The sequence below is a fragment of the Emys orbicularis genome, chromosome 5, assembly GCF_028017835.1.
Source record: "Emys orbicularis isolate rEmyOrb1 chromosome 5, rEmyOrb1.hap1, whole genome shotgun sequence".
NCBI lineage: Eukaryota > Metazoa > Chordata > Testudines > Emydidae > Emys > Emys orbicularis.
The window spans coordinates 134,045,274-134,117,362 of record NC_088687.1 but is presented as its reverse complement, the minus strand read 5'-3'; positions in this window follow the sequence as shown (position 1 = coordinate 134,117,362).

Here is a 72,089-nt window from a genome sequence, read left to right as displayed (position 1 = left end):
TATCAGATACCAGGATGGCCCAATGGACCTTGGTGTTAACTAGCAGAGATGTTACTTATGAGAATAACAAACAAGCAATGATGTTACCATATGCCCTCCTGATGGAAGGAGAGGAGCATGAATGCCCACTTCCAAAAAATGAACCGAAGTTAGTTGAAGAAGACTTGGAGAAAAAGAGGTTGGGTTTACAGATGGTAGTTCATAGCATGAGAGGGAAAAGCAATATATGGTATATGCTGCTGTACAAATTGATGGGGAAACTATTTCTGGTGCTATGAGTATGACTTCAGCTCAGGGAGCAGAGGTCAGAGCTCTTAGTGATCTCCTTAAACAGAAAAATAATGTTGCAGACTGTCTTTATGTCTATATGGATTCAGACTTTGTGATACAAGGACTGTTATACTGGATTGGGATTTGAAAAAAAGAATCATTGGGAAAGATCTGAGGGGGGAAATTTAGTTCAAAAGGAGAATTGAAAATCAATATATGATTCGTTGAAAAAAACACCCAGGAAAATTAAGAGTAAGACATATTAAAGGTGATCAAAAGCGAGAAGGAAATGAAAAATATTGGAATGAAGAGCGGATGCTTTAGCTAAATTAGCAGAAAAGGAATTTTGGGAGTTATGGTCATTAATAGAGCTCAAGCAATAAAACAGGAGGTTAAACTTGAGGAAAGATGGTCAGGTCCCAGAGTACTGCACTGGGCAGCACAGTATGGGGAGGAGGTGACCGGCCCTCTGTGGAGAAAGACGTGGTTCAGGACTACTTAGAAAAGCTGGATGAGCACAAGTCCATGGGGCCAGATGGTGTTAAAGGAGTTGGTGGATGTGATCGCAGAGCCATTGGCCATTATTTTCAAAATTCATGGCGACTGGGGGAGGTCCTGGATGAATAAAAAGGCTAATGTAGTGCCCATCTTTAAAAAAGGGGAAGAAGGATGATCTGGGGAACTACAGGCTAGTCAGCCTCACCTCAGTCCCTGGAAAAATCATGGAGCAGGTCCTCAAGGAATCAATTTTGAAGCACTTTGAGGAGAGGAAAGTGATCAGGAACAGTCAGCATGGATTCATTAAGGGCAAGTCATGCCTGACTAACCTAATTGCCTTCTATGATGAGATAACTGACTCTGTGGATGAGGGGAAAGCAGTGGATGTGTTATTCCTTGACTTTAGCAAACCTTTTGATATGGGTCTCCCACAGTATTCTTGCCAGCAAGATAAAGAAGTATGGACTGGATGAATGGACTATAAGGTGGATAGAAAGCTGGCTACATCATCGGGCTCAATGGGTAGTGAGCAATGGCTCCATGTCTAGCTGGCAGCCAGTATCAAGTGGAGTGCCCCAAGGGTCGGTCCTGTGGCCGGTCTTCTTCAATATCTTCATTAATGATCTGAAGGATGGCATGTACTGCAAGTTTGCAGATGACACTAAAGTGGGAGGAGTGTTAGATACACTGGAGGGTAGGGATAGGATACAGAGGGACCTTGACAAATTAGAAGATTGGGCCAAAGAAATCTGATGAGGTTCAACAAGGACAAGTGCAGAGTCCTGCACTTAGGACAGAAGAATCCCATGCACTGCTATAGACTAGGGACCAAGTGGCTAGGCAGCAGTTCTACAGAAAAGGACCTAGGGGTTACAGTGGATGAGAAGCTGGATATGAGTCACCAGTGTGCCCTTGTTGCCAAGGAGTCTGACAGCATTTTGGGGTGTATAAGTAGGAGCATTGCCAGCAGATCGAGGGACGTGATCATTCCCCTCTATTCGGCATTGGTGAGGCCTCATCTGGAGTTCTGAGTCCAGTTTTGGGCCCCATACTACAAGAAGGATGTGGAAAAATTGGAAAGAGTCCAGCGGAGGGCAACAAAAATGATTAGGGGGCTGGAGCACATGAGTTATGAGGAAAGGCTGAGGGAACTGGGATTGTTTAGTCTGCAGAAGAGAAGAATGAGCGAGGGATTTGATAGCTGCTTTCAACTATCTCAGAGGGGGTTCCAAAGAGGATGGATCTAGGTCAGGGGTAGGCAACCTATGGCACGTGTGCCAAGGGCGGCACGCGAGCTGATTTTCAGTGGCACTCACACTGCCCGGGGTCCCGGCCACCGGTCCGGGGGGCTCTGCATTTTAATTTAATTTTAAATGAAGCTTCTTAAACATTTTAAAAACCGTATTTACTTTTCATACAACAATAGTTTAGTTATATATTATAGGCTTATAGAAAGAGACCTAAAAATGTTAAAATGTATTACTGGCACGCAAAACCTTAAATTAGAGTGAATACATGAAGACTCGGCACACCACTTCTGAAAGGTTGCCAACCCCTGATCTAGGTTGTTCTCAGTGGTACCAGATGACAGAACAAGGAGTAATGGTCTCAAGTTGCAGTGGGGGAGGCTTAAGATGGATATTAGGGGAAAAAATCACTAGGAGGGTGGTGAAGCACTGGAACGGGTTACCTAGGGAGGTGGTGGAATCTCCTTCCTAAGAGGTTTTTAAGGTCAGGCTTGACAAGGCCCTGGCTGGGATGATTTAGTTGGGGATTGGTCCTGCTTTGAGCAGTGGTTTGGACTAGATGACCTCCTGATGTCCCTTTCAACCCTGATATTCTATGAAACTGGAATATACAAGGTGGATATTCAGTGAAGAAGAAAAGAGGAGAGGTAAAATGGGTACCTGACAAACTTCAAAGAGAAGAGATTATTAACCCGTGTCACTCTATGGCCCACCAAGGAATGGAGAATACTCTTTGTAAGGTAAAACAAATTGGAATATAGCCTAAGGTGCGAAAGGACGTAGAAAACTTTGTTAAAAACTGAATAAAGTGTGCAGGAGATGAAAATAGACCACCAAATTCAGGACCCTTGTTGCACCAAAGAATTGTGGGGCCATGGAGTAGAATACAGGTTGATTATTTTGATAAATTGCCTAAGATCCAAAGGGGGAATCAGTATTTATTAGTGATAGTAGATTCCTTTTCTGAATGGGTGGAGGCGATTCCCACCAGAAATCATACTGCAGAGACCACTGCCAAAAAGTTGTGGGAAGAAGTGTTTAGTAAATATGGAACTCCAAAAGTAATTGATTCAGATAATGGACCTTATTTTGTAGGAGAAGTAATTAAAAGTTTATTAAAAGCTTTAGGAATAAAGCAATAACTATCCCCTATCATTCTCATTTGTCAGGGACAGTAGAAAGGATTAATCAAACTATTAAACAAGCTCTACACAAAGTAGTGAAAGAAACTAGCAAAGATTAGGACGATAAATTGCCAATGGTGTTGGCGGCCATCCAAAGTAGTGATTGATTGAGTACTGGCTACCAGCCTTATCAAAATCTCTTTGGAAGGCCTATGAGATTGTGGAGCCCTTTATTATACCCAGAAAAAGAAGAGGAGGTACCAGTTATCCAGTGGGTAAGCCAGTTACCAATAAATAAATATATGGAGATATACCTATCTCATAGAACTGGAAGGTCATTGAGTCCAGCCCAGCCCAGCCCCTTGCCTTCACTAGCAGGACCAAGTACCGATTTTGCCCCAGATCCCTAAATGGCCCCCTCAAGGATTGAACTCACAACCCTAGGTTTAGCAGGCTAATGAGCAAATCACTGAGCTATCCCTCCTGTCAAAGTTAGACTCAGGACTCATAGTTTGTCAGACCACTCTGTTTTATTAGCACAGCACTCTGCTAATAACACCCAGATAATATGAGCACCATGCAAGATTCAAACAGTCTTATTTATACAGATAAAAGGGTGTGAACTAAATAAAGGGACAGAGAGAGCAAAATTGTAAAATTTGCCTGGGGCACAATATGCATATCCTGCTTCCTTATTAACTTTTATCGATCTAAAGCTAATGCTTCACCAATCGCCCTTAAATGGAGCAATTCATTAACAGTTAATGTCTGCTTTCCTGACACCTGGATTGCAGCATTTCTCATTTCTACTTAAAGGTACATACAGCATTCTTTAATTCATTCTATTTCTTTAATATAATTCATTTCACTTTCACACTCCCCATGTAACTTAAGAAAATGGAATTTAAACTGACTGATGCCATTGAAAAAACTAGAGACTATGTGGATTCTCATGTGGCTCAGGACAGTAAATTATGGAAAATTGGAGTTAGAGTAATGTATTTGAAATTAACATCAAAAAAATCATATCCTGGAGTCTAGATGGGTTGGACCATATTCCATCAAGAAGAATTAAGAAAAATAGAAATAAGTGGGACACACTTGATTCAAGATGAAGGGGATTATAAATTATTAGAATTAACAAAACATTGTGAAGAGTGGGAATGAAGTAAATGGGTGTGCCCACAACTAACTGGGTCCATAGAGGGATGTCATTTGAACCATTCAAGCGGACAATGTACCATGCAATATTTAGCTTCTAATGGCACAAGAGTGTTTGATTTAGGCCATGGGTGTATTTGTGTGGTAACCACTGAAAAACACGTATTTTGGGGAAGTATGACAGAAAAAGACCCAAATGAGTCATGTAAATGTAATGTAACAGAAGTCATTATTAATGGAATTATTTACCGAGGTCCTCTATTTTTAAAAAAGAAAATTGTTTGGGAACCAAAAGATGTGGGCTGGTCCTTTGATTTGGGGATATATTGGGGAAAATGGGAAAAACTGATTGATGAAAGCAAAAAAAAAAAAATCAGGCAATGTGCCAAAGATGTATCTAAGTCTGTTCAGCTGGGAAACAAACATTTTGATCCACAATGGTCAAATATTAAAATTGCGGAAAGAAGGAGAAGAATTGGCAATTTCTCATTGGCATGATGTTCTTAAAGGATGGTCTCCCAGTGTCACAGCTCTTCTAAATTTAATGCTACATCCTACTGTCATATTATTTGCATTAATGATTTTGTTAACCTTTATTATGCTACGCTTATACTGCTGAATAAGAAAGCAACAAGAAGTTTTGGAGCAAGTGATATATAAAATTGGATTGCTTGTGAAATTATAAAGTGATACAATAACTAATGGCATTAATCATGTATCAAGAGGGGGGAATGTTGGGATGGATATATATATATATATATATATATATATATATATATATATATATATATATATATATACACACACACACACACATTATGATTCATATGTCCATGTAACATTTTATAGGTCATTGGGACCTGCTATGAATGAGGCATGCTTGACGTGGGTTGCAAGTTGGTAATCAAAGCAAGAACTTAAGGTCAAGAACTATTAGAACTGTTTGTGCAAAACCAATCTTGTTATGTTCCGGGAAAAATACAGAGAATCAGCAGAAAAGGAAACAACATCAGTTGGACTGATATTAAGTCGCATAAGAATTAGAGGAAATGGCACACCTTGGATCATGGAAGCCCGCCCAGGATTGTCTCTTTGGAATTGTGTGGGTAGAAGGCCTAGTAAACAAAGGCAAAGAACCGATGATGCAACGGAATGGACTATAAATGGTTGCCAATTATTTCTGCAAATGGAAGTCGTTTATTGATCCAAAGTCCTGTGTGGATATAGATGTGGTTTTCACCAGCTCCCCGCAGTTTATGATCTTATAATCAGACGGAATCTCGACTGGCCATCGGGACCATTCTGACGTTTGGACTCTGGTATACTATATTTGGGTTTTTGGGATGTGAATGTGGAGTGAGTAAGGTTTGTTTTGTAATCAATAAAAAGCATTTAGAGTATTATATACCAACACTGTGTCCAGTATCTGCCTGCTCCCCAACCCGTAGGGAGACCTCTATTGCAGGTCTATCGCTCGTTATGCTCTTCCAGCATGACTGTGAACCACTGATAACTACTCTCTAGGAATGGTTTTCCAAAAAGTTGTGCACCCACCTTATAGTAGCTCCATCTAGGTTGCATTTCCCCAGTTTGTTTCTGAGAAGGTTATGCGTGACAGTATCAAAAGCTTTACTAAAGTCAAGATATACCACGTCTATCACTTTCCCCCATCCACAAGACTTGTTACTCTGTAAAAGAAAGCTATCTGGTTGATTTGACATGATTTGTTCTTGACTGTTACTTATCACCTTATTATCTTCTTGACCTTTGCAAATTGATTGCTTAATTATTTGTTCCATTATCTTTCCAGGTACAGAAATTAAACTGACTGGTCTGTAATTCCCCAGATTGTCCTTATTTCCCTTTTTATAGATTGGCACTATATTTTCCCTTTTCCAGTCTTCTGGAATCTCTCCCGTCTCCCATGACTTTTCAAAGATAATTGCTGATGGCTCAGATATCTCCTCAGTCAGCTCCTTCAGTATTCTAGGATGCATTTCATCAGGCTCTGGTGACTTGAAGACATCTAACTTGGCTACGTCATTTTTAACTTGTTCTTTCCCTATTTTAGCCTCTGAACAAGGCATTCACTATGTTAGACGTCCAATCACCAGCAATCTTCTTGGTGAAAACCAAAACAAATTAGTCTTTAAGCACCTCTGCCATTTCCACATTTTCTCTTATTGTTCCCTCCCTCCCCCCATTGAGTAACAGGCCTACCCTGTCCTTGGTCTTCCTCTTGCTTCTAATGTATTTGTAGAATGTTTTCTTGTTACCCTTTATGTCTCTAGCTAGTTTGGTCTTGTTTTGTGCCTTGGCCTTCCTAATTTTGTCCCTACATACTTATGTTATTTGTTTATATTCATCCTTTGTAAATTGACCTAGTTTCCACTTTTTGTAGGACTCTTTTTTTATTTTTAGATCACTGAAGATCTCCTGGGTAAGCCAGGATGGTCTCTTGCCATATTTCCTATCTTTCCTATGCAGTGGGATAGTTTACTCTTGTACCCTTAATAATGTCTCTCTGAAAAACTGCGAACTGTCTCCAACTTTTCCCCCTTACACATGCTTCCCATGGGATCGTACCTGCCAACTCCCTGAGCTTGCTAAAGGCTGGCTTCTTGAAATCCATTGTCTTAATTTTGTTGTTCTCCCTCCTACCATTCCTTAGAATCATGAACTCTACCATTTCATGATCACTTTCACCCAAGCTGCCTTCCACTTTCAAATTCTCAACCAGTTCCTATTTGTCAAAATCAAATCTAGAACAGCCTGTGACATTCTATACCGTGAGGTACCCTGTAACCCCCATATTCCTCATTTATACATGAATTGTGGTCTTGCATATAAAACATGCCTTGTAAGGTATCAGGGGAAAGGTTATGATCTGCTGAAAGTCATTTCTCTATCCATATATGTGTATCATTACACATATGAAGTTATGAGAATTATGTTGTATGGTTGTCACTAAAACAAACTGTAAGTTGAGGATTCAGCCAGATATTAGCTCCCCAGAGGCAGCAGCAAGGAAAGTAACCAACACCCGGGCGGGGTGTCAAACAACCCATCAACAGCCATTGTCCAGCAAGGGAGCTACAATGCAATGACTCACCTGCATGAGGCGACACCAGGAGAATTGCTCAGCCTTTCCTGGAGACTCATCAATGCCCACAGACATGCCTGGACTTGTGTTCTACAGGCACATGGACTGAGGGTATAAAACTGGACACAGGGGGCCCAGGTTTGGCCTTTCTCCTTCACCCACCAATGCTGCAAGCAACAAGGACACTCTGAAGACTCCAACTGACGGGACTGGCCCAGATTTCAAGGGTGAAATCTGTGTACTATGAACTGCAATATCCAGTGGGGTGAGAAAAACTGCTTAATCTAGATGTTGCCCAGTCTAATAGGACTGAGAGTTTAGACTGCGTGCTCATATCTTATTTTCCTTTGATAACTAACTCTGACTTTTTGCCTATAACTTATAATCACTTAAAATCAACTTTTTGGGAGATTAATTCCCTATCTGATACAAGCAACAAGTCAGTGACTGGCAAATATATCTAGCAAAGTGGGTCTTCTGACATTCACCATCAATGGACCCTGGTTTGCTTTGGAAGAATTCAAGGATTTTGCACATAAATGGGAGTTTGTCCACCACACCTCTTCCCCAGTATATCCACAGAGTAATGGTAAGGCTGAATCAGTGGTGCAAATAACCGAGACTGTTAGAAATGGCTATTCCTTCTGGTTCAAACCACTTGTTTTTGCCACATAGGAATACTCTATCACCAGCATGACAAAGCAGTCCTGTGCAGGCACTGATAGGACGAAGGACCAAAACCCTGCTACCAAGGTAGGGAGACCTGTTTCAGCCAGAAGGATGGAGACACAGCTGATAGGACATGGCCAGCAATCAGAGATACCAGGCACTAGATTATGTGCGGTCTGAAAAGGACCTACTGGCGCCTGACACAGGCACTGTTTTGAGGATCCTGCCATTAGAAAGACACCAGAAGGAGTGGACTTAAGAAGTCATGAGGGGTGTACTGGCACCCAGGTCATAAAGGGTGACTATGCAAGAGGGACAAATGATCTGAAGGAACAGGAGGCACTTATGATCCAACTGTCACAACACCGAGAGAAAGCCTACAGAGATACAGCGATCACCACAGAATGGAGAGACAAAGAACCATCTGGAGGTCAACACTACAGAGAGGGAGAAGACTCTACAGAGAGATAGTTTGCAGACAGGTGACAGAGAGAGGTAGGACACTCCTGGTGTGGTCAACTATTGAGAACACCAAACTACCACAAAGACTATGTAACCAGCTGAGTCTGTGATAAAGACGAGACTCCAACTCAGTTATATTCTAGCAAGCTCTGGCTGAAGGGATACAGGGTGGGGATCTGGGCATAAAATATTTGTTTTTAATGTTAAAATGTTTGTAAAATGGGGAAGATGCATCCTGATCAGTGGAACTGGAATCAGAGGGCCCATGTTCCCTAGAGGGACTATTATTGATGGGACACTGGGGGAACAGGGAATGCTGGGAAGTTAGGCTGAAAAGCAAGTCAGCCACATGAACAGAGCCCTGCAGTGCACAGGGTTTAATAACATTCCACTTGTTCAGCTTAACCTGAATTCAGCATTTTCCTTTGCAAATGAAAAAGGGTCTTAATTCCCATTGACTTTTGGTAGGTGCTCAGTATCTTTCTCAATCAGTCATATTACAGGTCATATTCATTCATGGTGTAATGTCACTGTAGTTCTTGACATTTCAGGCAATTTCATTGACTTTGCTGGAGTTGTACGAGGGATAAATTTGGCTCATTGGTGTCTACAAGCTGTGGAATGATTAAGGGCTTATCTACACTTGAAAGGTAATTGGGATTGAGGCAGGGTATGAATTTAAAGTGCAATAGCTATTCCAGAATAACTCCATGTGTGTACACTCTTATTCCAGAATAAAAGTGTCCACACACGAGGTTATTCAGGAGTAGAATATTCCTGCATAGCTATCACAGAATACTGTACCTCCATGCAGAGACAAATCCTAAATCGAAGAAAGATTTGTATGTGTTTAGGGAGCAGCTGTAGGGACTTTAGACTTGGCTTGTGTTATAAGTCTAATGTTTTCCTCCTTCAGGCCAGCCAGATTAAGCATCCAGTCAGCCACTCAGCCTAAAAAAATGGAAGGGCATGTGCTCTGCTGATACACGCTGACATTTTATTTTTCAGTAGACTAATCATCCTTCTCCGATAACTAGTAATAGAAGAAGGCAAACACTTTGTGATGATCTATTCATTCAGCAGTCCTGTCACTTTCTAGTGTCTCTTTTACCAGAATGGTGACAGTCCCCTTTGTAGGCCTCAGTAACCTGGACAACAGATGGGCTGTTTTATTGTAGCCTGCATTTAATGTAAGACAAAAAGACTGCTTTTTATTATTATTAATTATTATTATTATTATTAAAAAAGAAGAGGAGTTAGCTTTGTTCTAGCAGAGGACAATTTGGCAAGAGTCATGGGCAGGGGAAGGACGACCTTGAGCTAGATACTTTTCAAGGACTTTGATTCTTTTCTTCAGCCTCATTGAACATAGCCCATGATTTCCCTTCGTAAACATAAGAACATAGGAACTGCTGTACCGGAACAGAGCAATAGCCCATCTAATCCAGCACCATGTCTCTGATTGTGGCCAGTGTTGGATGCTTCTGAAGGGTGTAAAAAAACCTCATAATGTGTCTAATTGGGCAATAATACACCATGGGGGGAAATCAGCAGCTGACTCCAGCTGGTGATCAATGTGTTATCTGAAGAATGAGAAGAGATAACCCTTGCAAATTTTTATCCCAGCCAGTATAATGGCAGATGCTGTTCTTATTCATGAAAATATCCATGCCATTGCCTTCAGCCTGATAGAACATATTTCCACATATTCATTAATAATTTAAAATGACCAAAAAATGTCATTTTAGGTTTCTATTTAGTTTCTATAATACCCTATGTTGTTGTAGTAGTCTTTCATTATCTGAAATGCAGGGTCAGCGATTGCTTGAACAATAGTCCAAGTTGTCGGAGTGCCCATCAGCATTCAGAATCTTCCTGGCAAACAGAAAAGCTCTTAAAGTTTCAGCCAAGAACAAACAAACAAATGGAAACCAGAAGAAGGTTGCTAACCATCAGAGGAGTGAGGTTGTGGAACAACCTTCCAATAGGAGCAGTTGGTGGGGATTGGGGGAGGTGCAAACAGCCTAGCTAGTTTTAAGATGAAGCTTAATAAATTTATGAATGGGATTATACACTGGGGTTGCCTGAGATAGCAGGTGACTGGACTCAATGACCCAGGAGGTCCCTTACAATTCTGTGTCCTATGAAACCTGCCACACTCCAATAGCAGCAGTGAAACATAAAACCAAACCATTTTACAGGGGTGGCCCAGCATTTGCTCTTTGGCAAGTCAACATGTGGAATTACAGGCCCATTTGAGTTTGAAAGGAGCTTTAGTGTGTCACCTGTTCCATTCCCTACATCAAGTTAGAATTGATTTTGCTCTCTTTTAAACATCCTGATAGATGGCTGTCTAATCTAGCTTTGACTGTCTATGCTTAGTAAAATTCCAAAATCTCCATTGACAGCTTCTCTCACTATCCTAATATTTCTTAAATTGCAGTCACAAAGTTTTTACTGGTTTACACCTATATTCCCCTCCTGCATGTCAAACCCACGAGTTCTTCTTCCCTCATTGACTAAAAGAAACCATTGATGTTCTCATAACATGAGCCTGACCCAAAAGCCATTAAAGTCAATGGGAGTCTTTCCATGGAATTCAATAGGCTTTGGATCAAAGCGCTCTAAGCAAATTCGTGCATAGCACTCACACAAATAGATATGGAACAATCTGTTGGTGCAGACAGAGTTAGTGCATGGTCCCCAAAAGGTCCTCGGGCTTTATGCAGGTGATATGAATTTCACACACAATAGAGATGGGCACATGATTTTCCAGTTTGACCAGCAAACCAAAAAAATCCCATCAGATATTTGGTCATTTCCAAAAACGTTTGGCATTTGTCAGCACATCAGAAGAGCTGAGTCAGCTTCAGGAAACCATGCATGCATCCATCCCCTTTATATGCTTTGGGCATGTGCCTGGGAGGTAGGAAGTTGAATCCACACTCTAGAGCAGGAATTTGGATTGCCTTTCCTCCTAGGTGAGTGCCCTAACTGCCAGGCCTTAGGTCAGGCTATTCTGCACTCAATATGCTCCACTTTGTGTAAATAGACAAGCTTTTAAGCTACACAGAGCTCTTCTTCAGGTCTGGGAAAGGTACACCCAGCATCACAGCTAAACACAAGGTGGAACAGATTGTTCAGCATAAAAAGTCAGTTGAGACAGGCCATCCTGCAGGTGTTTAATAGTTAACATAGTTAAAGCATATTGTAAGAGACCTCTGAATCAGGCAGAGAGAAGATTTGAATTCACTCCTCCTAGTTCCCAGGGGAGTGCATGAATCACCAGGCTAAAGAGTTGTTTTCATTTATTTGAGCCATTTAATATGTATGTGTTTATACAAAGTGGAACAGCTACAACAGAAGAGCTTGAGAATCATAGAATATCAGGATTGGAAGGAGGTCATCTAGTCCAACCCCCTGCTCAAAGCAGGACCAATCCCCAACTAAATCATCCCAGGCAGGGCTTTGTCAAGCCTGACCTTAAAAACCTCTAAGGAAGGAGATTCCACCACCTCCCTGGGTAACCCATTCCAGTGCTTCACCACCCTCCTAGTGACATTTCCCCCCCTAATATCCAACCTAAACCTCCGGCACTGCAACTTGAGACCATTACTCCTTGTTCTGTCATCTGGTACCACTGAGAACAGTCTAGATCCATCCTCTTTGGAACCCCCTTTCAGGTAGTTGAAAGCAGCTATCAAATCCCCCCTCATTCTTCTCTTCTGCAGAATAAACAGTCCCAGTTCCCTCAGCCTCTCCTCATAAGTCATGTGCTCCAGCCCCCTAATCATTTTTGTTGCCCTCCGCTGGACTCTTTCCAATTTTTCCACATCCTTCTTGTAGTGTGGGGCCCAAAACTTCCCCAGGTACTGCATGCACACTGAAAGGTATGATATCCTGGAAACTCTCCATCTGATTCTGATGCATGTATTCATGTTGAATTGTACCCTACTCCACAAATAGTGCCATTGAAATCAATGGGATCCTTACAGGTATTACTCTGGGTGAATAAAGATAGTTCAGTGTGTAGGGAGCTAGCTTGGGTAACAAGTTCAATTTCCTACTTTGCTCCAGGCTTCCTGTGAGATCCTGGGCAAGCCAACACTGCAATTAATCACAGCGGGCTTGTGTCAGCTGATTCGGGTTCACAGGGCTCAGGCTATGGGGCTGATTAACTGCTGTGTAGACACGTAGACTTGCACTGGAGCCCAGGCTCTGAACCCTTTCCCGACTTTCCAAATATCTTTGATACAGACTACAAGTGGGATATTTTGTCTGAAGAACAAGTCTTTTGGACAAGGTTTGCAATACTTTCTCATTCGGATGGAGCAGAAGTACAATGAATAGGGTCTCGCTCATGACATTTTGGTAAATCTGCCTCCAGTCTTGGCCAGGATCAATGAGTACATAACAATTAATATAAATTAGGACCTGGATCTAGCAATGAGCTTTGTTTCGACTCCCAAAGAACCCCAGTGAAGTCAAGCTGCATAGAAGTGAAAATTGGTCTGTCCACAGGTGGAACAACGAAGTTATTGGGCTTCCATGTGGGAACAGGTGGCCACCCATGTGGTGTGTTCATTAAAGGATTGAGGCCTCAATGACCTGGCACCCACTCTTCAACTCCATCTTTCATTGCCCCATCTCATTTCTTTTATAATCCAAGCATGCACTTATATAATGATAATAACTAGCTTTTATATACGCTTTTCATCAGCAGATCTCACAGCACTTTGCAAAGGAGGTCAGTATCATTGCCCCCATTTTACAGATGAAATAAACAAGGCACACAGAGGTGAAGTGACATGTCTAAAGTAATCTGCCAGGCCGCTGGTAGAACTGGGAATTAGAAAACAGAACTCCTGTATCCCCACTCCACTTCACTACCCACTAGGTCATATTGCCCCTCGAGGTAGATGCTCCTTCAAGGCACTTTACAAATATTAAGTAAGCCTCACACCATCCCCGAATAGTAATTATTATTAAGGAACCCATTGTATGGATAGCTACAGTGAAGCACAGGGAGGCTGAGCAAATTTCCCAGAGTCGCGCAGCAAGACAGTAACAGAGCTGTGGACAGAAAGCACAGTCCTTAGTGTCAGTTCCCTTCTCCAATCACTAGAGATCAGCCAATTTGTTGCACTTCTACTGAAAGCCCTTCAAATCTCCAATCATATTTTTATTTAAATATGGATGGTGCCACAACTTGTAACAATATAGGTTCTGTGACCTCCTTCAAGGTCTCAAAGTACTAAAATAAATGTCACAGAGTAGCTGAATTATTAAAAATAATTCTACTTTTATTTAAAAAGAGAGAAGAAGAAGATTCAAAGGGTAAAATAAGTCACTAAGATTTTGCAATTCTTTATCACACTTCACCAAAATGCCAAGAGATCATCACATAACCCCTACACTTGAGTTCCAAGCTCAAATATCTAAAGTACCAACATTAACTAGAATTCTATAGGTCATATCGGATTACACTGAAGGAGGCAATGGCAGCATGAGGACTACATCTAATAGTTTGCTTCTGAGCTGTCCTTTATGCAATCCCACATTCAAGAATGGCAAAGCATTTATATCCAGCTTGCTCAATAACTTCTTTTGGAATGTGACCTCAGCCAGGCTTGTTTTCCAGGTTTAATTAAATGAATTAATTTCTGTATAACCTTCTCCAGGAAGAGTTGCAATGGGTCTCTGAAATCGATTCGGCCCAGGAGAATGGGGTGATTGTTTAGAATTCTTAACTTCCCTGCTTTTTTGTACCCAACTCCTCAGGGACAATTGCTTCCTTGAAATTTAAATTATTTGCACCACATTCACTCTGGAAAGTCCACCAATTTTGATAACAACAACCAACTTTCCGTGTGTGTTTTGCTGTCGAACATGTTAACAAAGAGGAAGGCAAGTTGCTGTTTACTACAGGTGTCATCCTACTCATATAGCCTGTAGCCTTTTATTTTATTTTAAATTAATTTTGTAATGTGGTATTACACCACCGTGGGTTCAGCTCTGGCGGCTACAGTTTCAAGCTTAACAGAGTGAAAGTCACCTCCGCCATTTCCTTCAGAATTGGAGTCTCTAGGAACACAAAGACCAAAGGTAGTGACCACACATACATTTACCAGTACAAAGGCCGGTCTATTTTATAAGTTTTTTTAAATTACAATTAAAGTTATGATTATCCAAGCATATAGAAATCCTATGCAGACCTATGCACAAATTACAAATATAGTTATACTCACATCCTTAACAATTGTGTTAAGGTCTGATGGGTCTCTCATGGCTTGATCATCAGTAGAGGGAGGGTTAGTGCTGGAGTCTCCCATAGGGAGCTCAGTTGTCCCGTGCTGGGCATCCCCTTTTTATAATGTCATTCTGTCTATACCTACATTCTACGCATGTCCATAAATGTGTCCCCCCTCTTTTCTCTTATTGGTCTGTGTCCCCTGGAAACTTAAGGGACCCAAATTTTCTATAGGCTGTGCAAGTTCCCTTGTTCTCATTTGCAATGACGCACAATCTGTATCCTGTGGCTTAAGACACATGTCTGAGACAGATGCACCTTTACAGTATTTTTATGATCTAATATTAGTCTTCTAGGTAATTTTGCACAATATTACCACTTGGTACCTCTTTTCCCATAATCTTAGGACATCAGGTTATTTTCCGGTCACTTGTATCATCATTTCTTGTCTCCAAGGCCTAAAATAGCTAAATTAAAGTCTTGCAGGCCTCAACCTACAGGTTCTTGCATTTCAGCTGGTCTTACTCATGTCTAATATGTGGTTCCTCTAAATACTGATCAATCTTATACTTTTATAATCCTACAAATTAACTCTCATTAACATATAATGAATATATGTAATATAACATGTTGATTCATCATAACATCAAACAATAAATGGATAATAAACTAAAATCATTGGCTACAAGCCCCTGATTTTACTGGGGGACTTGAGAGGTGTCCAAGTGTTAAAGTGTCCATTGAGCTCAGATTTCTTCCTCTTTTTATTGCCAACTTGTAAGTATTACATAGCTTGTTCATCAAAACAAACAAACAAACAAACAAACTGCTGAGCAGAAGCTAATTTAAGTGTGGAGATTTCCAGCCTGTTAGGTGGGAATTTTCCATCAGTTAACTAGCTGTATAGCAATAATTAACTATTGCCAGACTTTCCATCTTGCAAAAACTGCATGCTTCAGAAAAACAACTCAAATCAGAAGGGCAGAGGGTCATGTTTACTCCTTGAAGTCACTCATTTCTCCTCTCCCCTCCTGGTCTGTTAGTTGTGCTAAAGCTTTCAGCGATAAGCATAACAATTGGTATTCCAGCTGTTGCCAGTGGTTTAAACGTTACTGGGCTCCAGGCTATCAAAAATCTGCTTGCTACACTTGGACACTGGTGTTGTTACCTGGGGTTTCTGAACCCAAAGCTCTTGGTAACTTTTATTCTTGATGAGGAAGTGGCAGGAAATAAATCAATGGCGACCCAGCTGTCCGCCCGATAGATGGTTGGCACAAGCAGTACAATACCAGAGTGCTTTCACTTAAAACTTTACTTTATTTAGACTCAAGCACTTACACACGTCCGCAACAGGTTAGTAAAACACCCCAGTTAGTAAAACTGTTGATGTCCAGTGGCCAGCCTTCCATCTGCAGGGGAACTTGAAGGATGTCCAGGCAATCGCACAGTCAACTTGTGGAACTCCTTACCTGAGGAGGTTGTGAAGGCTAGGACTATAACAATGTTTAAAAGGGGACTGGATAAATTCATGGTGGCTAAGTCCATAAATGGCTATTAGCCAGGATGGGTAAGAATGGTGTCCCTAGCCTCTGTTCGTCAGAGGATGGAGATGGATGGCAGGAGAGAGATCACTTGATCATTGCCTGTTAGGTTCACTCCCTCTGGGGCACCTGGCATTGGCCACTGTCGGTAGACAGATACTGGGCTAGATGGACCTTTGGTCTGACCCAGTACGGCCTTTCTTATGTTCTTATGTTCACCAAACTCAGATGTCTTCCTCTTTTTATACCCAACTTGTTACTATTGCATAGCTTGTTCATCCAATACCCCCCATCCCCCTCCAAAAAAAAAAAAAATCCAACAGCTGCTGAGCAGAAGCTAAGTGTGGCGTTTTCTAGCCTGTCAGGCGGGTAATTTTTCCATCAGTTAACCAGCTGTATTTCATATAGCAATAGTTAAATATTGCCAGACTTTCCATCTTGCACAACTGCATGCCTCAGCTAAAAGCTCAAGTCAAGAGGGCACAGGGTCATGTTTACTCCTTGTGGTCACTTACTTCCCCTTCCCCTCCTGGTCTGTTGGTTGTGCTCAGGTTTCAGAAAGGCCTCCTTTTAGCTGCTTTCAGCAATAAGCATATCAAGTGGTATTCCAGCTATGGGCAGTGGTCTTGGCCTGTTACTGGGCTCTGAACCATCACAATTTCCCCCCTTCTCCAGTGTCTGAGATGTCATAGATTTTTATGCCAGAAAGGACCATGGTGATCACCCACTCTGACCTCCTGCATTACACAGTATGTAGAGTTTCACTCCATGATTCCTGCATCAAGCCCAGAACTTCTGGTTGAGCTAGAGCAGATATGGTAGAAAAAAAAGCATATTTTACTAAGGGACTGATCCAAGCCCATTAAAGCCAAAGGGAATCTCTCCACTGACTTCAGTTGGGTTTGGATCAGGCCCACCTCTGCTTAGTTCCTCCAGAATTGGTTAAAGAGTATTTTCATTCTTTAACAGGAAGTATAAAAAAACAATTCCTGCATAATAGTATTCTCTACCATCTCCCGAGAGATCATGGCATTCACCCAGTCTGGCTTCCTGTAGTATCCTCTAGTGAATGTAATTTTTAAATAAAGTAGCTCTATTTGAATTAATGAGCCATACCCGAGCTAATAGCACAGAATATTGTATAACAGGCCATTGGTCCTCAGAGAGTTTTCTGTTGTGAGAGAGATTGCTATCTCAGTGGGAATAGCTGGGCAAAGAAAGAAATTGATTAGTTTTTCAGAAATACCATTTTACACTATTCCCTCCCCCCCTTTTTTAAAACTTATTAAAATAAATAGTAATGATCATAGCATAATTGCATTTTCAACTTGCAAGGATGGCTAAGGACAGCTGCAAAAGTCAGTAAGAAGATGATCTAGAGGCTGGGTTAAACTCATTGCCAATCCTATAATACAATAACATTTCATAGAGCTTTTCATATCAGTGCTCTAGCCACTGGTCTAAAAGTTACAATGTTGGCAGCATAGTCCCATGAGCCATTTTGCATCGAGCAAGGCAGACATCTCACTCATTCCCTCAAGAAATGACTTTAGACAGCTAAGATGCCTGACTCCAGGGAGCAGGTTCCCATTTGCAGATCACCAAGCAGAACTAGGTGCCTAACTCCAAGATGGAGTGGGACTTAGCATACACCTATCATCAGTGTCTCCCATTGGCTAACTTAGGCGTCTCCCCACCTAGCGTGCTGGCTTTTCTGGACCATATTCTTAGGTGCCTATTGTCACAGTTCAGAGCCACTGCATTCATATTCCTGCCTTGTGGTCCATCACAAACACCCACTCTAGGCCCCCGGCTCCTCAGCCATCACCTTTCTTGGGCAGAGTCCTGCGTTTCTCTCCCTCCTGACAGGGGTTCTACAGGCTGCACAATTACCTGCCGACAGTGTGATATTCCCAGCAAGTCAGACTGCCTTTACCAGTGTCCATGCTTTGCTGTCTCTCCAGAGACAGTGTATGACCAGTGTATTTGTAAAAGAGTTGGAAGAACTTGACCTACTGAGGTCCCATAAGACTGATGGTTAACTTCTGGAAAGCTTTTTAGCATGAGTGTAGGTTCTTGTATGGTTTTTAATATGTTTGCTCTGCAATGCTTTCACCTTATAAGTCACCACACAGCTCTTTATAAGCAAGCACATTAATTTAACCATCAGTCTTATGGGACCTCAGTAGGTCAAGTTCTTCCAACCCTTTTACAAGGATTGCCCCTGCCTGCCCCATCTCCCATCTTTTGGGCAGAAGATCTTATCCATTTGCTGGATCAGAAAGAAGACCCTGAGTCAGTTTAAATGCAGGCGATTTATCCAAAAGTCCTTTCTTTGTCTCCTGAACCCAGTTTGAACTAGCATATGTGAATTTCCCCAGGAGGTGGTTACCCGCACCTGTCTGACACACCCCATTCATTGTACATGTAGCCTAGGCACCTAACTCAGCTTTGTGGATTGCAGTGTTGTTCCTGGGATTTTCTAAACACCTAAAAGATAGGTGCTGTGATGTTCCGCATTGCAATGCCTAAATCTCCACCCTTTGAGACTCCTGATGTAAGTTTCCCTGGACCTCACAGCTTTTTACTGTGTTACTCCTTTGTGGAAGGATCCAACCATCCATGCCTGTTACTGAACCAATCAGGGCAGGGGAGCTGTCTATTTTAGAATCATAGAATATCAGGGTTGGAAGGGACCTCAGGAGGTCATCTAGTCCAACCCCCTGCTCAAAGCAGGACCTAATCCTAACTAAATCATCCCAGCCAGGGCTTTGTCAAGCCTGACCTTAAAAACCTCTATGGAAGGAGATTCCATCACCTCCTTAGGTAACCCATTCCAGTGCTTCACCATCCTGCTAGTGAAAAAGGTTTTCCTAATATCCAATCTAAACCTCCCCCACTGCAACATGAGACCATTACTCCTTGTTCTGTCATCTGGTACCACTGAGAACAGTCTAGATCCATCCTCTTTGGAACCCCCTTTCAGGTAGTTGAAAGCAGCTATCAAATCCCCCCTCATTCTTCTCTTCTGCAGACTAAACAATCCCAGTTCCCTCAGCCTTTCCTCATAACTCATGTGCTCCAGCCCCCTAATCATTTTTGTTGCCCTCCGCTGGACTCTTTCCAATTTTTCATCATCCTTCTTGTATTGTGTGGCCCAAAACTGGACACAGCACTCCAGGTGAGGCCTCACCAATGTCGAATAGAGGGGAACGATCATGTTCCTCGATCTGCTGGCAATGCCCCTACTTATACAGCCCAAAATGCCATTAGACTTCTTGGCAACAAGGGCACACTGTTGACTCATATCCAGCTTCTCGTCCACAGTAACCCCTAGGTCCTTTTCTGCAGAACTGCTGCCTAGCCACTCGGTCCCTAGTCTGTAACAGTGAATGGGATTCTTCCGTCCTAAGTGCAGGATTTTAGGCATTCATATGGCCCCCACTGATGTAGTATCTCAGCATCTCATAATATTTAACATATTTATACTCAAACCACCCATGTGAAGCAATGAAGAGCTTTTGTTCTGGTTTTACAGATGGAGAACCTAGGCCTAGAGAGACTTACTTGAGGACACAGAGGAAGTCTACGAGAGACCAGGGAATTGAATTCCTCTATCCCAACTTCCAGTGTAGCATCCTCACCACTAGACCATCCTTCCAATGGCCACCCAGAATTCCTCTCAAAGGGGAGGGATGGGGACCCATGGAAAAATGACCTACCTACTGGGAGAAATACAAGGGAATCTCTGGCTGATGGGGAAGCAGTGGTTAAGCTTAGTTTTGGTTCAAAGCAGGTGTTCTCAGGGCATGCTTATTCCTCCACATAGTGCATTAAGAACCATCTAGTCTTATTTAGCTATAGCAGATGGTCTCAAAAGTATTTCCAGTGTAGAAGTGAGAGAAGGAAGGGTTGCATTAATGGACTGGAAACTTCACTTACTTCTATCTTAAAAACTTCACAACCTAAAGGAGTGATATGGGGAGGTGGGGGAGAAATTGAAGTCAGCAGCTTTTTTGACTGACTTCTAATGGCAAAGCATTCAGTTATTTTGCTTTCCATATCTTGACTGGAAATATTTGCTCCTGGTCATTTTATAATACAAAGCTGGCCCAGACAGTAAGGCAACTGTATCAGTTTGTCTGCCCTTTACAAATGAAATGGCTAAGTGATCCTATTTCTAAGCTTCAGAGGTTTTTTTGTTTGTTAGTTTGTTTTTTAATTGGTAAATGTTGATTTCAACATACACACACACAAACCAACAAAAATATTTCCCTCAATAATCATCAAAATGTAAAGATAACCAGAGGAAGAAAAATAATGCTTGAGATCTTATTAGAGTTTGATTTAAGGATACATACTCTGTATATTTTTACACGTGTTGGTGACAATTTGCGTTTTAATCATCATAAAGCAGGGGTTCTCAAACTCCATTGCACCGTAACCCCTTCTGACAACAAAAATTGCTACATGACCCCAGGAGGCGGAACCAAAGCCTGAGGCTGCCCGAGCCCCGCCACCTTGGGAGGGGAGGGGGGAGAGCAAAGCCAAAACCTCCCCTCCCGAGGCTGGGGTGGGGTGGGGGCAAAGCCAAATCCCAAGGGCTTCCACCCCAGGCAGGGAGACTGTAACCTGAGCCCTGCCACCCAGGGCTGAAGCCCTCTGGCTTGGGCTTGGGCCCTGGGCCTCAGCAAGTCTAAGCCAGCCCTGGTGACCCCATTAAAACGGGGTTGCAACCCACTTTGGGGTCCTGACCCACAGTTTGAGAACCGCTGTTATAAAGCATTAACTTTTTAAATCTCAACATCCACTGTCATTAAATAATTATTGTCTGACACCTCCCCCCCCCCATAGTTTTCTGCAACTCTGAAAACTTACATTGATAAAAAATAGATTTTTTTAAAATGAACATTGATATTACCTGTCAAAATTATAAAATTATAAAAATTGACTTCTGCCAACCCTACATATTTCACTGTTTATCAGAGACTGAGATTTGATGCTGGCATGCAAGTTTCACTGGCACCTCTTATGGTTGCCAGAGTGTGAACACCTAATTAACGGCATCAGAATTATCCCTGAAATATAGTTATTGATATAGTTATGTGTAACTGCCATTTTTATTTCAGTATCCGATTGCATCCAATTACAAGCTAGGTGCTCGTAGAGATACATTGAAACATATTGCTAGTTTCACATCTATGCCATGGATTGAGCCATTCGTATATTCAATAGCACCTTACTCCTTCGGTACCCTCCTTACAAAGGGTCTGATTTTATCAAAGTATTTATATCATAGTAGTTAGTACTCCATTGGGCTGAGCACTGAAGATATATGTGGCAAGAGACAGTCCCCACCCCAACAAGCTTACAATTTAAATGGATAATGAAATACTGTCATCCACACGTTACAGATGGGGACACTGAGGCACAGGGAGTAAGGCCCAGATCCTCAACAGTATTGATGTTCCTATCTTTCATTGATTTCAAGGCATATGCGGTTGCCCAAAGTCATGCATGTAGCTTGTAGCAGAGCCAGGAACAAAACCTAGTTTTCCTGCATCCCCTTAGAGGGGGATTGTTGCATCTGTGAACTACAGGAATACAAATAGTAATACACCCTGTCCCCTTCCTCTGATGCCCCAGAAGCTGCTCAGACCCACTCTCATGTTGAGGGCAGGCTGCATTTTATAAACCCATCCACCAATACGAGTACATCACAGTTTGAACCTCTACTTCTTTCAGCCCTTTGCTAGATCCTTTGGAGAAAAGGCGATCTCTGTCTCTCTAGGGAGCACCTTTGTTCCAAACTCAGCTAGCCCCGTCCTCCTCGGTGAGGCTTCCTTCCTGGCTTTGATCGGGTTGTTCAGCTGAGGACTAATTAGTTCCTTACCTCCCCAGCCTCTCTTTCTGATTAATTATTCAATCAGCCATTAGTGGGGGGGACTAATTGAGCCTACAGTGATCAGAGTGCTGACCCACCTGTCAAATCCCAGCACTCTGTCACAAGGCCCTTAACTACGAGATCAGTCTTTTCCCCCACTGTACCATTAAGGATCTCCTTGCTGAGTAAAGTACTACTCAGCATAAGAAAGGGTGTCTGACCCTTACTTGTGTGTATGTGTACATGAGTAAAGACAGAGTACAAATCCAATTATTAAAACACACTGACAGGACGTTGCACTTCTACCATGCTCTTCATTTGAGGATCTCTAAGTACTTCACAGACACGCCACCTCTATCAGACAGGGAAAGTAAGTCTATTCCAATTCCTATTGACCTCCCTGGAGAAGGAGCAGGCCTGTCAAAGTCATACCTGCTATTCTCTACCCATCTGAAACTGCTTGGTGAAAAAGGACCAAACACGCTGTAATTTAAAATAAAAATGCAGAGCTTTCGGTTGTTTTTTTTCTGGGAGCTGAAGTTTTAAGTAGTTCTTACTTTATATAAGCTATTGCCCCATCCTTCCTGATGTTATATTTGATGTGTACACACTTTGATTCTCCCTCCACACACACACACACACACACTTACCATATAACATTTATGATGATATAATTAAAGGTCAGTTGCTGTGTTGAGGATAAACTTTGATATTTCAGGGGTTTGTAGCTCATCAAATCACATCCTGCTGACACCCACCTTGCAATTTATCAATCTACATCTTTTTTTATTTTCTTTCTCTGAGTGGAATTGGATGTTCTAAGTTATGTTTTAGATTTACTGAAGTAAAAGATAGTGGGGTTGATTTCAGGGTGTTTTCTTAGACTGATTATTGTTTATTATTGGGTAAATCACATTTTTGCTGGGAGTCCCAACCATCAGACCACATGTACAGATATGTTGCTCCACTTGTTCAAGTGGCAGGGAAGCGTGGGGAGTATCCTACATCATGTCTATCCCTATCACAGACAACCCCAGAGTAATAGCACAGTTAGTTTGTCCAGCTCATTTGAAGTAGGGCAGTACCAAGATTCCCCAAGTTTCTTGTCCCTTCCCACGTGCATGCACATTCCAGGGCGGGAGGGAGAATGACACAGTCCTCCTTAGTCTGCTCTCTCCTGGTTGCAGGAATTCACAGTATGGGTTGCACACAGGCAAGTAAAGAGTTGTCATGGGTGAGAAAGCAAAGCCATGATTTGGCCCTATTTGTATTACTGTGGTTCACAGATGCAACAATCAATGTCGGTGGCTGTAGAGCACCTTGCCCCCTGTTGGCAACATATAGGTAACTACATTAAAAAGAAATTGTGTAAAGAAGAACATTAAGGTTGCAAAGTCAATCACTCAGAAGTTAGGAAGTGCCAGAATTAAGGTCGCTGTGAAACTACAAACAACTGAAAACGGGGTTTTATAATGGGAAGTGTCAGGCAAACAGCTATAGACTGTGCTACCAGCTCTACCTATAATAGTCTCGCTCCCACTTTACCTTTCCTAATTGCAGCTGTTGCATGATCATGAGATTTTCAGTCCCTTTTAGAATGCAGCCATAATACTGGGTTCTTCAATCGAGCAGAGAAAGGTACAACACAATCCAGTGGCTGGAAGTTGAAGCTAGACAAATTCAGACAGGAAATAAAGTGTATATTTATAATGGTGAGTAATTAACCATGGGAACAATTTACTAAGGGTCATGCTGGATTCTCCATCACTGGCAATTTTTAAATCAAAATTGGATGTTTTCCCCTAGAAGATCTGCTCTAAGAATTATTTTGGGGAAATTGTATGTCCTGTGGTGCACAGGAGGTTAGACTAGATGATTACGATCGTCCCTTCTAGCCTTGGAATCTATGACCTCCTCCAGTAGAAAATACCAGTTTGCTCATTCCCAGTGTGACCTATATTCCTTTAATTTATTCTCAATTATCTTAATAAGGTCATTCATGAATTTAACCAAGTGATATCTTGTTCTTGCATAACAGCCCATGAACACTACAGCTTCAACCATGTAAGAAGGGACCAGTCCCAACGCAGCTGTCCCCATTACATGGTTCAAATGCAGCTCCACTTAAATATGCAGTGAATTTGAAACCTACTAAATCTTTAGTGTTCAATTCACTGCACCTTGTCAAGTCACTCAAACAAGCATCTTGTGCTTACTTTGCCCTGGTGCACTTGATGGCTGGGCAATAGTGAAATGTGCTCTTGCGGAATCTGAGGACAGGGATAAAAGACTGTTAAGTTCCCATCTTACATAATGGAACCAGACTGTACTTTGTTATGTGGGCAACACTATTGTAACTAGTCTCTCACAGATGTTGAAGTGATAGTTTAGGAAGATAGAAGCATGGGAGTGAGAGGTAGAATCAGTTTTTGCTGTCCCCTTTATAAGCCAAATCTGTGCTTCCTTTTTCAAACTTCTTTCTTTTCATCTGTGAAAAACACAAACATCAGAATGGCAGATTTGGAAGAGTGGAAGAAATTGACATGTGGCAGATACATGAGAATTGCTTTGGAACCTTTATTTACATATAACTGGAACACATTCTTTATAACCTGAGGTGAAGAGAATAAAAGTGACATCTAAAAGGACCTTATCCATGGACAGATTCCCAGCTACCTGCCAAACTTGTGCTGCAGCCAGGAGAGATATCAGCCACCATTATTTTCAGATGCCCAGATGACACTGATGGAAAAATCTTATTCAGAGATGGGATTGACTTTCAGATGACAACTTTGCCACATGAATGGTCAAAATCTGCAGTTCCAGGTCACAGAGAGAGAGAGGATTCCACACACTGTAGCTGACTGAGAGGATGGGGCATGCAACATGAAGAGAAACTAATGTAATGGGCATACCCATGGGGACATATTGATGTTTAGCAAATCTGTACCGGGGCAGGAGACCTAATAAAAAACATTGCCCAGAAGATTTTACAGTCCAAATAGACTAGTCAGACAGAAGGGGGGTGGGGAGAGAAAGAACAGGAGAACAAAACAATTAAATGATTTACATAAGGTATGATAGGAAGTCACTGGCAGAGCTAGGAATAGAGCCCATGTTTTCTGACTCCTATTCTAGTGCCCCATCTGCTGACAGGCTTGCATCTTTAGGGGGGATAATGCTGTTTGTTTCTTTGGTGTTAAGTTAGAAATTAATTTGGCTCATCATGTCCAGGTGGAGATTGAAGTTGTCCACCTCCCACAGTGAAGGGTCTGGTATAAAACTTAAATGGATAAAGAAGTCTCTAATTTTGTTTCAACTGTCTCCTTAAAAGTAAACATTTTTACAAGATTTTATCAAAAAGCATTCCTAGGACCATTCTTCATATATTTCCACCTGAAGGACAGGACCACCTTAGTAAAAATCCATTTATTGAAAGTATGATTTGGGGGGAGTGTGTGTATCTTAAGGACAACCTTCTCTTCTCTTACCCAACCCACAAACACACCTAATTAAAAAACAAGCTCCAAATAACCAGACTGACACTACCTCTTCAGGGTTGAAATAGCAACATACCAAATTTGAGTTGAAGTTTAATTTGTTCTGAAGAAAACATGTCAAACCCTTTTCCTTTGAACAGTTTTTAATTCAAAAGTCAGAGCTTTTCACTTTGTGTGAAATTTGAACATTTTATTTAGGAATGAAATTTCTAAGTTCCACATGAAATCCAATTCCATTCTTTGATCAGCTGTAAAAACAACTGTATTATTTATCAGATGGCTTTGTAATTTACCCTATAGACCTCACCCTGATGTACATTTGTGAATAAATAATTTCAGAAATATTCAAGCAATCCTTTGTTATTGCCTGGGAAGCTATCAGCCAATTCAATGAAGGAGTAAATTGATTAGTGATATGTTCTGCTGGGGCATACTTTCAAATCTGAAGTGGTCACTGCACTTTAAATAACTCTCATAGGAGCTGTGTTAAACCACTTCCAGTAAACAGCAAACTGAAAAGTCTAATAATTGTACATTGGGGAGACATAACAGCAATTGTGGTATTTCATCATCTCAGGCATAGATACAGTAAGAACAATATTTTAAAAAAATATATACTCTTTCATCAAAGGCAAAATCTTTACTGGAGATGTTGATTTCTATTAAGTTTTTGTCAGGAATGGAGGGGAAAAGCAAGCATGCTAGATAGTCTCTCCCCTGCATAGCCAGGTGGTTAGGGGCCTACCTACAATGTGCAAGACCTATGTTCAAGTCACTACTCCACCTGGTTTAGAGCAATCTTGGATGAAAATCCTTGAGTTGAGCAGAGACTTCAAATTCAGGTCTTCTACATCCCAGGCCATTCCTCTAAGCACCAGGCTACACATTCCTCTTCCCAACCTAAACAGATTAGGTTTCAGTCATGAACTGGACATTTTGACAACTCCATTCACCCCCAACAGATATGAAAACCTCCAAGATTGCTGCACAACAGAATTGCTGCCCTCCTGTCAGTTGTCCTCAGGACAGCTTTAGTGCCCAGGGTAACCTTTTGTGGCTATTTCTCCCCCAAAGCAGCTGTATTATATTTACTGCTTCTAGCCCATACAGGTCAGGCTGCTAGATGCCACAACGCAGAGCCAAGTTTAGCAGTTTTTAGATGGATTTGTGAACTGTTTCTGCCACCTTCCAACCCTAAAGGACATTTGTCCACTCTGATTACTCTACAAAGGGTTGCCTAGAAGACTTGGGGGAAAGTTCTTTATTCTTTTTGACGTACCCAAAGATTAACTGTCCCTTAACTACTTATTCTCATTGGACTCTGACAACAAGTATTTTCTTATGAACTAGGAAGACCTGCCAGTCACAGATGGAGTGAGAAAAAGAAAAACAGATAGAACAGATCTTAAAGACAATACATATGTATTTAATTCACTAGTTATTGCTCTCAGTCCTCTTTTCTCATAAGCTTCCCATCAGTCCCAAGTTACCTAAAGTCTTCTCCATTCTGAGGAGCCCACAGCTCCTTTACCTAGACAACCCCTTTACCTAGACAAATGTGCCCAAAGTCCCAAATTCACTACATCCGTTCCTAGGTGCTATCTCTCCTCACTGTGCTGACATATTGTGACCTAGTAGTGACCTAATAGCACACCTGCAGTCACTCACCTTCCTCTAATACCTTCTCTCTTTATAGCCAGTGAGATGTAAAAGCCTGGTTTTATAGGGTGCCAGACTCCTCCCACTCCCAGAATGCTTTACTAGGGGATACTAATAGGCAGGGCTCCCTTCCCCCACTCTATTAGTGAGTAAGACTAGCTAGGCTATACCTTAGTCTGTGGAAGGTACAAACTGCCTAGAGCCTATTTCTGGGTAAATTTAGTTTCTGAGAGAGCTTCTGTTTTTCCTATCCCAGTCTCTTGTTGTAACCCACTTCCATTTAGTCTGATTCTCTAGTCCTGACTTTTCTTTGTTCATGCTGTGGTTTATTTTGTGCTCCTCCTACATGGGGAAATGCACTCTCTTTCCCTGATCTATTCTCTCCTTCCCCCCCCCCCCCCCAAATCCCTTCTCAAAATCTGTTTCTACCAGGATGCATTTGGGGGCGGGGGGGAAACTAGCTAAATTGTAACTAGCTGATATTTTCAGGACAACAAACATGAATTAGTGTCTGTCTTATTCTCTTTCTGCACTCTTTATTTGTTGCTTCCTATCTTAGATCATCAACCCTTTGAGGGAGGGCCTATGGTTTTTATATTTGGCTACTGATTAAAAAATTGTAAGTGCCACCATAACACAAAGTAACACCCCTAATAATAGAGAGCCAGGTAACGTGTATGTGGTGGAAAGTTTAGGTTTCATCCCCCTGCCTTCAAATGAATAAATGGAATCTAGCTGGTTTTCCTGGGCTCTGTTTGCCATTGCCAATGTTTAGAAAAGTTTAGCAATTAACAGTTGTTCCTGTGGTCTGAAAGCAGTAGTGTGTATTCTCTTCCATATAAGGAGTTAACATTTTACAGATATTAACTGCTTAATAATCACAAGTTCGCTTTAAGGTACGTAGCCATGTTTGAAAATGTGGGCCTCTGAGACTTGACAAAGGCTACTGAGAAAGATGGTAATAGATCCGGGATTAATTGTTTGTTCTCTAGCCTCTGCTTTGTCAGACCATGCTGTCTCTTGTACTGTTGAACCACAGCAAGAAGACAGAGGTGTGAATGACTACACAGGGGCAAAATAGTGGAGAATTGGGCCCACTAATGTTAGACACTTGAGCTTGGTTGTGAGCTCAAATCAGTTTTACTCAGGGTAATTCTACTTGCTCCAATGAAGTTACTTCAGATTGACATGAATGTCATGACTAAGTCTTAAGTCAATTAGGTTTGAGTAGCTATCCTGACAGCCTGGGCTTTCCATCCATTCAGCTGAAGTGAGTTGTGGCTGTTTTGGCTGATTCCAGCAATGATGGAACAGTTTTAGTAAATTCAGGATTTATCAAAATATTTTATTAAACTGCATGTCCATCAGCTCATATGAAAGTTAACACCACACTGGCAAAATACATTATTCAGCAATACTAGACAAATCAGAATGAACAAAAAATCCCCAAACTGAGCTCTGTAGGGCTTCAGGAGTTTGATTCTGCATAAATGCTGTGAAACTATTTATGTGAACACTGTTTATGCTTTGGTAGATAAATGTGGGACCCATTTGTGTGCAATGGAAGTAATTCCATCCCAAGGCTCAAGCTGTTGAGTGAAATTTCATGGAATGTGGTATAAATGCTGCAGTGAGGTCTAAGGAAATGGGAATAAAGGGGACAAAAACCTTATCACAGTTTTTCAGCAAACTACTTGTTAAGTGTCATGCTCTGAGAAGGCCAGACTTCCTGACTGAATATATTCCTAAATCAAATTATGCTGCAGGTGAGCAGTGACTAGACACACTGGGGAGCTTAGGGATGAATGGACAATTCAAAATGGCTAAGACAATATTTCCCAGCTTTTCAGAGCAGGCTTTTTGGAAAGGTCTTAACAATCATCAGCAAAAGATGTCAGTCATGCCTCCCCTAAACCTAATTCAACCAGGGGGTTAGATTCTGTCTCCCTCACTCTGTGAATAGTCCCATTGAAATAAATGCGATGACTTTCAAAATAAGGTGCTCCTAAGCAGAATAAAGGTGGACAGGGTCAGATCTGTGGCTATTTTTGAGTACAGTTTTTTTTTTTTTTAACCCAGCCAATGTGACTGTGTGTGGAGGTATCTCAAAAGTATCTATAAGTTAGGTCAGCTTCATGTAGTGAGTATTTTCTGGGTGGCTTCAGAAATAAGTGGGTCATTTGGATTCCTCCTCATCTCATAGCTATTGTATTTACCCCAGTTCAGGACAGGATGATCGTGGGACCATCTTTTTGTTCTGTATATCTGCAGCGCCTAGCACAGCAGGGTCCTGGCCCAAGACTAGGGCTCCTAGGTGCTACTGATAATACAAATAATAAATATTCTTCAGAAAGGCATGTAAGCCTATGCTTAATGTCAAGCACGTGCCTAAGTGCTTTCCTGAATTTGAGGCCTAATATTTCTTTTGATGTTAGCCGAGTAAATAACATTCGCATATGCTCTATTGACCTGCTTTATGATTCTCTCAGATTTTGCTGGAGTCACAGAATATCTAGAAATCATAGAATCATAGACTTTAAGGTCAGAAGGGACCATTATGATCATCTAGTCTGACCTCCTGCACAACGCAGGCCACAGAATCTCACCCACCCACTCCTGTATCAAACCTGTGTCTGAGCCATTGAAGTCCTCAAATCATAGTTTAAAGACTTCAAGGTGCAGAGACTCTTCCAGCAAGTGACCCGTGCCCCACGCTGCAGAGGAAGGTGAAAACCCCCCAGGGCCTCTGCCAATCTGCCCTGGTGGAAAATTCCTTCCCGACCCCAAATATTGCGATCAGCTAAACCCTGAGCATGTGGGCAAGACTCACCAGCCAGACACCCAGGAAAGAATTATCTGTAGTAACTCAGATCCCACACCATCTAATATCCCATCACAAGCCATTGGGCATATTTACCGCTAATAGTCAAAGACCAATCTCATCATACCATCCCCTCCATAAGCTTGTCAAGCTTGTCTTGAAGCCAGATATGTCTTTTGCCCCCACTACTCCCCTTGGAAGGCTGTTCAAGAACTTCACTCCTCTGATGGTTAGAAACCTTCATCTAATTTCAAGTCTAAACTTCCTGATGGCCCGTTTATATCAATCAGGGGACACAGGAAAATAATGTTGTGAGTGCTCTAGCAAAAGCAAAAAGTCACTTAAGGAAGTTGCATGCTATTTAAAATATTTTTGTGGTTTTCTGCTGCAATTATTTCAGACATTTTGTTTCCAAACATGGTACTAAACTGTCACTCATTAATCTTAACAATATCAGTGTGTCATCTCCATGTGTTTTAAGCAGATGAATAAAGTCACTAGATTGCAGTGTAAGGGAATTGGCCTATAAACTGAATGGGAATGAAATCTAGGGAACCAGATTGCACACCTGTGCTTCAATAAGCACCAAGTCAAACAGGTCCTGAGCCCTGCCCCTAGTGTCTCTCTTCTCTGCTATCCCTCCTCAGCCTCTGGGCAAAATCCCCAGCTAGTGAAAATTGGCATAGTTCAATGGAGCTAAGCCAATTCACACTAGTTCTCTGTTTCTATCCCCACTTTATTCCTCTCTCTGCCCCATTCACACCTGTCCCATCACTTCCAGGACAAAAGTGGCATGAACTCCCCTTCTCCCTTAATGACAGACAGGAAGAAAGAGATCCTTTCCCCTACCCTCCCAAGTTCCAATAAACCAGACAACTGGTATCTGCTGTGGAGAAGACCAGACTGTGTTCATTATTAAGACTCTTCCCATGTCCCACCCCAACCTGGTGTTGCTGACTTGCGTGATTTACTTGTTTTCTTATAACCATAGCTCCTGGAGTCCTGTGGCTTCATGCTTTCATTTAAAATAATAATGAAAAAGTTTCTAACCTTCAGAGAAGCTTGAAAATGTGTCCCAAGTGCCCGCTAAAGGCTCAGAAGCCAGAAAGCAAATAAAAAGAACTCCATTTGAGCTCTTTGAGGGCCTGACTCATGATTTTGGGAAGGCTGAGATTGGCAATGCTACCTAACACTTGTTAGCTACCTGAGGATCCTTTGTCTGGGAGCCACAGGCTCAGGTGCTTCCATTTTGAGATCTGTTGCAACGTGTTCTAAGATGTGCCAAATACACAAAGGCCCACAGAGTGTGAGACTCAAAAATGCCACTCTTCTCTTCTTTATCCTTACTTCTCTGAAGAATTGTGGACTCTGTGGAATAACTTATTTTATGCCCCAAAGAGGATTGTGGCTTGACCTAGATACACCAATGCCAACCCCCTTTTCTTTTGACCATAGCAGGGGGAAACTTCCCTCCTGTCAATCATCCTGAGTGAGGGGCTCCCACCTGAACCAACTTGTCCCTTGTCCCATCTTAGTGATGTACTCCTCCCCTCATCTGAGTACTAGTGCCTGAACATAGATGGATAAGGCAAAACTACTTATGATGGTGGTTCACTCCCTCTGGGGAACCTGGCATTGGCCACTGTCGGTAGACAGGATACTGGGCTGGATGGACCTTTAGTCTGACCCAGTATGGCTGTTCTTATGACTTAGATTTGGTTCCATCCCCAGAGGATGCTATTTTAGGGTGTTATTTTTATTTTTTATTTTTGAAGCCCATAAATTGTCCTTGCATTGATGTGTGGTGGTAATATCCATGAAAACAACATCTCCCTTATGCATAGCACAGATATCTGCAAATATGGAGTAGCATAAGACACTCTTTTTCAAAACCATTGATAGATTCAGCATCTCAGAGCTCTCCCTCATTATTTGGTACATCCCTGATGGTTAGACCAAAATGATCTACAGCTCTGCTCCATCTGGTGGTGGTAGTTTTATACTGTGATGGAAAATGTGAAAAATAATTATGGAGTTCAATATAAAGGAAAACTTTTTGAATCATTATCCATAGCAGCCGTGACATACAGCTCTCTGAGTCTTTGCTACTGTGGTGTCTTAGGCTGGCCTTGATTTTTGTTCCTCTGTCCCTGTTCTGTGTGCTTTCATGTGTCATGGGCTTACCAGCTAGACAGTGATGCTTTTTTGTACAATTAGCTTGGAATCACAAGGGCATGACAGCACTGGCAATAGAAGAAAGAGAATTCAAGCAAGAGGCAAATATAACATACAACCGAAGGGAAGAAAACCTGAAGGGAGAATTATGCATTGCACAAGTCATCTTGGCTTAGAAAATCCCTGTGGTCTTAAATCTCTGGAGGGATGGTGCAGGTGTTTGATCTCACATTGAACGCACAAAACCAGTCATACAATTTCACCAGAGATTTAACTGAACTCAACTCTCACAATGTGGGATTCAGTTAAATATTAATTTTAGGTTATTAAATAAGGGCTCCCCCATTTCACTTTTGCCAGCAGCTGTCCTTATCTGTCAATTTCAATTGGTTCTCATAATATACAAGGTTATAAACATCAACTCAGATCCTCAGACGTTATAAATCAGCACAGCTGCACCTATTTCAGTTGGAGTCATGACTATTTACACCAGCTGAGGGTCTGGCCCACTGATTCAGAGCTTGTAAGGCCAGAAGGAGCTATTGTGATCCTCTACTCTGACCTCCTAATTATAGCTGTCAATCTTTCACATGGTTTATAAGATAAACAATTCGCTTGGAAACTGTCTTGGAAAGAAGAAACAGGCATTACAATTCTGAGATTATCCCTCAGACTGACTATATCAAAAAGTTGTTATATTAAAGTTACTATCAAAATAATATCTATAATACCACTCACAAAAACACCATATCACCTGTAGGCAAACGCTCTTCACAAAGTCATCCTCATCCTCAAAGGAAACCGGCATAACAGCTGCAAAAGATGAGCCTAGGGGATTAAATTCTTAACTTTGTTAGACACTAAAAATCATGGACGTAATAAAATCACTGTATCTATGGCTTATTACAACAGTCTATAAAACCTGCTACCCCTCCTTTGTTCTATGATTGCAGAGTTGCTAACTACCCACTTGTGATAACTGAAAGGGGAGGAGCTCCCCTATGGACACCCAGCCAGCCAGTTAGCTGTAAAATCCCTCTTGGTGTCTGTTCTCTGCTTGTTTTACCTGTAAAGGGTTAACAAGCCCACAGGTAAAAGAAAAGGAGTGGGCACCTGACCAAAAGAGCCAATGGGAAAGCTAGAACTTTTAAATTTGGGAAAGAAACTTTCCCATTTGTCTGTCGTTCTCTGGGCTGCAGGGACGGAGCAGCATTCCTATAAGCAGGAATGCTGTGTAAGGTTTGAACCAGGTATGAAAAAGTATTTTCCATACCAAGAAGAAATAATTGGGATAGGAAATGTTTAGTTAGACGCTATTAGGTTTATTTCTTATTTTGGCTTGTGGATCTCCTCTGTGCTAACCCCAGATGCTTTTGTTTGCTTGTAACCTTTAAGCTAAACCCCCAAGACAGCTATTTTGGGTGCTTGATTTTTGGAATTGCTCTTTTAAAATCTAGCAAAAGCCTAAGTTCCTGATGTATTTTCTTTCTTTTTGTTTTTAATAAAATTTACCTGTTTTAAGAACAGGATTGGATTTTTGGTGTCCTAAGAGGTTTGTGCATGTTGTTTGATTAGCTGTTGCTACCAGCTAATTTCCTTTGTTTTCTTTCTCAGCTCTTCCGGGGGGGGGGGGGGGAGGTGAAAGGGCTTGTGGGTACCCCACAGGGAGGAATTCCCAAGTTACTCCTTCCTGGGTCCATTTGGGTTGTGGCAGCGTTTACCAAGCCAATGTGAGAGAAAAGCTGTAACCTTGTGAGTTTTATACAAGCCCGGAATGGCAAGTATTAATTTTTAAAATCCTTGTGGGCCCCCACTTCCTGCACGCGGAGTGACAGCATAGGGATTCAGCCTTGACACCACTTCTCCTTAAATGCTCATTAGAACGTGTTAACTCCTTATGCTAAACAATCTGGTCCACCTTGACTTTAGCTATGATACTTGAAGTACCTTTCCCAGACCTGAAGAAGAGCTCAGTGTGGCTCAAAAGCTTGTCTCTGTCATCAACAGAAGTTGATCCTGTAAAGACTATTACCCCATCCGCCTTGTCTTAAATGAATCCACATGTTCCATAGAATCTCTATGGATAGTAATTCCATGCTTTAATAAGAATATAACAGTTGGGATCTATTATCGACCACCTGACCAGGACAGTGATAGTGACAATGAAATGCTACGGGAGATTAGAGAGGCTATCAAAATAAAGAACTCAATAATAGTGGGGGATTTCAATTATCCCCATATTAACTGGGTACATGTCACCTCAGGGCAAAATGCAGAGACAAAATTTCTCAATACTTTAAATGACTGTTTCTTGGAGCAGCTGGTACAGGAACCCACAAGGGGAGAGGCAATTCTTGATTTAGTCTTCAGTAGAGCACAGGATCTGGTCCAAGAGGTAACTACAACAGGACCGCTTGGAAATAGTGACCATAGTATAATAACATTTAACATTCCTGTGGTGGGAAGAACACCTCAACAGCCCAACACTGTGGCATTTAATTTCAGAAAGGGGAACTATACAAAAATGAGGAGGTTAGTTAATGGTACTAACGTCAGTACTGGGCAAATTAGTTGAAACAATAGTAAAGAATAAAATTGTCAGATACATAGAAGAACATAAATTTTGGGGCAAAAGTCAACATGGTTTCTGTAAAGGGAAATCATGTCTTACTAATCTATTAGAGTTCTTTGAAGGGGTCAACAAGCACATGGACAAGGGGGATCCAGTGGACATAGTGTTCCCCAAGGGTCAGTCCTAGGACCAATCCTATTCAACTTATTCATAAATGATCTGGAGAAAGGGGCAAACAGTGAGGTGGCAAAGTTTGCAGATGATACTAAATTGCTCAAGATAGTTAAGACCAAAGCAGACTGTGAAGAACTTCAAAAAGATCTTACAAAACTAAGTGATTGGGCAACAAAATGGCAAATGAAATTTAATATAGATAAATGTAAAGTAATGCACATTGGAAAAAATAACCCCAACTCTACATACAATATGATGGGGGCTAATTTAGTTACAGCTAATCAGGAAAGAGATCTTGGAATCATCATGGATAGTTCTCTGAAGACGTCCACGCAGTGTGCAGCGGCAGTCAAAAAAGCAAACAGGATGTTAGGAATCATTCAAAAAGGGCTAGAGAATAAGACAGAGAATATCTTATTGCCCTTATACAAATCCATGGTACACCCACATATTGAATACTGCGTACAGATGTGGTCTCCTTATCTCAAAAAAGATGTACTGGCATTAGAAAAGGTTCAGAGAAGGGCAACTAAAATTATTAGGGGTTTGGAACGGGTCCCATATGAGGAGAGATTAAAGAAGCTAGGACTTCTCAGCTTGGCAAGAGGAGACTAGGGGGGATATGATAGAGGTATATAAAATCATGAGTGGTGTGGAGAAAGTTAATAAGGAAAAGTTGCTTACTTGTTCCCATAATATAAAAACTTGGGGCCACCACATGAAATTAATGGGCAGCAGGTTTAAAAAAAATAAAAGTAAGTTCTTCTTCACACAATGCACAGTCAACCTGTGGAACTCCTTGCCTAAGGAGGTTGTGAAGGCTAGAACTATAACAGGGTTTAAAAGAGAACTAGATAAATTCATGGAGGTTAAGTCCATTAATGGCTATTAGCCAGGATGGGTAAGGAATGGTGTCCCTAGCCTCTGTTTGTCAGAGGGTGGAGATGGATGGCAGGAGAGAGATCACTTGATCATTACCTGTTAGATTCACTCCCTCTGGGACACCTGGCATTGGTCACTGTCAGTAGACAGGATACTAGGCTGGATGGACCTTTGGTCTGACCCAGTATGGCCATTCTTATGTTCTTATGTCTCTTTTTTTAAAATATTTTTAAGGCCTGGTCTACACTACGACTTTAATTCGGATTTAGCTGCTTTAATTCGAATTAACGCTTGACCCGTCCACACAACGAAGCCATTTAATTCGAATTAAAGAGCCCTTTAATTCGATTTCTGTACTCCTCCTCGACGAGAGGAGTAGCGTCAAAATCGGTATTGTTAATCCGAATTAAGGTTAGTGTGGCCGCAATTCGAAGTTATTGGCAATTCAATGTTATTGGCTACCCACAATGCAACGCTCTGGAAATCGATGCTACTACGGTAGCTTGGACGCACACCACCGAATTAATGGTGCCTAGTGTGGCCGAATACATTCGAATTTATAAAATCGGTTTCCTAAATTCGAATTATATAAATTCGGATTAATCCTGTAGTGTAGACATACCCTAAGACTATTAGGTATGGCACAGTGTACTTTTGAAAAGAAAGCAACACCTGTGGTAGCTGTTTGTATTTTTATTCTTATACCATTTTTAGCACAAACTGAGTGAAGTACTGCAACTACCTAGCATAACCAATTTCATTTGACAAAGCTTTTAGCAATGAATTCACAATAAGGTGATCTGGGGAGCAAATCCGTTTGCAGCTCTTAGGAACTAAGCAAAAGCAAAGAGAAGAATTCAGCAAGGAAAAACAATTCCTTTCTGGAAGAAGCAGAAGGAAAAAGTGTCATCTTTAATACACTAATTAGCTCAAACATTCTAGAAAGGGTTAGAGCAAGTGCCAGTCCTCTAGGGAATTAATGTATCACTGCAGCTAGCAAGCTAAGAAAGTGGCTTTGAGATTGAATTAAAGAAAATTACAGTGGCAAACCACTTAAGCAAAATGATTTTAGAACTTCCTAATGCCTTTTAGTTCTTTTGACATTCAGGATCAGATTTTTATTTTTATATGCAGTAGGATGCATGATGTTTTTAGCTATGGTACTTTGTGTATATCTGATGGATTTTCTCCCTGGCATTCTTATTTTATCAACAGTTTTCATTGGGATACGTAAAGTATTCAAACACAACATTTTCCCATATGCATCTTCATTTTGAAACCAGTTTGGACAGTAAATTTTCAAAGAGCTCTTAACTCGCGCTTTCAGTTTGGATATTTTACAATATCTGACTTTTACTTTGACATGATGATTATGTGTGGTATGGCAGCCTCTACAAACCCCAATCACTGACCAGAACTCCATTGTGATAGATGGAGTGCAACTGTGGAACAGAAAGTTGATCCCTGCCCCAAAGAGCTTCCAGTCTAAGTAATTAGCCAATCAAGTTCCCAATAAAGTTGACTGTTTCATATTTGAACTGAAGAACCTGAAATGCGAACTTCACATTTTGACCAGAAATTTCTCAGGTGAGGGTAGTTCGATCCATTGATTTGGTTCAGACCTAGCTGATATGTATGATCATTCGTTCATATTTTAGTCATTCCCAAAGGCTCCAATCAGGATCAGGGCCTCATTGTTGCAAAGTGCTGACCTGACAGAGAAAACACCAGGTGAAATTCTATGCTGTGCCTTTAAGAGGTGCAGTACGGACCTAGCAATTCAAGGCGTGTGTGTGATGCTAACGTGGTGTTAAGCCACCCTCGTGCCTTCCTGATTCTGGGCTGCATCAAGGGCTGAAGCCGTGCCCGGCATAAAGCACGTTTAAGGGCTGTCTAATTCAAGCTGCAGGAGCCTAGAATATCCACAGCACTGTGTACTGCTGCTGCAGCCCAGCACGCGCATTCCCCCAATCATCCTTCATCCGCCCCCAGATGACTTCTATGCTAGGGCTTGCAGGGAGGTCCTCAGGTACCCTGGTTGTATCTGGGGCTTTTACAGTCCCTTTGTGCTATTCCAGCCCAGCATAAAGAGGCTGAAGCAGGGGTGAGACGCTTCCACAGTGTTTTCCCTGAAGAGATTAAACATTAATTTTAAGATAAAAACAAAATGGCTGTGTTAAACAAGAGGCAGGACAAGGATAACAGCCGTGAGTTCACAACATGACATAAGTTAGCCAGGTGCGCAACCTGCTGGTTGAAGATCATTTAAAAAGCATTGCTGTTTTTCACCCCAGTCTAGCCCATCCTTGGCTGACTGATGCCTAATGTGCAGTTTCATGTGGAACTGATGTGAAGCCGAGTGAAAAGTCGCAGGTTTCAAATCAAGATTTGCTTTGAATTTTGTGTTAATTTGAACCTGACACTCACAGGAATATGCAGCCAAATGTCTCCATCCCACCTCCTGTGACAGAAAAATGCAGAGTTCTGGATGGCTGTACCTCAGAGAATTTGATAAGTAAATGGCTAGATATCACAGGAATTCAAAGGATAATATATGCACAGCCTGCAGGGTTTATGCAGCCTGTCTATGTAACACAGAGAAAACTGATCTCCAAAAATCTCTCATTTCATAAGCAGCATTCGGAGAAAGGACACGCATTGTACCAACCCCATGACACACTGTTTACTGCTACTGCTTATTGGTAACAGAAGCTTTGACTTCCCTACTAGTTCTCAATGGTCAAAAGTACCCAAATCTGTTGCAATAGGAAATACACAGGATTTAGCAGGACTACATTCATGTGAACTAGGGACCTTAAAGTTCACACCCATAGCATCCACGTGGGGACATTACAGTGAAGCACTTGTGTGTGCTTTGCTATTTACACCCCCAAAGTCTGAACTGTGGGGCAGTGTAGAGACACCCTTCAGGTTTGTCTACACTTCAATAAAAAACCCATGGCACCAAGTCTCAGAGTTGACTCAGGCTCGTGGGGTTCAGGTTGTGGAGCTAAAAATTACAGTGTAGATGCGGGGGTTCTGGCTGGAGCCTAGACTCTGAAATCCTGCAATGGGGGAGGGTCTCAGAGCCCAGGCTCCAGCCCAATCCCAAATGTCTACACTGCAATGATTAGCCCCACGAGCAAAAGTCAGCTGATCTGGGGCAGCCACAGCCGTGCCATGAGTCTTTTATTGCTGTATAGCCATAACCTTAGTGTCTGCAAGAATTCATGGAATTTTATCATCTTCCGTTGTTACTTTAGGCCAAGCAAACTCACATTTGTTGCATGAGTTAACTTTTATGCTAATTATGCAAGAATAGCAAGTGATTAGAAGACTGAAATCACAAAAGTAGGCAACACTGAGGAGGATTGGGAATTTCAGTGTAAATACCTTGACATATAGTCAATTAACTCTTAATGCTGACAAATGTAAAGTGTTGAATGTTGGGTTGCAAAGCAACAGCAAGCAGCAAATAAACCAAACTGAACTTAAATCAGAAAGTTGTACAAAGGACCTTGACGTTCTAACTAGGTTGTCTGATCTGACGTCAATCAGCTATAGCTGGCCAATTTTGTGAAGGATGAGTGCATGTTTAGTTCATGGGATTGGTTGGCGAGTTGGGGAGTACTATGGACAAGAGCTTAAAAATCAGAAAGTGCTGACATGAGCCCCTCCTTTGTCAAGTGCCAGTGAAAGTGAACTAAGGAGGCAAGGTGGGATGAGTAATTGGAACAGCTAAAATGGGGAAATCCAGTGCATTTGAAGAGAGAAGAGCACAGAGGCACAGAGACTTCAGTTTTTAAAGTGTCTGGCTAAGGTGTACTTGTGGCACCTTAGAGACTAACAAATTTATTTGAACATAAGCTTTCATGGGCTACAGCCCACTTCATCGGATGCATAGAATGGAACATATAGTGAGGAGATATATATACATACAGAGAACATGAAAAGGTGGGAGTTCCCCTACCAACTCTAAGAGGCTAATTAATTAAGATGAGCTATTATCAGCAGGAGAAAAAAAACGTTTGTAGTGATAATCAAGATGGCCCATTTAAGACAGTTTGACAAGAAGGTGTGAGGATACTTAACATGGGGAAATAGATTCAAAGTGTGTAATGGCTCAGCCATTCCCAGTCACTATTTAAGCCTAAATTGATAGTATCTAGTTTGCATCTTAATTCAAGTTCAGCAGTTTCTCGTTGGAGTCTGTTTTTGGAGCTTTTCTGTTGCAAAATTGCCACCTTTAAATCTGTTACTGAGTAGCCAGAGAGGCTGAAGTGTTCTCCTACTGGTTTTTGAATGTTATGATTCCTGATGAAAGATTTGTGTCCATTTATTCTTTTGCGTAGAGACTGTCCGGTTTGGCCAATGTACATGGCAGAGAGGCATTGCTGGCACATGATGGCATATATCACATTGGTAGATGTGCTGGTGCCACAAGTACTCCTGTTCTTTTTGCGGATACAGACTACCACGGCTGCTACTCTGAAACCTGTCTAAGGTGTAAGTAAGCATACTCCACAATATAGTTTATTTTGATCTGAGCTGACACCACTTCAGATCTTGTGTCTCAACAACATACCCAGCCACAATGAGTAATTCTCATTGTGTCTCTCCCTTGGCCTCTCTGATCATCTGCATGTTCACCTCCAGCTCCACATTAAGACTCCACTCTTGGCAGGTACAACATGCAAAAGAGACTGCTCCCCCTGCACCAAGTTCCACTGAAAGCATGGTGTGTCAGTGGGCACCAGAATCTACCCATGCATTGTACATTGCAGGAATAGGGACTAACCAAGTAAGTGTGATACTGGCTGAGAACTTGGTTCTGTGATGTTCTCACTGGTGACAAGGAAGAGAACAATAGGGATGGGTGTGAGTCTTGACACCGATAACCAGGGCTGCAATCCTTTAAATGTATAGGCGTCAGATTTTTTAAATGGTATGTTATATAAAAATGATAGAAGAATATAATAGAACTTTATTTAATCTTAGTGTAGCCCCCCCTTCCTATTCACTGGCCCAGTGTGAGATTGTTCAAGATAGGGGAAGCCTGCCTTGTGACTTTTTACACAACTTTGGGAAACTGGGAATGAGGCTCCTTTGTGGGCTCTCTGTTGTGTGTCCGTGTGTGTTCACCTCAGGCCAGACCCACTCAGACAAACCACCATGAACAAGTCTTTATTCTGTAAAGAACATGGAACAGGATTACAGTCCTGCAGCCTCCTCTCTGCTTGTCTGCTACGTGCTCCCAGCTCAGTCAGTGCTGAGACCTCCTCCGGGGAGAGCAGAGGGCACATCCTGGCAGGAACCAGGAAGTTCTCCCAATATGCCACAGTTTGTAGTCCACAACTTGTAGTTCCCTGGGCTGCAGTTGAAGCACACTGAACCTTTGGCTACATTAGATAGGGGCTAAGTTTTCAATTACATGAAAATTTTCACAAAGTATCTGCTTTCCTCCAACTTGTAATATATATTACATTTTTAATTGTAACAATGTTCAGTTTTTGGCTTCTTTTTGAATTATGAAAAGTCAACACTTTTTGCAAGATCTGGAGAACTTCTGAGGGGATGGAAAGAGCTGTGGAACACAGGAGCACTATGGAAGGCTGTTAGATTTACACTCAGATTATGTCTACACTGCATTCTTCTTTTGGAGTCGTGTACAGTATGTATTCAACTGCCCCCCCAGCAGAGATTTTAGCAATGTAGATGGTGAGGCATGACCTAGGCTAGTGGGTACATACCCATGCCTTTCAGGTGTGTCTGTACTCTAAGCACATACCCTACATATACTCACCCAAGTTGTGCCTTCCTGTCTATACTGCTGTTTTTAACAGCATAGTGTCCTGCTTCCTACCTACAGCTAGAGCAGAGATTGGCAACCTTTGGCATGCGGCATGCCAGGGTAAGCCCCCTCGTAGGCTGGGCCGGTTTGTTTATCTGCCGCATCTGCAGGTTCGGCCGATCGCAGCTCCTACTTGCCGCAGTTCGCTGCTCCAGGCCAATGGGGACTGCGGGAAGCAGCGTGGGCTGAGGGATGTGCTGGCCGTGGCTTCTCGCAGCCCCCATTGGCCTGGAACGGCAAACTGCAGCAAGTGGGAGCCGCGATCAGCTGAACCTGTGGACGTGGCAGGTAAACAAACCGGCCCGGCCCACCAGGGGGCTTACCCTGGCGAGCCACGGGCCGAAGGTTGCCGATCCCTGAGCTAGAGTCTTCCCGCGCTTCAACTGAACTCTCAATGTTATAATCTCATTTTATTTCCTGAATGATAGGGTTTGCATAATTATAAATTATATCTGCTTTTTTCAAGGAAAGAAATATAATACGAGGGAAAACAGTCTCCTCGATACCCTTAAAATATTTTAAATGCTTCAAAGAGCAGGAAGCAAAGACGCTTTATACATCTTTCCAAAAACACAGCCCATACCTTTCTTTGCTTGAATTTCTACACTGATGTTTAAATAGATGCACTGAATCAATACATAGATAAATTGGGAAATAAGATTAAACCCACCAAGGGTCTAAATATGTTTAATTCCAAAACCAATATTTGAATCTGTCTTTTAAAGGATTGAATAGGAACTCATTTGAGTGCTGTAATTTAAGCCTTTCTTTACAAATGTAAACAAAATATCCTATAACAGATTACTAAGGCTCATTTTATTGGGTCAAAACAAATTGGGTTCATCAATAAAATTGTGAGTCTACGAACATAAAATTATTTCTAAAATGAAATGAACATTTAGATTTATTTTGGGGAAAACTTCAGTATTTGTAAACATCCAAACCACCTGGTGCTATTCCTGAAATCTAGACAATCATTAGATACATTTGCTAGGAAGTAAATTTGCATAAGGGTTTTCCTTTGAAGGTTCCCAGATTTTAGGATTAGATATACATAACAAATGTCTCTTGCCATCCTATGCAATAGGCAACAGAATAGTGGATCATATGGATGTCCTGTTTAAGAGTTGGTGACAAATGTAAATTCCTTTCTTGTAACAAGGCCTGAAACTTTGAACTAAATATAGTATATGCATAAATATGTAGCTAAATGTGTTAGGTATCTTATTTGTAAGAGAGTATTCTTACGTTTGAAGGAATTTATAATTAAGATACTAGTATAAGTGACTATTAGTGTGTAAAAGCATGTTCACATACTATTCAATATAGGAATTATACAGAAATTAAAAATAGTAATTGTTACTATAATATTAGAAGACATTAACTTTTGTTTGTACTGTATTAGTAATGTTTATGAAGTTGCCTAGAATATCTAGAGCACTCTAAATATTTGGAGTTAGGATATTAATTTTACAATAGGCCCTGAAAGCTATTTGAAATTAGAATCAAACTGGGATATAAAATCTTCCCATCCTTGAAGGCAGGATGGGATAAATTCTCCTCATATTAAAAGTAATAGTAAGAAGCATGAAGAAAAAACTTGAAACTTCAAGAAAATAACACCCAATTTACTACAGAATGAGATGGACTGTAAATTCTTCTTACCACCATTAAATATGTTAACAGAAAATAGAACTAAAGAGGTCTCAAAAGATGTTATTATTTGGCATTATCCATTAAAACATATAATACTAAGAATTAAAGAATTTCAGGAAGAACTGAAATTATGTGAAAAAGATAACTTTTCTGAAGCTTGCCTTCCACCTACTGGATGGGTAATAAGAATGCAATAACACCTGACCTGTCTACAGGGGCGGCTCTATGTTTTTTGCTGCCCCAAGCACGGCAGTCAGGCGGCCTTTGGTGGCATGCCTGCGGGAGGTCTACTGGTCACGCGGATTTGGCGGCATTTCTGCAGTTGATCTGCCGATCCCACACCTTCAGCGTGCCCGCCGCCGAATTGCCGCCGAAGCCGCGGGACCGGCGGACCTCCCGCAGGCATGCCACTGGAGGCAGCCTGACTGCCGCCCTTATGCCGACTGGCACGCCGCCCCCCGCGTCTTGCCGCCCCAGGCACGCGCTTGCTGTGCTGGTGCCTGGAGCCGCCCCTGCCTGTCTAAATGATGGATTTGTCACCTGTCACTGAATATGGGTCATTCCTCCCATCCCCCCAATTTGTGATGTCCAATGATAAGGTGCCAAAATCAAAAAAATTGACCCTTCTGGGGAATAGGCCAAATTATCAATGCAGCTGAAGGAAAGAATGATGCATAAGATTCCTGGCCATATATGTGTGGTAGCAGCATCTCTTAAAGATCAAAAGATCCTGAGTGCAGAGTCATCTTGATCCAATCCAAAGATGACTCTATCTTCTTCCAACAAGGAGTGATCAGTCATTTGATTCTCCTCTCCAGAGAGAAGGAGTGATATTTTTCTTTAATTAAGGATCCTTTATGGACAACAACCATTGGGGTTTGGGATTTTGGGTCCAGCAACCAAACATAAGCCCACCTTGGGAAAGAGGATGCTTTCCTGAAGATCAAAGATGCAAAGTAGAAACCATCAATCAATGAAAAGACTCCAAAAACAGCTGAGTTAGGGGTGAGACTGTTCCACTCTGTTTAAAATGTAGAGGAATTGGGAAAATCAACATTTACAGCTAAACAACTCCACAGGGAAATTCTATGCTTCAAAAGAAGATTGAAAATATTGTTCTCCTAGACTATTGAACAAATTGGAATTCAGATATTGTGTTGGTAGGACATAAATGTGACAAATTGCAACCCCCTGTAGTATCTTTGGGGACCATTGTGTTAAATTTATGAATGGCTTATCTATGACTTTGCTCTAATCCAGGAGAGAGGATAACCACAACTCCTCCAGAAATTAAAAAAAAACTGAAGCTTGGGAGAAGGCGGGTGATTAAAGTGAGCCACTAAGACTGTAAATGGCTCCAGAGAGATACCACTCCTGGGATAGTTTGCATATACTGGTTCAAACTGGATTTTTCCAAAGACCAAAAGACAAAGTACAAACTTGGGACATATAAAGGCTAAATTTAAACAGAGGAGATTCATGAACAAGAATCTTTAAACTGTGCTTATTTGTGTCATCATACCTTTGAGGAGTTGTTTGTTTGTTTACCTCTTGTTCTATTGTCTTGCTAAAACTAATCCCTATATTTAAATACTACTGAGAATTTATTTGCAAGACAGTGGCATTTTGTAATGCTATCAGTCCACCTGTTTCAGCAGCTAGGTAGTGTTTGCCTTTGTGAAGGTAGAAACGTCAGGTCTCTTCCCATTCACAACAGCTGCATGGTGTTTGACTGACAAAGAATACCTCATAACACCTAACCTCCTTTCTATTTTTATATGTGTAGGCTGCAAACACCAAAATACCCTTCTACAATGATGGATTGTTCTGTATATCCGCTTTGTCAGTGCTTACACAGTATTGCCAAAGACAAAACACATACAATCTTTTCAGAGTCCCTCTCTCCCCTTTGCAAATTCACTCGGCTGGCATAACCCGCACTGCATCCAGCTCAAGCTTTTCTATATACTTCTCATTTTACTTTCCTCTACATCAGTGGTTCTCAAACTAGGGCCGCCGCTTGTTCAGGGAAAGCCCCTGGTGGGCCAGGCCGATTTTGTTTACCTGCCGCGTCCGCAGGTTCGGCCGATCGCAGCTCCCACTGGCTGCTCCAGGCCAATGGGGGCTGCGGGAAGCGGTGTGGGCCGAGGGATGTGCTGGCCGCCCTTACTGCAGCCCCCATTGTCCTGGAGTGGTGAACTGCGGCCAGTGGGAGCCACGATCGGCCAAACCTGTGCACGCGGCAGGTAAATAAACCGGCCTGGCCCGCCAGGGGCTTTCCCTGAACAAGCAGCGGCCCTAGTTTGAGAACCACTGATCTACACATTACTGGACTGAACTGTTCTATTTTACATAATTGTAAACACACTTAATGCCACGCAAACAATGGGATAACTCTACACACATTGTAAATGTGATTTGTATATGGTTATTGTAACAAACTTATCTCATACCGTGTTAACAATCTTCACCTAGGCATATGTACACTGCATACCCTTGAATTACAGTTGTCACATGCTCTTGAAACCCTCAAACCTATGCTTAATTCTAGAAGTTTTCTTAACAGTACTAGAAGGAGTTACCTAGTTTGCTTTACTAACAATTGTTTAGGCTGACACATGAGGTATCTAATTTAGCTAACCAGTTTTGTATCTTAAGTTGATTTATACAGGCTGAACTCTTGTTTCAACCAATGAGCCTGACTGCCCACAGTCCAGTCTGTTACGCTGAATTATATTAATCGACTCAGATTCTAAGACCAGATGGGATCATCTAGTCTGACATTCTGCACATTGCGGGCCATAGAATTTCACCCAACCACTCCAGTAGTAGGCCCATAATCTTTAACTGTTACTGTAGTCCTCAAATCTTGACTTAAAACCTTCAACATACAGAGAATCAACCATTTACTCTACTTCAAGCTAGCAAATGACCCATGCTTTGTGCTGCAGAGGAAAGCAAAAAAAAAAAAAAAACCCTAGGGTCTCTGCCAATCTGACATTGGGGAAAATTTCTTTCCCAACTCCAAATATGGTCATTAGTTAGACCCTGAGCATGTGGGCAAGACCCAAAAGACAGACACTTGAGAGAGAATTATCTGCAGTAACTCAGAGCCCTCCCCATCTAGTGTCCCATCTCTAGCCATTGGGGATATTTTCTAATAGTTACATATGGGGCCATATACCACTGCAGACAATCTCACCATACCATCCCCGCCATAAATTTATCAATATCAGTCTTGAAACAAGTTAGGTTTTTATGTCCCCACTACTCCCCTTGGAAGGCTGTTCCAGAACTTCAGTTCTCTAAACGTTCATCCAAATTCAAACCTAAACTTACTGATGATCAGTTTCTACCTATTTGTTCTTGTGCCAACATTGGCCCTTAACTTAAATAACTCTTTGCTCTTCCTGGTGTTTATTCCTCATGACTGGTGTGTTCATAGAGAACAATCTCCCCTCATCCTTCATTTTTTTAGATTAAACAAGACAAGCTCCTTATGTCTCCTCTTGTATGGTAGGTTCCCCATTCCTCCGATCATCCTAGGAGCCCTTCTCTGCACCAGTTCCAGTTTAAATTAATCTTTCTTAAACATCAGAAACCAGAATTGCACATAGTATTCCAGATGAGGTGTCACCAAATGCATTGTATAATTGCAATAACATTTCGCTATGTCTACTGGAAATACCTTGCCTGATGCATCCTAGGATTGCATTAGCCTTTTTCATGGCTGCATTAGATTGTCATCTACAACCAGTTCTTCTATGAGGCCCTTACTATTTAACAATACTAAATCTAAAATGGCATCACCTATTGGTTCAGTGACTATTTGGTGAAGAAACCTATTGGCTATCACCTTCAGGAATAACTGGGCCCTATCCTGATTTGTAGCACTTGTCCTCCAATCTATATCTGGAAGATCAGTCTCCCATAATCATACATTCTCACTAGTATTTATTTCATTAAAATATTACAGGTCTCTATCCATATTCAAATCAGATCCTGGTGATCTAGCATACGACAAGCACTATCCCAGTGGAGTCTCTGTTAGCTTTCTTCCCCAAAGTGATTTTTCACCGAGATTGTTTTATCCATTCCATTACTTCTACCCCATCATTAAATATACAATGCTACTCCACCATCTTTACATTTATTTCTGTCATTCCTGAACAGCACATACCATTCAATATGTGTTCCAGTCATGACTACTATCCCACCATGTTTGTTATCCCTAACATATCTGGTTTCATTTCCTGCACCAGTAGTTCTAGTTCCTCCATTTTGTTACTCACCCTCTTTGCATTGGTGTACAGACATCTTAGTTGTATCTGCTTGGTTTCACCCAGATTTCTTGCCTGATTAGGCACAGTCATTTTACTGCCATTATCACCTACCTGACAGTTAGTGCCAGTATCACTGACATGATTTTTCCTCTTGTCCATTCTCCTCCTACCTTCTGTTGTTCCTTTCCCTATGGCTGTATCCTCCCTTTTATTTGATTTCCCCCCCCCCTCCCCCGGCTCAATATGGAAATCAGGTGTGGAGATCACTTGAGCATCTTCTATCAATCTCCCCCAAGTTCCTAGTTTAAAGCTCTTGTAATCAGTTGGGCCACCCTCCCTCCCTACTCAAATGGAATCCATCCCCTGAGAACAGTCCTCTCTCCATGAATTCCTCCCAGTGGTTGAAAGCCTTCCTCATACCACCATTGCCTGAGACATCCGTTGATCCTCATCTCGTTTCATCTTCACTCTCCTCCTCTGAGGACAGGTAGAATCCCACTGAAGATGTTTAATTATTAGTCTACCACAATTAAGAATGTCCTTTTTGTACTTTTAGTGTTCTAAGTAACTAATTGGAGTATAAGCTTCAATAAACAATAGAATTCAAAGATATTTGCCCTTAACACGTAGCTAACCAAACTTTTTTTAAATTTTATCTTGTATTCTAAAATGTTATACTTGATTAGAATGTTGCAGTCAAGCTGTCTGGAGTAGCTAAAGTGCAGGAATACCAACCTCAGAGCAGACGGTTACAAACCATTGCACAAACCTCAAATTGGTTGAGCTCTATATGTAGAGTTTACCAACCAAGCATCGAGTGTGAACTCCTCAAGCACTATAACTGCCTTAACATGGAGTCACAGACAGGCCCCCTGAGTACTCCAGTCTATCTTGTCACCTAGGCAAGCTTGCCTTTGTAATACAGGGTCTCTTACACCAAAAATCACAACAATATTCAGGATACTCCCAGTCCCAAGGGATTGGTCACTTACCCTAGGTCAATTGCACATTAGATCTCTCAAAGACAATGCTCATAGCTAATCCTATAGTAAACTAACTAAAGATTTATTAGCTATGGAAAAAATAAGTTATTTACAAGGTTAAAGCAGGTAAACATATACACAGAAGTGAGTTACTTTTAGGTTCCAAAAGGTGGTAGAAGCTTCTAAAATAAGCAAGCTTTCTATGTCCTTTAGGGCTAACCCAGACCAAGCACTGGGGCTCTTTTGCTTATGCTTAGTAATCTTTGCCTGCGCCTCACCCCCAGAGTCCAAGCAGCATAAAGGCACATTTTACTCTCATAAGAATTTTTGTTTTTATTTTCTTCCCCTAGAGTTCAAGCTGATGGGATGTCTCCTCTTCATGGGTGTGGGGTAGAGCAATCAATAGAGTCTATTGTCTTCTGATGTTCCACAATGGTTTGGCTGGTGTCTATGCATTTTGTTTTGCTGGGCAGGAGATAATACCACCTGCGGTAACTTAGTATTTCACACTTGGTAATGACAGGTTTCAGAGTAGCAGCCGTGTTAGTCTGTATCCGCAAAAAGAACAGGAGTACTTGTGGCACCTTAGAGACTAACAAATTTATTAGAGCATAAGCTTTCGTGGGCTACAACCCACTTCTTCAGATGCATATAGAGTGAAACATATATTGAGGAGATATATATACACACATACAGAGAGCATGAACAGGTGGGAGTTGTCTTACCAACTCTGAGAGGCCAATGCTTCTCTGGCTGTTGGTTTACAGTTAAAGAGAAACCACTTACCTTATAATAGCTGTATCCCATGTTAAAAGTGAAATTAACACATGCAGCAACTTATAACCATTTCATAACCTCTAAACACTTTTATAAATCAATACCTATTTTACCAATACTAACACAGGGATGAGCCAGACAGGTTTCCAGCTGTGTATGTATCGGCTGAGGCCAAAGCCTTGACATGAGCTTCCACCTGGTCTGCCAGCATTGCAGTGGCTCTTTAAGCATTACTACACTATATCGCTCATTTACCTTTTTATATTGTCATTTGCATTTATTTTTATTGATTAGTTTTATTAATTGTCTTTTGCTTTCCACCACTTTATTAAACAATGTCTTTATTTCAAAGAAAGTGTCTCTGAATTTGGGTTGGTTTGCCCATATGCCTGAGAAGTGCTCTTGGCAATTCAATGTGATATCCCCCCCCCCATAATTAGTCTCCTAAATAACAATTATTAATAATCCCATCTTGTTTGTCCTCATCATACTAGAAACAATTGGCTAATAATGCCATCTAATAGCTGGTGCTCACAGTTTTCAATTTTGTAAACTTAATTGGTTTTTCTTTTAACTTTTTAAAATTTTAAATGATCATGGACTCAACATTTTGAAAGATGCCTTTTCACGCCCAAAGTACCATATCAGTTGCCCAAGTTTATACTGCCTTCTTCCAGTTCTGATAGTTTTTACACAAAAAGGAAAATCCGTATGTTGATAGATAGGCTCCAATGACCTATGACAATAATTCTTATTTGCTCTAATGCATCATTGTGTCATTTTATGACGGGAAGGATCACATCATTACATCAGTTCTCTTTATGTAGCGGTTGGCTCCACTACTTATAATAGTAGCCATCCTCCCCAAATGTCGGTAACCTTTCAGGGATTGACCTTGACCATCCTGTATTAGAATAAAAATCACCACTGTGGGTGGCTACTCTCAGCATGGGGAAAGGTTGATGAGATACAGAGTACCGCGCCATCTCTGAATTCTATGCATTAGAGCAAATAGGTGAGCAAAGAATATCAATATAGCTACCTTGGCAAACAATAGAACTCTGCATGCTCTCTGCTATGTATTAGCAAATTGGAGTCAATAGGTCAGCAGAGTCCACTGAACACTTGCGGAGTTAGATCATTAGCTGGAGAAAGTAAGCTTAGCTCCTCAATGTCAATAGAGCTCTGTCGACTTATACCAGCTGATGAACTAGTCTTCAGGTGCCCTACCCCATACAGAAGTGAGGTAAAGCAGGAACTTGAACCTGGGTCTCCTGCATTCTCAGTGAGAGCCATAAGCACCAGGCTACCGGTTATTTTAGAGTTGTGTTTGCTATTTTATTTTGACCGTAAATTCCATTCTGAACCAGAAGAACCCTCCCAATACACGTTTCATCGAAAACTGTTTCCAGAAAAAAAATGTTTTGACAAGTTGACATTTTCCATTTGGGGGCGGGTAGGGGGGAATCCTAACTAGGTCTATTCATTAGGCACGGGACCAAGCTTTTTCTAATAGTTATTCACATCTAACAAACACCCCTCTTCTTCCTCCATCACCCACACCAAACATCTATCAAAATATATAGACTCATAGACTCATAGACTCATAGACTTTAAGGTCAGAAGGGACCAATATGGTCATCTAGTCTGACCTCCCGCATGATGCAGGCCACAAAAGCTGACCCACCCACAACAGAATCTTCCAGCCTGCGACCCCTGCCCTATGCTGCGGAGGAAGGCGAAAAACCTCCAGGGCCTCTGCCAATCTACCCTGGAGGAAAATTCCTTCCCGACCCCAAATATGGCGATCAGCAGAACCCCGAGCATACAGGCAAGATTCTACAGCCGGACCCCCATTTTACCCGCGATGGCACGTTAATGCCTAATTGACTAAAATCACGTTATCCCTTCAAACCAGTAGCTGGTATCACCTCACCTGCCTCTTGCACTCCAGACTGCAATCTTCTGCATGTGGGTGGAGGGCCTTCACTCTTTTGCAGAGTAACAGCCAAGTAGTTTTAGTAGGTGAGGTGCTTTGGCTTTTTCCTTTGGTTGTATTTTCTATTTTCTGGACCATAAAGTGACCTTCTGCATAAGTTCTAAGCATCTTTGATATATGTCTTGCTGTTACTTTGTCACCAGATGACTAGGTAGTTAGTCTCATGTATCTCACAGTATCATCACAGTTCCATATATCACAGCCTTTATCTTCTACCTTACTTTTTTTTATGTTGGGAGTTCATGCCAGAAATTTCTCAAGCAACTTGAAAACAAAACAAAGTGATCTGAAACGAGCAAGCGAGAGCAACAGAAACAAAAACAAAACAGGCTTCAGAAAGAAGCTTGAAGAAAAGGAAGGGGAAGGGAGTATGAGTCTGAAATCCAGCAGAGCTATGATTGGGCCATGTGCATTATGCTGTTACTTCATCTCTTCAATTGCTTTGGTAGTTGCAGTCATTTTTCATAACTGTTCAAATCAAGGCCACCAAGTATTACCCAGATTCGCACTTGAGTTGTATTCTAGAAACAGTGTGTGTGCTTTGTATCTTAAAGATAGCACTCTTGTTGCTTTCAAGGACATTGACTAAAGAAGGATTCTTATTTTTGTTTATAAATATGCCTGTCCACAACAGAAGGCAGACTGTGATCCTAGGTATCAGACTGAATCTTGGACCAGATTCTCGGCTCCGCTCATAGTTGCAACAGTGCAAGGAATCATTAGAGCCAGTGTAATCTGTCAATTGCAGATTCATGTGGTGTATAATAATCTAACAGCTAGGTAGGGCCAGTGTAGTTGGTTCTACATCAGTCTCATACCATTGGGTGTGGCCAAAGAGCCCTTGTTTTGGGGAGATTGCCAGCTTCCAAAATAGCCTCCAGAGGCTATTGACAGCTGGTGCGATTTTCAGAAATGTTGAGTTTGCTCTATATTCCTTCATGGGATGGGGTTTGGCAGATAGAGTACAATCTGTGTGTTTAAAAGTGGTTTATAGATACTTTGCCCATTTATTCACCTCCAAGCTATACCAGATACCAAACAGCTGGTGTGGAGTGTCTGAACGGGTATCTGTTTCACAAATAACCAGGTATCTGGGTGCTTGCTGTCTCTGAGGGTTGGTAATAGACTATAGCACTCTCCAGATCTAGGTTGCTGGTTCAAATTCAATATATTTGATAGTGACTGAAGCTTGCTACAGTTTTGATAGCTAAACTGTAATTTTATGTAAGTTTGGGGTTAATTTCAGTCTAGCTCCCAGTACATAGGGATCAAGAAAGCACCAACCAAGTGGCAAATAGAAGCTGTCTAGGCAGAGAGATGAAGAATTGAATAAGGATGCAGACCTGAGGGATTATCCTCTTAGATTAGGGTTGAGAGACAGAGATCGGTGCTGGAGAAACCACTTTTAGGTACTTGCTGCTGTTTTATAGTGTGGTGTTGTGGGAAGAGCACTGGATGAGTACTCAGAAGGTCTGTGTTCTATTCCCAGGTCTGCTCCTGGGTGACCTTAGGCAAGTCACTTGTCTCTACCACCTATCAAAGTGACAGAAGTATTCTGTCCTCCTTCACTCTGAGATTTAATGGTGAAAAATGCTATATAAGCTAGGTGGTATACTCTGTCAGTAACAACCATATCTTATGGCCTCGAGCACTTATGACTTTCAAAACTATATGCTAAAGAGTGACATGTTTTTGAGTAGCACATTGGCCTAGTACATGTGATCATGTCTCCCTCTAGTGGCTCATCTCAGTTGCTACAACACCTTGTTCACTGGCCAAGCTGTGAAAGTTACTTGGATTGTTAGTTCTTTGGGATAGGGACTGTCTCCTTTTTTGTTATTGTCTGTTGTCTGTACAGATAGTGCTTAGCACAATGGGGTCCTGATCCATGACGGAGCTCCTAGACACTACGATAATACACAAAAAAATAAACAGCTCCGTTAGCTCATGAAGACTGGGGCTGTACTTTTGGTCCTGACATTCCTGAGTTTGATTCTTGCTGTTGACTGACTGTGGGTGGCATCTCTACGCTGTCATGGCTCATTTGAGGTGAGTTTTGAAAGACTGGGAGACTTAATATGGATAAATATCAATTGGTGATTGGATGCATATCCCATCTGCATTTCTGGGCTCTTCAAAATCAGCGAGGCAATCTTATAACCAGACTTTCTCTTATAAGACACGTGGTACGTCCTGCTTCAGGGCAGGCTGGAGCCTGAAGCACAGACACAAAGGTCAAAGGGGCAGGCGGGGAAAGTTTTTATCTAACTCCATCTAAATTTCAGATGTGTTCTCATCTGGGGTTGGATTTTGATTTGGGCTGAAGGCGCAGTTCTTCTGAACTGTTTTAGCCTTATTTCTCAGTGCTTTTTGAAGAAGGGGGAGAGCAATGTTGAAGACGAACAGCTGATGGGAAGTAACCCACTAAATATCAAATGTCTGTGGTTCTGAGCTCATTGTGACTCCATCTCCCAGAAATGTTCTACCCCCAGCCCCCCTCTCCCCGTATCTGTAATAACAAAACTCAGCATTTATAGTTTTTCAAGTTCAAAGTGTTGTATGGATCCAAACCAAGTAAGCTTTTCCTGACTATTATCCCCAATTTACAGAGGGGAAGGAGACAGAAAGGTGATGAGAGTGAAGCTGCATTCTTACAGTAACGATTTATCCACAGTGATTACCTGGACTACAGTACCAACCGTACATCCCATTTCCCCTTTTGCTGCTGTTCATATTTGATTCAGCTACTGCACAAAAGTGGCTGCCTGGCACATTAGCCTCGTACAGATCTCTCTCATATACACAGATAAACAAACACACGAGCATGATGAGCTGTAAAGGCTTCACTGGACTGGTTTGCAAATCTGTGTATGAATGTGCCTTGGGAATCTCTGACTTGTCGTGCGCACCTTCTGTTGTGGGAAGGGAGAGGTGCAGCTTAAACTTCGCTCTTTCGTGACATCAGTTGCTTACGGCCACCCAGCAGTGTCAATGGCAGAGCCAGGAGGAGGGTTCAGGCTCATGTGCCTCCTAGCTTTGTGCTTGTTCTGGCAGCCCAGAATGCTTTATCCCTCTAATGCTCCTATCAGACTGAGTAGTGGAAACAGCCGCATGCATTACATTCTACTCCAGTGTATAGCCCATGCAGCGGTTGTCTTTTTCAGGTTTTATTAATGTTTACTGAGACTTTCTAATTCATTTCCTGTCTGTCTGCTGAAAAACCCCTAGAAAAAGGGGCATTTTCACAGATATTAAAATGATGGAAGTATCTGATAGCTTCTTTATTTTTTTCCCCTTGAGACAATTAATGGTTTCCATATTCACAGAAATATTGGCTAGTTTGCCTCTGCAGGCCTTTCTAAGTGGTACATCTAAATGACAGTCTGGCACTGAAATTATTATTCATAAATATCCAATTGTCTGGGGGGAAAAAACATATAAATTTACAAGAGCTCTCTACTGCAATAGCACTTTGATTTAAGTGAGTTAATTGGCAGGGGTGATGGATGAAGTGACTGAACAAATAAAAGAACTGCAACAAGTTTTAGGAAATATGAGGATCTTTTTAATGCTAAACTTTCCATAGTGGGGGCACATATCCATGCCAAAATATAAATAGGGTGGCGTAACTCAGGGGTTCCCAACCTTTTACTTTCTGAGCCCAGCTTCCCTCCCCCCCCCCCCCCCCCGCCCCCACATTATACAAATTCCATGGTCCACCTGTGCCACAACAACTGTTTTTCAGCAGATTAAAGGTCAGGGCCAGCATTAGGGGGCAGCAAGCAGAGCAATTGCCCAGGGCCCCATGTCATAGGGGTCCCTGCGAAGCCAAGTTGGTCACGCTTTGGCCCCGGGCAGAGGGACTCATGCTTTGGCTTTCTGCCCTGGGCCCCAGGGAGTCCAACACTGGCCCGGCTCTCTGTTTTATTTTGGCAGACCCCCTGAAACCTGCTCATGGCCCCCCCAGGGGGGCCCTGGATGCCTGGTTGAGAACCGCTGGTCTAACCTGTGCATGTATGAGGCCCCTGCAGTCAACTGTAGGCATTGAACTTGGCTTCCAAATACAGACCTCTGTCACTTAAGCAAGAGGACTAGCTCTTATGTGGGAAAACAAGAAGCAGCTCTCCTCATGATCAGCCACAGGATGGGACACAGACACACTTGGCCATTGTGTTAACAGCACAGTTTGTGTGCTCACACAAATCAGGACAGTTTATGTGCACATGGCCAGCTAGATGCACATGCAAATGTAACGTTGCCAGGATAACTCTGTCCCCCTCTAGTGGTTGGAATCTCATAAATAGGCTTATAAATCAGCCAGGGCCTTGAGCTAACTGCCTTTAGCTCAAATTTTTCTTTAACCAGGAGCTCTCAATCCATTTCTAGAGATGACCCATGCAGGTGCATCATTACACATTGGATAGTTATGGGTATAAGAATCAGTTGAGCGCAAAGAGTATTTTAGTTTATAAAGCTACCTATCCAGATCTCCGGTCCCTATAGAAAACATTCAGTACGTCCGTTCCAAAACACCTCCCCACCTACCAAAATTAACAGTTCCCCTTCCATCCACCCAAAAAACCTCTGGATAGCCTCCACATCCTTGTTCAAAGCCTGAAAAATAAATTTGCCTTGTAGAGTGATTAGCACTTCATGTATAGTCTGACGGTCCTCAAATCTGGCCTCTGGCAGAGCAAGGAGGGGCAAGTAAACTCCAGAGCTGAAGCCCGCAAACCAAGAATGACTTGCCTACAGCCTCTCCTGTTTTCAGAAGGGGGCAGTTAGTTTAAGCTCCCCAGCTAATTTGAACTGCTAGTTCATCAGGAAGTGCATGTCTCCATTACTGTTTTTTCCTGTAGCTTCAGATCACTGCTGCCACCTGTGCAGCTCCACCCTGGGGAGCCCTAGTCTACACAAACTGCCGCTGGCCACTGACACTTGCATTATCATGCCTTCTAGACTTGATCAAAGCAGGATTAGACAACAGGAGTGGTGAAGACAGTGTTGACTAGTTTACACTAGTGCCCCTACTGGCTACCACTGGAACTACAAGAGCAGGGAAAGTTTCTGTAGTGTACAGAGCTTAAGGTAGCCAAGCTGCAAATCAGTAGCACACAGAGGCAATCGCTAAGATCATGGCCCTCTGATGCTAGGCATTGTACAAACATGCAGTGAGAGATGGTCTCTGCAACTTACAAATCTAATAGGCACAGGGAGGCAAAGTGATTTGCCTAAGGTCACACAGCACATCAGTGGCAGAGCTAGGACCAGACCCCCCCATACCGCTTGACTTCCACCAAGTCCCCTATCCACTAGGTCATGTTGCCATATCTGTAGATATTGGACACTTCAACCCTACCTTTCTTTCTCTATAACTCCTGGTTATACATAGCCCTTGATAATTGAATTACATTAGGATTATGACTTATAAACTTTTACTGTGGTTTTATAAGTTTTATAACTGACAATTTATTTAATTGCTGTTAAACTGCATCCTCTGCACTGGCCTTGAAGTTACGAAATCTGAGTGTTACAAAATAGTGTAATTCTAATGTCTGTTTCCTGTATCTGTGCATTTAATTGATATGTACTTCTGGGGTAAAATTAATCTTTCCATAAACTTTTACACTTTCTACAAAAAAAGAGATTAAAATTATAGAATTATTGATGTATTCATTTTGCATATGTACAGTTATGCAAATTCAGTCCTCCCTATTCACAGTTTAATTCACTCATATGCCATTACTCTTTCTTACTAAATAATCTTTGAAATTAATGGGTTATTCAAGGTTGAATGCACCAGGAAAATGTGCATTTCTTAGAGATGGTTAGGGTAGTTGTTTGTTGTAGTTAATACAGCAATAAGAAACATATATAGGGTCTTATTTTATGGGGATAGTGGGAAGCCTGATGTTGCTGCTGTGGGTTGAGTTAAATGTCTTTGAAACTGGAGGGGTGTAACCACCATCTTACATTTAAAATAGCCAGTAAACTCCTTTATATAAGCTGTGAACTGAAACAATAATGGCCCTATCCCAAACACAGTCACACAAGGGCAGATGAATTTCACTGGTGATTGCTTTGTGAATCTGTGAAAGGCAAGCAAAAAAACAGAAAGACAAAGAAGCACCAGTCAAGACACAGCGACAGAATCACTGGTAGCACGGCCCTGAGTAAAAGCCTAGAGAAAGCTTTTTGGTCCCAGTGCTGGCTGAAACAGGCTCGGAGCTAAGAGCTGTTTGTTTCCTCCTGTGTTCAGAGAAATAGGACTTTGATCGTTATTTGTAAACAAACAAACAGTAAGAAATGCCCATAGCCTTGAAGGATACCTGACTCCATCATTAATATCTCTTCTGAATGGAAACAGCCAAAGTTCAGGGCCCTGCTGGTTAACTGCTCAGGTCAAAAAGGAGTAACACAATTAATCAGCAATCATCCGAACACAGCCAATTATAATAGTGATATTACAGCATTGATGGTGTGGGGGAGGGGAGAGCTGCAGAATACAGAAGAGGTTTCCATGTTATACAGTGGGCCTCCAAGCTTTGCAGGTGAACACCATACATGATAAAGATGGATCTAAACGGTTTTGAGGGAGGAGCAGTTATGTCCATCAATTACTAACTGAGAGGCAATGAAGCCTAGTAGGTACAGCGATGGACTACAATTAGAGACAAGGGACTGGAAGCTGAGACCTGGGTCGAGCCTTCCTTTCCAAATCTGGTTTTAACCTGTAGGTTGGTGGGCTTTCATCAGCCAGGGAAGAGTACCAGACACCACCACCACCACATCTTTGTAAGGCCCTATCCACCCGGCACGTTTATAACAAAGGACTCGAACAACCTAAAATAAAACACCCCAACTGAAAAATACTGGCCACAATCCCCAGCAGCTTTTCCCTGCTTCCACCAGCTAGGAGAAAGGGGAAGGTATGTACTCTATCACCGTCTGCTTTGTCTTCCTTATATGCACCCTACCCAGCCATATAACACTTAGGGCTCTTTTAGCCTGTTCCAGGCTGCAACTTTACCTTGTCAGAGACCCTTCCATTTCTTTCCTGTACTCCTGCTCCCAAGCTGCAGAACATTGTGAAGGAGATCCCAGGGACCGTGCAGAATACCTGACCTAACTCTCATCTTGCAACTTGACCCATATCCTTAGCCAAACACTTCTGTCTGAATCCTGTGCCTACACACCATGTTGGTTTCTCTCCGCATTGGACTCTGGACTCTACTCAGATGCTCTCCATGTTCCCCCTCCGTCTAACAGTTTTGCCCTGCCTAAACCTCTTCTCTAGTTTCTTCCTACTTTCCCTCTTATTGTTTGTTCTCTGCTATCTCCTCTCGTCTTCCACCTTGCTTTGTCTCCTTCTCCTACTAAGATGCTGCACCACACCTTATGCAAATACAAAGCTTTTCCTTTTCCTGTGCATCAAGCAACCTCCAGATCTTTTCTCAAAACTTATTACTTCCGCTTAACTTTGCAATACTCAGCCTTACTTGTGTGTCCTTGTGTGATGAAAGATGAATCATAGCATTAAAAATACAGGAACATGGTCAATTTAAGGCATGTGACTTATGGGTGATTGGCTCCATTGCTCAGGGGTTAGCATACTGGTCTTATAACCACAAGTTGCCAGTTCAAATTTCATTGGGTCCTTTAAACGTAAGAGTGCTAATTTCTCAGGAGGTTAGACTAGATGATCAGTGGTCCCTTTTGACCTTATCTATGAACCTGCACACAAAACAACAAAGACCTCTTAATTTTATTCCTTTTCTCCATGCTTTATCTCAATCCTCTCCTTCCCCAAACACTATGGCTGAAATGCTATTGGTTTGCAGGGGCGGGGGGAGATTAGCTGCCGCATACAGGATCATATAAGAAAAGGATTTACAATGTTAAAATAATTCAGATTGGGCAGACTTACTGGGGATATGCACAACATCTAAAACAAGCTGCATCACAGTTGACAAACATTGCTCCAAGATCTGACTCTGATATATCTAGACAAACAATTATTAAGACCACTTTCAGTTGTGTTGTCTGACTCCCAACAGGGTTACACTGGCCCCAGTGTGGATGTGTGGTTTTTATTTGTGTGTGTGTGTGTGTGGTTTTTTTTAAATGTGCTTTTTTTAATAATTGCACTTTTCAAGGTAGGCACATAGGGCATCACCCTCCAGTATCTTGCACCTTGTGTAGTCACTTGCACCTGTGAAAAGTGGGTGTGAAACATGACCAAATCAGAATTGTCTATGTCTTTACAGCCCCAAGAACAATTAAATGCTTTATGATTCAATGGGCCTGTAAGAAAGGTGTCTGTGTTCTGCTTTTAACACGAACTCAACTACTGGATCCTACCTATGCCTATACCACAGAGTTCCTCTGTGGTGCTAGACAAGTGACTTAAATCAAACTGGCCACTGATTGTTTGTCCATCAGTTTCTAGGTGCCTGATTTTTGCCCTTGGGGCTTATTTGCAGAATTGCTGAGTTCTCAGCAGTGTAACTGAAGTCAGTGGGAGCTGTGCTTTGAATATGTAAACTGCTATAGATTACTAAGTGGTCTAAAAAATCAGGTCCTAATCATATCAAATTGGGCACCCAAAATTAATGGATACATTTGATCTTAATTTGTGTGTCTGAGCTCCCCACCTGTAAAAGGGGGATAATAATACTCCTTCATTTCAAAGGGGTGTTTTTGAAGATAAATGCTTTAATATTTGAAAAGCCCTAAGATACTATAGGCATGAGCATCACAGAGAGATCGGTGAGGAAATTAATAATTCTGTCTCCAGAGCAGTTTTGAATAGTGTGCAGTAAACGGGCCTTAGGGGCACACTTTGAACAATGAAGAGAAAACAATAGAGAATCTCTGTTCGTTCAGTGATCACTGTCCATTCTTTGCACTGAATGAAGTGGGGGAACTGTGGGGAAAAATATTATCATAACTCATATGCGGGGGAGGGTGGGGTTAAGGTTATCCATTCAACCTAAATACTGGCTTTTATTTTTTTTTTAAATTTGAATCCTTGATTTTGCAACCTTATTGTTTTCATGTCATTTTGGGTAACCTTATATGCAGTAGAACCCCATTTATCAAATCTAATTGGAACCAAGGCCAGATCAGATAAGCAAAAATTCAAATAGTCAGGAGAATGGGCGAAGAGCTTTCTGTCTCTTATTTTAAGATGCAGAGTTGCTTTTAAACTAGCTGATCCCCTCCCGGAAAAGCACAAAAACATAACCCCCTTTTTATCTACTTAACAGAATATACCAACCGCCAGTTCTTGCAAACAATGTTTTGTTCATTTATTTTACAAGGTTGAAAAGATTAGACTATTTCAGTAGCGGAAGTGACATCAATTTCCCATATTTCTGTGTGGGTGCTGGTTGTTCTGTTAATACAGCTGCTGGATAATGGAGGGTAGATAAAAAGGGTTTTAGTGTATTGAGAGAAGGCCTGCTCTGAGAATTTTGCACTGTAAAATGTTTTTGTAACAGTTTGGAGATGCTTCAATAACTATCAGAACTTTTGGAAGTGATCTAAAACTGAACAGGCAAATCCTATGAGGTTTGCACCTCGCTTGTCCGATGCAATAACAATCATATTAACGTCGCACTTCTGTTTGGTAGTAAATATCAGAATTTTATTAGCTAGAGTGCATATTATTTCACTGTTACGTTTTTTTACATAAATAGTTATAGCTGTTTTCAGTCGTATAAGTTATAGGATATACTCATCTTAGAAGAGAACATCTGCCACACTTTATGACCATGTTTAATGGTCCTTCTGTTATCTTGGTCTTTGCTTTCTTAAACATAGCAGGAGAAAGAAGGGATAGGGGCCAGGGAGAAAGCATCCAATTCCTTTAACTTAACTACAGATTGCTTATGTGTGGTACAGCCTAAAGTCCAGAACAAGTCCTGGGCATAAATTGGTGCAATCCCATTTGCTTTGGCAGGAAATTTGCCTGCTTAAATCTGGTCCACAAATTCTATATTCTGGTCCAACCACCAACCCAGGTTGCTAAGAATTTGTTGTCTATGCAAGAGTTGGCCTGATTCCCAAATGCCTTGGACAATGTGAAGTCATCTGCACTAGTGTAAAGAGAGTATGAAGTGGGTGCAAAAGGTGGTTTGGTAGCATATTTTAGTCACTAGTCATCATCATCATCTCTCATTTCTTTTACCTCCACTATCCATTAACTTGTGCTCTAAGCTTGCATTGTGGGAGACTTGTGTGCGTGAGCTCTATTTGGGCCAGTGACATGCTTTTCTGAATGAGGAACTAAACAGACAATTAGGAGAAAGGAAATATGATTATCCTCACTGTACAGATGGGGAGATGAGATACAGAGAAATTGTGACTCAAGGTCCCCACAATATCTGTGGGAAAGTTGGGAATTTGAACCTACCCTTTCTAACAGTCAATTTAGTACCTTGACCACAAGAACATACTACTCTTCCCTGGGAGGAGAGGGAGCAAAAAATAAACAAACCAGGTGTCAGGCTACTTTGGCCATCGAGCAATTTGACTGGTGAACTTGTGTACATTCTTTATAATGAAGATTAACGGATTTTTAAGATCAGAAGATGACCTAGAAGACTAGATCATCTAGTCTAAACTCCTGTATAACACAGGCCACTGATTTTCATCCAGTTACTCTTGTATTGAGTCTAATAAGTTGTGTTTGACTAGGGAACACTGTTGCCCCTTTTTGATGCAAGGAAATAAAATTTGGGATCTTGTCGGTTTTTCCAATTGGGAACAGAAATTGATGAAGTCTGGTATTTTCTTTGATGCAATCTTGTTTATTTACAAGGAATGTACAAAGTCCTGCTTCTGCAAATGTAGGAGGAACCAAAACCAAAAGGAATATATATATATTTAGTTTACAGACCCATGCTTCTTTCAGCTAGAACCCCTGACCTCCACAACCTTTCTCTAAGCTTCTCCAAGAGCCACTTTGCTTACAGGCTGCTGCCTGGCTTTCTTCCTCTGCTTTTGAGTCTCTGTTTCTTGTCTGCCTATCAGGCAAGTCTTTTGCACACCCCCACCTGATCACAATAACCAGTGGAACCCTTCACCCACATGGTCCTAGTTTGTGGCCAGACTCTTAGGCCTTGCTTTAGGTGAGGCCCCTTTACTGTCCCTTATAGCAATATTAAATGAAGGGTGCATTCACAGCCATCAGTTTCAATGATGTTTTAACTCAACCGATAACAAGGTTTAACCCAGCATACAACAATACCTTCTAGAAAGGCATCCAGACATTAAGTCATCAAGAGATGGAGAATGAACCATTTCCTTTGGTAGCTTGTTTCAGTGGTTAATCACCCATGCAATTAAAAAAATGTGGCTTAATTTTAATTTGAATGGTCTGGCTTTTACTTCCAGCCATTGGTTCTTGTTATGCCTTTCTCCATTACATTAAAAAGCCATACAGTACTCGATATTTTATCCCATGAAATTACTTATAATCAAGAAACCTCTTGAAAAAAATTCTGTACACCAGAACTGGACGCAGTATTCTAGTGTCTGTCTCACTAATGCCATATACAGAGATGTAAAACTGCCTCCTTACAGATATTGGTGTATCATCCTGATAATACGTTAAGTTCTGCAACCTTAAGAAGAAAATTGAGAATAAGTTTTAAAAGAATCACACTAAGTAGAGCATAAACATTGTTGGAGTTGTACCACTGAAAACTATGTTAAGAGGCTTTTACTAACAAAGTGGTGTGTGCCCAGGGGTCTGTGTCTGATTACAGTCTGTTAATTTAGAAGTAAATAATGGATGCCTGCTGCTTCTCTCTCTGCAAGTGAATTGTACATATATCTCTATTATTAAGGGTGAATATATTAACATATATAAATACAATGCCAAGAGCCAGAGATGTACTCATTTGGGTAAGCTAAACTTTTGAGATTGTCTTCATTTTTAAACTTATTGTTAAGACTGTGACTCGGTACAGAGTCAGATGTGCTGGCAATATGACAGTGCCTTTTCTTATGGTCAGCAAAGTGTTTTGTTTCTCCAGAGAGGATGAAAGCCATTAATGGTATTTTTGTCAGGGTTTAGGATGGGCTCTTCAAAAGCATGCTGCGCTGGTCTGATTCTGCTCCTAGTGAAGTCAGTTGGAGTTGTGCTGTTGTCTTCAGTGGTAGCACAATTAGGCCAATGTTGAGCGCTTTTACCTACCCCTACCCACCCTATCTTTCCAGCCACCCAGAGGAGCACAGCCTACCAGTGATGGATTAGGACTAAATGTGGAGTGATCCAGCCTAATAAAGGGCCTCCCAGAAACCAAAAGGCTCTCAGAACAATCCAAGTCCTCCCCCTAATGCACTGTGTGTGACTCTCCTTGCTGCCTGCCAATGTTACTGGCTGTTCCCCAGTCACCTTATCAGATGCTAGCACTTTCGGCTGGTGGCTCCACTCTCATGGGGCCTCAGATCAAAATTGTGTGGTGATGGTCCCAATTCCAGCACAAGGTCTGGATACCTTGTTCCATAAATTCAGCCTTATTCCACCCCGTGCTACACAGATTAAATGGGCACTGCATTCACAGCAGATGTCTTCAGTCTAGCAAACTACTCACTGCCATCCATTCTAAATCCCAGGTGAATGGGAATTTTGCCTGAATGAGGACTGCAGGATTGGGACCTATACATTTGTTACATTTCCCTTGAATCCTAGAGTACTCTATCTACGGTAGGAATACTAGCAGGCCAGCAATGTCAAAACACTGATATTTTAATGTAGTCCTTTTGTATTGGACCATAGAGCTCATTTTCTTGTAAACTTCTTTGGCAATCAGGGTTAATGATTTTCAGTCACTTAGTTGGATTCCAGCCCAGTCCCTGGAGGGGAAAAAGCTACTATATGAAACTTTGAACTAAACAGTATGCCTTTAAGTGATTTAATATACCTAGACAAGGCTACACATGGAAATATCAAAGAAGATGGAAGAGTAATAGTGGTAGCCAAGCAGCAGCATCCCCAGGGGTTAGTAGTCAAGTTATCCTTGTTGCTTCATGGGTAAAGGGTTTGACATTTTTATGCATTATTAGCTTCCCAAGGACTGGCAATTAGCAGATTTAAGGGGAAAGATATTGGTCATGTGTGTTTGGATAGTTGATTGACTATGAATGGTGGCCAGTGCCCTTAAATTAACTGGGAAATGTGAATAATTTGTCATAGAATCATAGAATATTAGGGTTGGAAGAAACCTCAGGAGGTCATCTAGTCCAATCCCCTGTTCAAAACAGGACCAACACCAACAAAATCATCCCAGCCAAGGCTTTGACAAGCTGGGCCTTAAAAACCTGTAAGGATGTAGATTCCACCACCTCCTAGGTAATCCATTCTAGTCCTTCACCACCCTCCTACTGAAATAGTTTTTCCTAATATCCAACCTAGACCTCCCCTACTGCAACTTGAGACCATTGCTTCTTGTTCTGTCATCTGCCACCACTGAGAATAGCCGAGCTCCATCCTCTTTGGAACGCCCCTTCAGGTAGTTGAATGCTGCTATCAAATCCCCCCTCACTCTTCTTTTATGCAGACTAAATAACCCCAGTTCCCTCAGCCTCTCCATGTAAGTCATGTGCCCTAGCCCCCTAATAATTTTCGTTGCCCTCCACTGGACTCTCTCCAATTTGTCCACTTTCTTTCTGTAGTGGTGGGACCAAAACTGGACACAATACTCCAGGTGTGACCTCACCAGTGCCGAATAGAGGGGAATAATCGCTTCCCTCGATCTGCTGGCAATGCTCCTACTAATACAGCCCAATATGCCGTTGACCTTCTTGGCAACAAGGGCACACTGCTGACTCATATCCAGCTTCTCGTCCACTGTAATCCCCAGGTCCTTTTCTGCAGAACTGCTGCTTAGCCAGTCAATCCGCAGCCTGTAGCGATGCATGGGATTTTCCTTCCTAAGTGCAGGACTCTGCACTTGTCCTTGTTGATCCTCATCAGATTTCTTTTGGCCCAATCCTCCAATTTGTCTAGGTCACTCTAGACCCTATCTACCTCTCCCTCCAGCTTACTGTCATCTGCAAACTTGCTGAGGGTGAAATTCATCCCATCATCTAGATCATTAATAAAGGTGTTGAACAAAACCGGCCCCAGGACCGACCCCTTGGGCACTCCACTTGATACCAGCTGCCAGCTAGACATCGAGCCATTGATCACTACCCATTGAACCTGACAATCTAGCCAGCTTTTTATCCACCTTATAGTTCATTCATCCAATCCATACAACTTTAACTTGATGGCAAGAATACTGTGGGAGACCGTATCAAAAGCTTTGCTAAATATCCCATCCATTGCTTTCCCCATATCCACAGAACCAGTTATCTCATCATAGAAGGCAACCAGGTTGGTCAGGCATGACTTGCCTTTGTGAATCCATGTTGACTGTTCCTGATCACCTTCCTCTCCTCCAAGCACTGGTGATTTGCAGGTGTGATGGGACAGGGCCACTCCAGCGCAAAGCAGCTCCTTAACCCCCCCTCCATGCTAATTTGGATTTTATATATCCCATCACAAACCATCTGTGCAAAACTTGAACATGTGGTAGCAAAAGTCTTCCTTGCCTTTTGACTGAAGAATAACACTAGCCCAAGGTTTAATTGTATTTTGTAGTGTGATCAATACGGCCAACAGAAAAAACATTCGTTGCATCTTTGTTTTGATGGAAAATGGCCTTTTTCTCCCAGTGAAATTGTTTCTTTTTAAAATGTTCTAGTTTTCTAATTGTAAGCAAGATCTGAATGAATGCTTCCCTGACAGCTACCTGGGATGGGGAGAGACTTTGGGTGTGTTTATGTAAATACAGTTTGCTCTGGCCCTGCTTAGATATTCAGCAGATAGAGTGGTGTCAAAGAAATCAACTTTGGCTGGTTTGGATTACAAATCACTTTAGTACTGAATGCAGGGGTAGTGAAATACAGTTACCAATGTTGCAATTATTGTAAAAATACAGGAAAGCAGGACTGTGCTTAACATGTCACAAATAAGGGGGGCACCTCTGTTGAAAGAACCTTGTTAAGCCAGGGGCTCGAATGCCAGAGCCCTGTGAAAGTAAGAGGGGTGGGGCTGGGTGTCCAAGCCAGGAGGTTGCGAACCCTCCCAAGGGTCCTCCCTGGACTGGTTAAACCTATTCCTCCCCACTGTTCAAAGAAAGAGCTAAATAGGCTTCAGTAGGTGACTCTTCGTTATTTTAAATGCTCAATCAGAGCTGAATCCATATTGTGGTTGGACTGTTTCTGCTGTGTCCGCTAAGAGCTAAAAATCACTGAGAGCTGAAATCATCTGAGACGGGGCAAAGTCTCTGCCCAGCTTGCAAAGTGCTGAAAATTACTAAGAGACTGATGTGCAGAGGTCACAGCAGAGAGGCAGGTGGCCGCAGAAGGTGACTGACAGTCGGCTGGCGACCAAGAGGCTGGTGAGGTGGAGAGCTGCAGAATGAGGCTGGCAGAGAGGCATGGAGAGCAGCCAGCAGGGCGGCTGGCGGAGAGGACCAGAACAGAGCCCCAAGGCGAGCAAGTGCTCAAGCAGCGGAGGGTGTAAGGTGCCTCTCTACTCCCCACCCCTCCACCCAGGGTGGGAGGTGAACTCTGCAGATGCAGCTCTCAACTCTGGGTCTGCACTGACCAAGGACAGAAACTGTGAATGGGGAGCAGAGAAGGGTGGGCCACATAAAAGGGACTTTTGGGTTGCTGGACTTAAGAAACTGAGGGGGAAAGGACACCGCCCAACCTATTTGGGGGTGGGTCTTTAACTCATGGTTTATGTTTATGAACCCTGATTGTGGTGTTTTCCCAAATTAACACCCAGTTACTTCCCTCCTTTTTATTAAAAGTTTCTTTTCTACACTCAGACTCTGTACTTGCGAGTGGGGAAGTATTGCCTCTCAGAGGTGCCCGGGGATGGTGTGTAATTTTCCCAGATTACTGGGTGGGATTTTGAGCCAGTTCTGTGTTGTATCGATGGAAAGGAACCTCTAGATATTGAACCTGGCTCTCGTTGCTGCTGGCTCCACCTGGCAGAAGGGTTACATAATGAGAGAATGAAAACTAAACCAAGCATATTTCAGTTTTTATAAAACTAAAACCTGCATTCAATTTTAATAAAACAAAACATTTTTATGGGAAATTTTAGAAAAATAATTAAAGAAGGAAGAGAATTCCATGGAAAACTTGGCATTTATAACCAGTTGTATTGATCAGTAGATCTTGTATCATTTTATTGTATTCATGCTACTGTGTGAAAATAATAGCATATCAGAGAGCATTGCAGGGTCTCATATCAGGCTGGACTCCCAAGCACTATAGTGCTCTGGTATTTTACATACATCAGCTATATGTAGCTTACTTTATTTTATTTATTTATATTTTATTTTTAACTCCCAAATTCCTTTTAACATCAGTTTCCCTGATTTTCTCCCTCCCATTGAGCATGTGGGTTTCTGTTTTTTTTCTCCCTTCGTGAATTAGGCTGCAATTTTCTAAGATGAGCCTCATCTGTTATCTTCTCCCCATGTTTAAAATGCTTCCATTAGAGACAATGCTGCTAGACTTATAGCTGCAGCTCACACCCATACCTCAAAACCCATTCCACACAACCAGGGACCGGTTGTAATGCTAGTGAGTGCTGATGGATGGTTTGGTACTGGACCATATGGATGATGGTCTTACTTATGGGAATAAGAGCTTTCTGTAGCACCAGCATTTTCCCAGCACATTTTCCATTCAAACAGTGCATAATATCTGTGAGGCAAAGGGGGGAAAGTTGCTGCTGTCTGAGTGTTAACATCCAGACACAAGGGCTATCAGAATTGCTCTTTGTGGAGCTGTACAGCTCAGGGAGACTTTGAAAAAGCACTTGAGCAGTGAGCCATAAAGACGCTTTCTGATGTACTATGCTCTACCTAGCTCTGCTGTTTTGGGGGCCTGTTAGGCTCAGTGTACATCTCTAAATATAACACTATTAATGCATCTATTAATTTTGCAGTGCTTGCTGTACATTTGTGATTATTACACTGTCATTGATTCTACAAGTTGTCTCACGCTGCACAATATTAAGTGGGTGCTTTCAGAACTTCTAGGCCCTCTGCAACATATGTTGGGAATTAATAAAAATGAATTATTTTCCAAATTATTGAATTTTATGCAGTAACAGAACCAGGGCAAAGAAAAATCTGTGCAATTTAAAAGCAAATACATTTTAAAAAAATAATGGAACAGAAATTAACAAGTGGAAAGAACATTCATGTCCAATTTACCTATAATACAACAACCGTAGCTTTCAGAGGCCTGTGTATGTGAAGCTGTGGTTGTCCTTAATGTCCCTTGGGGTGGAATGGAAGTGATAAGGATATGGCCCCTAATGCCATGTGGCATGATAAGTGGGCAGGGGGGAGAAAGTGAGGGAGGTATTGTAATGCAGTTTGTGATGGGTTCCCATCGGGGTACCACTGAGCCCCCTGACCCACCAGCCTTGGCTCCCTCTCATACAGTATTGCTGTGACAAGCTACAAAACCCTCCAGCCTGCACTTTCACCAGCATACATACAGGTAGGGACACACCCAGCTGCAGTTACATGCAGGCTCTCTGACCAGCCCCTGCAATGAACCAACAACGGAAAGGCTACAGCTAAGGCAAATCCGCAGGCCTGAACCCCCTCTGGAGTATAAACCCAAAATTATACCATCTTGCGCTGTACAGGGAACTATACATCATAAGCTCATAAAGTTCTTCCCCTTCTTCAATGTGGAGAGGAATATGAAACAACATTTGCCCCTTGAGCTAAGATTCCCATACACTTTGCTTCAACTCACTGGTTTAGATAAAACAAAAACAAGTTTATTAAATACAAAAGATAGATTTTAAGTGATTATAAGTCATAGCAAACAGATCAAAGCAGATTACCTAGCAAATCAACAAAAATGCAAACTAAGCTTAATATACTAAATAAATTGGATATGAATTAGCAGATTCTCACCCTAAGAGATGATACAAGCAGGCTGCAGATTCTTAAGGGGAAATCTGCACTTGCTTTACAGCTTGGAATCTCCAGGTGTTTCATTCACAGGCTAGAAATCCCTTTCGCCTGGGTCCAGCACTTCCCCCAATTCAGTCTTTTTTCTTCAGGTATTTCCAGGAGTTTTCTTGACTGGGGAGTGAAGAACACCTGATGATGTCACTCCTCCCTTATATAGCTTTTGCATATGGTGGGAACCTTCGTTTCAAAGCTTGGTTCCCAGACCAGTCTGTGGAAAAATACTGACATCCCAAGATGGAGTCCGGCATCATGTGATATGATCACATGTTCTTCTAGAGTTCTAGGATAGAAGCCGTTGTTCACAGGCTGTTCGGAGTGTTCTCAGGAAGGCTCATCACCAGGTGGGAGATAAGCTTCTCCTAAGGCCTGTTGTTTTCTCCTAATGGCCCTGAATAGGCTCTTACCCACCCATGAGCTAGATGGAAAGCATCTTGTCTAGTGGGCGTTACCCATTTGAAATACAGATACATAGTTAATATTCATAACTTCGGATACAAAAATGATACATGCATTCAGATATGATTTTCTGACTATGATTAACCTAACTTTTCCAGTGACGCCTCAGATGACTTATCTTGCATAAAATACATCTTTAAATCCTATCATAATATCACTGTGAAGAATATGGGGTGCAGTGTCACAGAGTTGTCCATGGATCACTAAGGAAGGCAAGCCCATGATTGTTAAACCTGAAGGTCCCCGAGTCTGCAGCATCTGTGTTTGCTACCAGAGAAGCCCCATTATGTGCTGGTGCATTTCCCTTTCCTTTTCCTGCTGGGACTCTGGGGCCTTTCTCCTGTCCACTCTTTCCTTCTCCAGGCTGCCTGCAATATTCATCTTCCAGGCCCTTTGCTCAGGGGCTGATGCAGCACTGACTTGCAGGATCTCATTGCACATGTCATCCCAAGTTCTCTTCTTTCTCCTCCTCATCTGGCTCAGTCATTCCATGGATGTTGAGGGGGATGTTGAAGGCCACAATGGCAGTAGGTGCAGGTAAAACAGAGGGGTAGAGTTGTCAACTTTCACTTTCCATTGTGATTATATTAAGATTCAGAACTCCCTTCTTTTGTCCTACCCTTCTCCCTCCCCCCAAAAAAGTGCTCAACGAGACATGCTTATTGACTCTTCTGCTTCAGAGCACTTGTACATGGTGCCACTCACAACACCAGCCATGTTGAGTATGGCTCCCCAGGGGTTAGGGAAATGAGAAGGGTATTGGTCGGTTACCTGAAACTATGAGTAAATGACAATGGCACTGAATACTGACATCATTTTCCACAAGAGATGGTGATTTTTGCTCATATCTCACTCCTGAGGGTAACAAAGGCACTGAAAGCACAGCTGCTACTGGTGTCCCAAAGCCGTTCAGGTCTGTATGCTGCCAGCCTGTTTACTGCTGAAGTTATTGCTGGCTGACTGTGGGGAAGTGATCTACTGGGGAGGAAGAAATAAGGCTGCCAACCCTAGAAACCTTTGGGACAGGATTTCAGAGTACCTCCATGAAAGTTTCACCGAGATCTCTCCGGAGGATTCAAGGGACATCCCTGAGTACATAAATTGCTCCACATGCCCCCTAATTCCACCAGGGAATGAAAAGCAGATGATAATGCTACCTCTCTGTCTTAAACTGCTACCTCTTCCATTATGAGTAAATTAATGAAAAGTCAATAGCGGTGACCTGCTAAGCTGGGGACAGTACATCATTTTAATGGAAAATACATTTACACACATACCTGAGATTCCTTCCCCTGCTTTGGGCTCCCCTGTGCTCGACTGCTGTGACTGATTGGACTGTGGTGGGGGTCTCAAACAGGTCCTGGCTTGTGGAATAGCTGCCCCCACACCAGTCGCATGTCCCACTTCCTTCTCCTCACCCTCACTGTTCACACAAGAGGTCTCTGTCTCAGGCTTCTCATAAGTATCCATGGTGGTGGATGGGGTAGTAATGGGGTCTCTCCCAAGTATGGCATGCAGGTCTGTGGCTTGGCATTGGATTGACTGTTGGTCTCCTTGGCCTTTTGGTATGCCTAATGCAGTTCCTTAACCGGCAAGGTTACCTGGGCAGTTACACACAACAATGGAGAGCTGCTAGGTGTGCTCGCCAAGCTGGACAATAAGGAAAAGGCACTCCAAAAATGTCAGGGGCTTCAAAGAAGAGGGGGCCTTCTGGTCTCTGAGACCCTTGGGCAGTGGAGTATACAATTGTTACCAGAGCGGTCAGGGTCAGGCATTGTGGGACAGCTGCTGGAGGACTTTTATGATCGACATAACTAATGCAGCATCTTCATTTGCACTGTGTTGACCTCTATACATTGACCATGGCTCAATTCTGCTTTGGAAGGTGGTGTTACTGCATTACTGATGTAAGCAGAGTCAGGATGAGCTCTACCCTGACATCTGGTGGTGAATTATTGCGAGTGTGGAAAAGAACTTTAGGGGCTGATCTTGTTTGCATAGGCACACCCACCCCG